The following is a 72,089-nucleotide window of genomic DNA, read 5'->3' on the forward strand; positions in this document are numbered from 1 at the left end:
AATATGTGTGCTGTGTCCTCTTGGTGTAGGGGCAGTAGAAATGCTCTGGGAGGGACAAAAAATGGGGGTTCAAGGGGGGGAGTGAGAAATGCCTCAATTTCCATCTGAGGAATGTCGGAGGGTCTGAGTATATGTGTGTTCATGGGACTCCCTTCAGATGTCATAATGAAACAGAACATCATCATCATCATCATTTTATTATTTATGCCCCGCCCATCTGGCTGGGTTTCACCAGCCACTCTGGGCAGCTTCCAACCGAATATTCAAAGCACAATACAGCATCAAACATTAAAAAACTTCCCTAAACAGGGCTGCCTTCAGATGTCTTTTAAAAGCAATATAGTTGCTTATTGCCTTATTGTTCCACAGGGCAGGCACCACTAAGAAGAAGAATCTGCTGGATCAGGCCAGTGTCCCCCCCTCTCACAAGCAGGATCCAAGCACCAAGACAGCTGTCTCCTCTTGTGCTTTCCAAAAGTTGGCATTCAGAAGTATCACTTCCTCCATCTGTAGAAGCCGAGCAGAGCCATCCTGCTAGCCTCTGCTCTGTGAATTTGCCCAGTTCTCTTTTAAAGCCATTGAGGTGGCCATCACTGCTTCCTGTGGCAGGGAGTTCTTCACTACGCACTGAGTGAAGAAGTCCTTTCTTTCCTTTAGCTGTCTTGAATCTTCCAACATTCAGCCTCACCAGATTCCTCCTCCAGGGCTTTGAAAAGGCAGGTGATTCCTCTGTGTCCTGTTCCTTTTACTCTGATCCTTATGTGAAGGCGGAAAGGACTCAGAGTTAGAAACAAATAAAGAAATAAACCCAGCTTCTTATGAGTCAGACTACTTTGGGGTTATTCCGCTCGGTGGGGCAGAGAGGCCCCACAGACCATAAGTTGGCCGCCAAGCCTGAAGGCAGATGCGCTGCACTGCAAATTTGCCAGGATTAAAGCTTTGCCTCCGATGGAGAAAGAGATTTAATTGCATTTACACAGCCCAGCCCACGGGAAAAGATGACAACACACACACAAAAGCCCACCACCACCGTCTTCCAATATAATTGCAAATATTTCCACCGAAGGAAAAATAGATCCTATCAGCTACGAAATAGACTTTCAGAATGATGCAACCGACTGTCACCCTCAATTCTCTGGCTTGGTACCTGCAGGAGGAATGGCATGTTCTGGGCTGTGTTTTTTCCCCACCAGGAAAGTTCATTGATTCCTCTTCAGCATATTTACACACACAAAAGACTTTCTGTTGCATATAAATTACATTTTCAAAGACTTCGGCTAAATGCAAATATCATTGATTTCCCCATATCCCACAAAATGATAGTGCCAAGGGAATTGAAGGGGGGGGGGAAATGTGGAGACTCAGAGAGAGTTTCTGCTGTTACTGTTTATCCAAGCGCACAAAAAACCATACGCACACACACACAGAAGCACTCTCTGGAATCATTTACATTCTGTTTAGACTCATCCTTGACTTGGAAGTGCTTTGAGGACTTGTGCCACCTGTTTGGGATCTATATAAGCTGCGGTGGAGCAAATATTTACCCACAGGTATTTGCACAGGTACCATGGAAATCCGCTCTTTGCACTGGGAACAAGGGCCGGATTCCAACGGGAACAGCCATTCATGGCACCCAAAGGCGCAACGCAGTTCACTGCATGTTGGGAGCCAGGGAAATGATTTATTCCCAAGCCAAACTATGAACGTTCCCAATTTACAAATGACATTTTTAATCCAACCTCTGGGCCAATGTTAAGAATATAAGAATCACCTGCTGGATCAGGCCCATGGCCCATCTAGTCCAGGATCCTGTTCTCACAGCAGCCAACTGGATGCCCCCTTATGGGAAATCAGCAAGCAGCATTGAGCCCCAGAGCCCTGTCCCCTCCTGCGGTTTCTAGCAACTGGAATTGAAAAGCATTGTTGCCTCTGACAGTAGAGGCCAAACAATAACCTTCTCCTCCACGAATTTCTCCAGTCCTCTTTTAAAGCCGTCAAAGGTGGTGGCCATCGCTGCTTCCTGTAGCAGTGAGTTCCATAGTTTAGCTATGCGCTCTGTGAAGAAGTCCTTCCTTTCATCTATCCTGAATCTTCTCACATTCAGCCTCACAGGATGTCTGTGCTGGGCCCAGGGGTAACCCGTGAAACGCGGTCCAGGTCCGGTCCAGAATCCGAAGGTTCCGCTGGGAGTCAGTCTGACAGGGCCAAGGCAGGACACCAGGCAGGAAACCAGGCAAGGACAGGTACAGGATCTCAGGCAGGATCTGGCACACAGCAATGTTGCTCCGGCAACCTGGGGCGGGGTCCGAAGGCCTTTTATCTTTGTTGGGTTAGCGGCCAGGGTAGTAGACCAGAGAGGGGAAATATTGTGATCACCACCTGGAGCCTGCTGATGTCGAGAAGAATCTCTCCTCACAGGAATCTTGGATTGAAGACGATCCCTCATATAGATGACGTTCTTGCATTTGATGACTTTTCCCTTCCCCCTTTCCCCCTTTTAAAAATCTAATATGGGGAGAGCACCATATGATGCATCTCACAGCCATTTCAACTGAATGTCGTTCCCGGCAAATGTCACCACCGAATATGAGTGTCCTGGCAACGCGGCCTCTTCCATTCTCTCTTTCCTGCGAACAGATCCGGTAGCAGGGCCAACTTAGACACAACCAACCAATACCAGGATTGCTCCAGCCGTACCTGGCATGGAGAGCTGGCATGGATGGGCAACTGCCAAGCCTTAGAGACGGGCAGAGCCCCTGCTGCTATCCAGAAGCGGACTCTCTTCCCAGACCCTCTTAACACCAAAACGTCCTTCTTATCGGTTCTGGAAAGGCAAAAGGGAAGAGGGTTTAAGGCCACAGCAGCTGAGATTGCGGTGGGGAGAGGTCTGTGATAGGGGAGGGCAGCACTCTGGCAACTTTCTTGGGTTTTAAAAAAATAAAATCAGTAGGTTTATAGAAGGGTGAAGAGCTCAGAAGCAGGATCTATCCAGTCACTCCAATGCCCGTTCAGTCTCATTCACACATTGCTAGCATTGATTGAATAGAGGAAATAAAACACACAAAGATCCCATTGGTAAGGGGGAAGAAAAAGTTCTTCACTTACACTTTCTTCTTGCCTTATAAGGAGGGTTTTGGATTCTTCACCTTGTGGGAATGTTCATAGAATCATAGAATCGTAGAGTTGGAAGAGACCACAAGGGCCATCGAGTCCAACCCCCTGCCAAGCAGGAAACCCCATCAGAGCACTCCTGACATATGGTTGTCAAGCCTCTGCTTAAAGACCTCCAAAGAAGGAGACTCCACCACACTCCTTGGCAGCAAATTCCACTGTCAAACAGCTCTTACTGTCAGGAAGTTCTTCCTAATGTTTAGGCGGAATCTTCTTTCTTGTAGTTTGGATCCATTGCTCCGTGTCCGCTTCTCTGGAGCAGCAGAAAACAACCTTTCTCCCTCCTCTATGTGACATCCTTTTATATATTTGAACATGGCTATCATATCACCCCTTAACCTCCTCTTCTCCAGGCTAAACATGCCCAGCTCCCTTAGCCGTTCCTCATAAGGCATCGTTTCCAGGCCTTTGACCATTTTGGTTGCCCTCCTCTGGACACGTTCCAGTTGGTCAGTGTCCTTCTTGAACTGTGGTGCCCAGAACTGGACACAGTACTCCAGGTGAGGAGTTGTTCAGGGAACTCCATGTTCAGGGAGGCAGGAGAGGATATATTGTTTAATTATATCCTTTCCAACTTGTGTTAACAAGTTCCACAATTTAGCAGAGTAACATTCCCCTTTTTAAACTTGTACAGCGGACAGCATTTGCCAGGCTTGTATAAACCTCTAAAATAAGTTACCTGGTATTTTCCCCTTTAGTCCCTCCTAAAAAGATAGACACAACACAGTCTTCTATAAAAGTATAAAAAGAGTTTACTCACTCACATTCTGTTCACAGATGGATCTCAGAAGGGCAGACTTAAGTTACAAAAGTAATATACCTGGAATCTATCCCATAAAGAGACAGTCCCTTTGTCATCTCTTGGCTGGAAGCCAAAAGAGCATCTTAGGCTAAACAGATGTTGCTTCTTCGATGAAAGTAGTCAGAGAGAGAGGGATGGCGGCCAGTCCTATGCTTTTGTTACCTGCACAGGTGAGGCCGCGCCCACCTCTGGTCACATGTAGAGGAAGTCTGTCCAAGCCTAGGGGGAAACAGGAAGCTCCAACTGGCTGGTCCAGATATCCCCTTTTTATGTCCACTCTAGGGATGTTGTACTTGACTGCTCTGTGTTTCACATCCCACAAACCTACATGGTGGGAGCTGGGGATTTCTGTGGGAAACCATGAAGGACAGAGCTTAAATGACCTTTTTCAAAGAAAGCATAGCTTTATTTCATATAAAACTATTGTGAGACATGGTCCCTTAGTGCCACCCATATATGCACATGCCTGGTTCACTTAAGGCTATATAATAATTATAATAATTTTATTCTTTATACCTCGCCCATCTGGCTGGGTTTCTCCAGCCACTCTGGGTGGCTTGCAGCATATATATTAACTTTGTTTGTCCCAGCCCATGCCCTCTGCTGACTGGAGGCATGCAAGGTTGCTGAAAGCTAAAAAAATGTCTGGGTTCACGATCCCACGTGGGTCTGGAGACTTGACACAATCTTCTGAAACTCCCCAAATGAATGTTTTATGGAGATCACACAGACAGCATGCTATTGAGAGTTTGGGGCTTATGGCTTGTGTCGGAGGCAGGTAGCATACTATGGCAGGCGTGTCTGTGCAGAGCATGTCGGACAAGCTAGGAGGTGTGCAGAGGAGGGCAACCAAGATGATCAAGGATCTGGAAACCAAGCCTGATGAGGAACGGTTGAAGGAGCTGGGTATGTTTAGCCAGAAAAAGAGGAGATTGAGAGAAGATAGGACAGCCATCTTCAAATATCTCAAGGGCTGTCCCATGGAAGAGGGAGCAAGCTTCCCCCCATCCTTCTGTGGAGGTTAGGACTTGAACCCATGGCTTCAAGTTACAAGAAAGGAGATTGACAGTGGAATGGTCTCCCTCAGGAGGTTGTGGACTCTCCTTCCTTGGAGGTTTCTAAGCAGAGGTTGGACGGCCATCTGTCATGGATGCTTTAGCTTAGATTCCTGCATTGCAGGGGGTTCGACTAAATGACCCTTGGGGTCTTTTCCAAATCTACAATTCTAGGATTCTGTGATTCTATGGTAGTTAGCTGACCTTGGGATGGGGAAAGAGTTTATATCCTGTACCTGGGAAGTCATAAAGTGTTGGGGGGGGGGAATGTGATCAATGGCACTAATGTCTGAATTGTTCAGGGGGCTGTTATGAGAAGACTGCTTTAAGTGCACACAGACTTAAGTGCTTTCGAAGGAAAGGATTGAATTTCTCACCAAGGTGCTGAATTGCAAATTCAGCAAGGAGAAAGGAAAAGGTGAAGCGAAACCAGATGTTTCTTGAGGAGCAGAAAGCTTGGATGAGACAGTCTTGGCACTGGCTGGTCATGGAACAAGGTGAGGAGACAGGAAGCTCAGCTTTGCATGCTGAGGACTCAAGAAAACTGCCAATATTGTGTTGCTTTGTCTTTTTTAATAAACTGCTTTGAGGATGTTGTTGTTGTTTTACATTCAAGGAGTGTATAAATGTCATGAAATAACTAAAGAACTCAAACTAAAAAACATCAGAGCAGCACTTCAGACCAGATGGTTATGGATCCTGAAAGGATTCAGCCCATTCCCCAAAATCACATATTTATTGCAGCCCTATCTTAATTATAGTTTACTATAGACAAGAATTTTCTCAATCCATTCCAAAATTTTACACACAGAGACACCATTGGTTTGGAGACCTGCATTGCGAAATTCAGAGATTTGATGGTTTGGATGGATAACTGAATTGCAAACAGCAACCAGATTTCTTGGCCAGCCATTTAATAAGTGGGCAGGATCATAGATTCATAGAACAGTAGAGTTGGAAGGGACCCTGAGGGTCATCTAGTCCAACCCGCTGAAATGCAGGACTCTCAGCTCAAGCCCCCCTGAAAGACGGCCATCCAACTTCTGCTTAAAAACCTCCAAAGAAGGAGAGCCCACCACCTCTGATGGGAATCCATTCCAATAATAATAATAATAATAATAATAATAATAATAATAATAATAATAATACCAATACTACTACTACTACTACTACTACTAATAATAATAATAATAATAATTTTATTATTTATTCTCCACCCATCTGGCTAGGTTTCCCTTTGGAATCAGAGCAGAAAACTAAATTAACATTTGTAAAAAAGCCAGAAGCATTTTTTTTAGGGATTGTAGGAAAAGCCCTGCCAAGGAAAGTGAAGAATATATTTATGTCTGCAACAACGGCAGCAAGAGTCTTAATCGCACAAGGATGCAAGAATGAAGAAACCCCAACAAAAGAACAGTGGCAAAAAAAAATGATGGATTATGCAGAACTGGCCAAATTGACATATAAATTGCGAGATAAGGACAACAGTGACTTTAAAAAAGAATGGGAACCGTTTACAAATTATTTTAAAAAACCCCAAAATGAACTGGACTCCTTGGCAGGTTCTGAATAAACATGCACAAACTTATTGTTGCTAATATACGGTAATAGATAGATATGTTGAGGATCTTTACATTTTTATAACATGCAGAGAATAATATGTGTTAAAAAATCAGAGAGAGAAGCTGAGGGAAATGGGAGGGAGGAGGGAGGGAGGGAGGGGAGGGGGAAATGGGGGGAAATATAATGATGATGATTTGTTGGAATAATTTGTTATGTGAAAACATTCAATAAAAAAATTACAAAAAAGAAAAGAGAACAATGGAACCAGAGCAAAAAACAACATTGTGGCTCAACTCCCTGTTGATTTTTGATTTAGTGGATATATGGAGATATAAATATCCTGTCCCTGTTGGATTTCTGACTTTCCAGAAATTGGAAAAGGGTTACAGCCTCAGTGAGAACCTTGAGTCAGTGCCTGGTGATGCTCAGCCAGGCTCACAGAACCACAGAACTGTAGAGTTGTGAGGGAGCCTCAGGGTCATCCAGCCCACCCCCACCCTGGCAACGCAGGAATCTCCACTAAAGCATCCTTGGCAAATGGGCACCTTCGCTAAAAACCTCCCAGGAAGGCGCCCAGCTGCAATTCTTTCCCTGCCTCTCCTTCTGGCCCCGAAGACGCTGGAGCTGTGGGCGTCTTGCGTGTCTCCCCTCATTGCAAACCATCTGCTTCTTCAGCATTCGGGGTGGGGGGTGGGGGTGCTGCTGCTGCTTTTTTTAATCCGTCAGGCCAAAAACGAAGCCATTCTGTGTCAAACAACATCCTCTGACAAATTTGGCTGACAAGACTCAAGTTTGTCTTTTGGGTTCGGATCTCGTGGTTTATTTATCGGTCATTATTCCTGACAGCTTTGCTTGCTGGAAGGAGGAGGCGGAGGAGGAGGCGGCGGCAGCAGCAGCAGGGGAAATTGTCTTGGCTGAGGATCCAAATAGCTAGAATCGTAGATTCGGAGAGCTGGAAGGGACCCAAAGGGTCATCTATTCCAACCCCTTGCAATGAATGAATCACGGCTTTTGGGAAATCCTGCTCAAGCACCTTTGAGGGTAACTAGGGACACGGGTGGCGCTGTGGTCTAAAGCACAGAGCCTAGGGCTTGCTGAACAGAAGGTTGGCAGTTCGAATCCTTGCAATGGGGTGAGCTCCCGTTGCTCGGTCCCAGCTCCTGGCAACTTATCAATTCAAAAGCATGCCAGTGCTTCTCTGGCGGGAAGGTAGACGGCGTTTCCGTGCGCTGCTCTGGTTTCTCCAGAAGCGGCTTAGTCCTGCTGGCCATGTGACCCAGAAAAACTGTCTGCGGACAAACACCGGCTCCCTCGGCCTATAGAGTGAGATGAGCGCCGCAACCTCAGAGTCGTCTGCGACTGGACTTAATGTTCAGGGATCCCTTTATCTTTACCTTTTTAGAGGAGGAGAAACAACCCCTTTGTGAATGAGGCAAAAGAGGGAAATGTCTTTGCAAAAAGGCAAAAAATAAAAATAAAATTGGGTGACAGAAAGGAATTCAAGAAAACAGAATCCAAAGGACATCTGAGTCTGCTGTATCAGGCTAGGGCCCATCTAGCACGGTGACCAACCAGGTGCCCATTATGGGAAACCTGGAAGCAGGATCCGAGCACCAGAGCCCTCTCCCCTCCTGCGGTTTCCAGCAACTGGGATTCAGAAGCATTGGCTTCCTCTGACCTTGGAGACAGTGCAGAGCCATCCTGGCTTCCAGCCTGAGTTTAAGGGACCCAAGGGTCATCCAGTCCAACCCCCTGCAATGCTGGAATCTCAAGTGAAGCATCCATGACAGATGGCCATCCAACCTCTGCTTAAAAACCTCCAGGGAAGGAGAGTCCACCATCTCCTGGTGGTGACTGTTCCACTGCTGAAGAGCTCTTACTGTCAGAAGGTTTATAAAGAGACCACAGTCTCCACAGTGCCTCATTTCCAAAGGGAAACACAGACCCTGGGTGAGCGTCCGGGACTCCGGGAATCGCATACCACTCGGAGATTGGGGTGGCATGCAAAACTAAAGAAAAGAAGATGACAGAAGACCTCTCCTTTACAGTTTGCCAAGAAAGAATGAAGCTTTTATTCAACGAGACGAATTATGAAGTTCAATTAGCTTCAGTAAAATTAGCAGCTCTCCAAAGGAAAACATAACAATCATTTGGGGGGGGGGGGAGAGGGGAGGAGAGAGAGAATTACTGGAGGCTCCCTTTCAGCGTGTCAGCATTATGCCCTGATAGGGAAAAAAAAGTGCCATGTTTTCCTTTGCATTGGCTAATTTTACGAGAGGACATAATTGCTACAGTTTCTCACATCTAAGGCTTCTCCTCCCCCCCCCCCCGTTCCAAGCTGGCCTCGTTGCCCAATATTTAATTAGAGTGACCCATTTTGCACACATGCCAGCTTGTCGTTTTCTAATGGAGATGATCCTCAGCGCAATGGAGCTGCTTGATGCGTTTTCTAGACGGCGCCCTGGGACCCATCAGTGTGATGTTATCGTCTCTGAATGGGCGTCCTCTATCACTTAGATGATAATCGAGCCAGGAATGGGCTGGAAGGGCCGGCCGGCTCTGCTTTGTATTCGGGAGGAGCAAAAAAATAACGTACAGCCGTTTTATCTTCACATTCCAAGACAGAATTCTACATGGATGGAAATGCCAGTGGTTTCCTGCACCTTCTCATATTGCTAGAACTCGCGGACGTCCAGTGAAGCTGAAGATTCAGGACATAGGAAAGAAAGGACTTCTTCACCCAGAACACAGTTGAACTGTGGAACTCCTTCCTGGAAGAGGGAGGGACAGCCACCAACTTGGATGGCTTGAGAAGAGCATGAGACAACTTCATGGAGGAGGAGAAGGCTATCGTTGACTTAGCAGCCAGAATGGCTCTGCTCCACTTCCACAGTTAGGAGGCAGGCATGCTTCTGAATACCAGTTGCTGAAAACCACAGGAGGGGACAGTGTTGTTCTTAGTATCAGGTCCTCCTTGTGGGTATTGTTGTTGTGGTGGTAGTTTTGTAGCTGTTGTTGTTGTTGTTGTTGTTGTTGTTGTTGTTGTTGTTGTTGTTGTTGTTATATTTATTTATATCTCACATTTCACCCCATAGAGGGAGTCAAGCCAGTGTGGTGTAGTGGTTAAGAGTAGTGGACTCGTAATCTGGTGAACGGGGTTCGCTTCTCCGCTCCTCCACATGCAGCTGCTGGGTGACCTTGGGCCAGTCACACTTCTCTGAAGTCTCTCAGCCCCACTCACCTCACAGAGTGTTTGTTGTGGGGGAGGAAGGGAAAGGAGAATGTTAGCCGCTTTGAGACTCCTTCGGGTACTGATAAAGCGGGATATCAAATCCAAACTCTTCTTCTTCAAGGTGGCTTGCAGATAAATTGTTGTTGTTTAGTCGTTTAGTCGTGTCCGACTCTTCGTGACCCCCTGGACCAGAGCACGCCAGGCACTCCTGTCTTCCACTGCCTCCCGCAGTTTGGTCAGACTCATGTTTGTAGCTTTGAGAACACTGTCCAACCATCTCGTCCTCTGTCGTCCCCTTCTCCTTGTGCCCTCCATCTTTCCCAACATCAGGGTCTTTTCCAGGGAGTCTTCTCTTCTCATGAGGTGGCCAAAGTATTGGAGCCTCAGCTTCAGGATCTGTCCTTCCAGTGAGCTGCTGATAAATTAGAAACTGCTAAAAAAGGAAAAGGAAAAACTCATTAAGAAACAATTAAACTCTCTTAAATTGACCATGGAGTGACAGGCTCAGTCCTCCAAACGCCTGCCCAAGTTGTCAAAGGCCAGGGCAAAGGGCTCCGCCAGTAGCTTCACCGTAGTGAGTAGGCAATTGTGATCTCTCATTTGGATCAAGGCTTTGCTTTATAGGAAAGCGCAGAGAATAATATTCTATGAAGAAATGCTAAGAAAACTGAATTGCATTGAAAAAAAATCTAGTTTTGGATCACTGAAGAAACACAGTGGCATATCCGTTGCAGGGGATGTGGGTGATGCAGTTCACATAATTTTCTAAAAGTCTTCTAATGGGATAAGCACAACTATGAGAAATCAGATTGAAGCCGCTCAGTATATTACAAAGTGACATAATATATCGGGCTGTTTTATGGTTTGCTGCGTGTTAAATCATTGTGACGAGATGGGACAATTTGCATAATTTCTTCCACATTTGGTTTTGTTGCAACAAAGTGGGTGAATTGGCTCTGAACGGAACGGGTGATTTAATTTCTCTCCTGTCAATAAAGCGATGAGGTTTTAATGCATTGATGAGGTCAACTCAGCGCAAGTCAGGAGAAAGTCTCGGAAGCAGGAACGGCCTTGAAATGGACCCCCACCTCAACTTCCATGATACGGCGCTGCTCATGCTGTCTGGGGCAGACTCCTGGAGGAGACCTTCTTGAAGCATGAAGTCCTAGCGATTGTGACATTTTAGCCTGCTCTTTGGAATCACAAAAGTGTTGGGAGACACCATGAATGTCCTTGAAGACATTGACTGGCCATCTCTGCCTCCTGGGGGAGGGAGTTTAAACATGTTTTAACTATGTGCCTAATGAAGAAGGACTTCCTTTCCTCCGTGCCAAATTGGGGGTGGCTTCCATCAAGTTCTTGCTCATCTTCTCCTGAGTGGCCTCATTTCCAGACCAGAAGACAAAGCCAGCTTGCTAGCGGCATTCATTCCAGGCACCTTTAATTTTGCAAATTAAGCAGCAATCTCATTCGCACTATTTTTTTTATTTTTTGCAAGCGTCCCATGCGAGTAATTTTCTCCCACAGTTGTAGAATCAGCAATCAACTGGATGGGGAAATATCCAGAAGGGGAAAAGAGGGATAATTGCAGCGTGTTGGTCCCTTGGTGCTGGAAGGAGGGAGAAGTCCAGCTCCACAAGTTCTGCCTCTCCCCAAGGCTCCCCGCATTTATGGAGATCAATTCATTTCAGAATAAGGAGGTTGCTAATAACGGAAACACCAGCCCCACCACAGGATCCTGCCAAGGTGGACGGCTGCCCAGGAGACTTCAGCCATCGTAAAACACTGACTCTCCCGTTTTCTCTCCTTTAATTAATTATGTTTGGTTTGGCTTCTTGTGGAAAACCAGGTCAGTGGCTCCTCTTCTGAACTGGAACTAATCACTATTGCTCAATTGTTACTTATCTGAGAGGGAGCCGAGTCTCCCTGCTGGATTTGCAAAGATGCACATTGGTCCTTTTTTTAGACCCTCTAAAGCAGGGGTGGCCACCGCCCAAGAATTAAAGACTGGTAGATCACTATCTACCCCCATTTTGGGGGGGTTCAGGACAAAGTTGTTGAGCTGTTTTAGGGAGAAGGAAAGGGGGAAAGGGAACAGCCACTCACCAACAGATTGCTGAAGAAGAGTTTGGATTTGATATCCTGCTTTATCAGTACCCGAAGGAGTCTCAAAGTGGCTAACAATCTCCTTTTCCCTTCCTCCCCCACAACAAACACTCTGTGAGGTGAGTGGGGCTGAGAGACTTCAGAGAAGTGTGACTGGCCCAAGGTCACCCAGCAGCTGCAGGTGGAGGAGCGGGGAAGCGAACCCGGTTCCCCAGATTACGAGACTACCGCTCTTAACCACTACACCACACTGGCTAAGGGGCTGGGCGAGGGGGTGGGCCAGATTCTATTTTTAAAATGCTAAGGAAAGGGACCCAGCGATTGACCACGATCTACCAAGACCTTCTGGGGATCTACCAGTAGATCATGATCAACCTGTTGGACCTCCCTGCTCTAAAGGTGTAAAGAGAGCCACAAACAAGAGATCCAGCCCACCTAGCGCTGCATGGAGCTAGTCCTGAGTGGAGAGGGGGCTGCCTCACACACACACACACACACACACACACATACTGGCTCTTTGCTCAGGTTAACACACTTGTCATCTTCAAGCTGGAATTAATATGAAGTTGGTAGGAGAGCTCAGGCAATTTCTTCTAGCTGAATTGGCAGGGAGAACCACTGAGTTCCATACAGGTCCGTATAATGCAGATCAAGGCTCGCCAGACTTTCTGTGCCTCTGAGCATAAGACAATAAGAAGACCCTGCTGAATTAGGCCTGACCTTCTCCCTGCAACAGCTGGCTACTTGTGTATGCTCCTCCTTTGTGATATCTCTGTTCTTCAATTTCTTATACATCCCCTTCTTAACTCTCAGCTCATCTGTAAGCTCCTTGTGCAGCCACACCAGTTTCCTTAGATGCCTCCCACTTTTCTTTCTTGCTAGAATTGTCTGCATTTGGGCCTTCAATATTTCACCTTTTAGAAACTCCCTTCCATCTTTGACTCACTTCTCTCTGAGTATTTCTGGCCATGGGATCTCACTTAGTAGCTCCCTCAGCTTTTGGAAGTTGGCCTTCTTAAAGTCCAGAGTACGTGTCTGTACTTCCTCCCAAGTTTCCGAGAACTTCCGCTTCATCCATCAGCTCCTCCTGTTGGTGAGGAACAGGTCCAAGATAGATGATGATCTTCTTGTTGCTTCTTCCACCTTCTGGGAAATGAAATTGTCAGCGAGGCAAGGGAGCGATTTGTTGGACCGTACATTCTTGGCAGAGTTTGACTTCCAACAGATATCAGGGAACTTGAAGCCTCCCATGACTACTATATCTCTCATTTTTAATGTCTGGTAATCTGCTCTAGAAAGGCATCATCCAAGGTTTCACTTTGGCTTGGCGGTCTATAGCAGACTCCCACAGTAAGGTGACAGTGATTTTCCTTCCCTTCGAGTTCCCCCTCCCTAGGAGCACCCACCTGCATCACTCTTCTAGCCCACTCTACTCTGTCAAGAGATTTTCCTCATCTTGCCCAGTAGGTTGAAACGGGGTTAAGGGGGCCTCAAGTTGCTATATCTTCCAGGAAGGCACCAGTTTGCACTTGCTGCAGATGTAGCTTTGTGCAGTCTCAGTGAGGAAGGCAAACCTGGCCCAGGTGTTGCAGAACACGGCAGCAGCTCCCTCACCACCCATGTCTCCTGCTCCTACGTACACTGTGAGACAGCACTCTGGGCCTCCCCCCTGCAAGAAAAAGCAGCCTCACAAACACCCTGATTTGCAAGTCCTGCTCAGAAGCTCCCAGAGGCTGCAGTCACCTGAATAGAGCTACTGCTGGCTGCTAACTCCATTCGTACATCCAGCTTGCATTTTGCGTCCTGCTGAATCATTTTATGGTTTCAAGTTTTGCACTTTGCACTTTGCTGAAGCACTTGCCTGCATTGCATGCACATTCTGAAGGCCACTTACGTCAACTTGCAAGGGCTGCTTTTATTTTTAGTACAGCCTCTGTTACTAAACATGTTCCTAGACAGCATCTTAAAAAACAGAGACATCACCTTCCCAACAAAGGTCCGTATAGTTCAAGCTATGGTTTTCCTAGTAGTGATGTATGGAAGTGAGAGCTGGACCATAAAGAAGGCTGATCACCGAAGAATTGATGCTTTTGAATTATGGTGCTGGAGGAGACTCTTGAGAGTCCCATGGACTGCAAGAAGATCAAACCTCTCCATTCTGAAGGAAATCAGCCCTGAGTGCTCACGGGAAGGACAGATCCTGAAGCTGAGGCTCCAATACTTTGGCCACCTCATGAGAAGAGAAGACTCCCTGGAAAAGACCCTGATGTTGGGAAAGATGGAGGGAGCAAGGAGAAGGGGACAACAGAGGATGAAATGGCTGGACAGTGTTCTTGAAGCTACCAGCATGAGGGAGGCAGTGGAAGACAGGAGGGCCTGGCGTGCTCTGGTCCAGGGGGTCACAAAGAGTCGGACACGACTAAACGACTCAACAACAACAACTGTTACTAAAAAGGTGGAGAACCAATTTGAACCATTGAAGAAATGATTTGGGTGTCCTCCTTGTCAGGTGTTCTAAGGATTGTGATTTTGGGGTTCTGAGTGGTTTGTTTGTTCAGTTTATTTTTCTGTTTTATTTGTTGTTTTAGATGCTGTCTCCCACCCTGGGCCGCCCCCACCCCAACGGAGCCAGGAGTCGCACCTAGAAGAGGAGTCTTCTTTCGACTCGTGAACTGTCTGCCTCTCAGACACAACGCTCCTATAACTAGTAGACATAGGGCCCAGCTCCCAGGGGCCGAGTTCCCTTCAGCCCTCCCCCCATAAAATATTTGACTTTGGTCTTTGCCATTTCCCCGGTACTCTGCTAAAAATAAGCAGGGAGGGTGGGGGAGAGTAACATCAACATAAAGGGAAGAAGAAATGGTTTTGTATGGCTTTAAGGCATTAACCGCCAGGGCAAGGGAAGGAGCCTGCCATTACGGGGATGTTCTAGGGAGCACCGAATCTGCTTTCATGGGCTGGAAACTGCTCCAGGCAGGATTTGTGTAGCCCATGATCTGCAATGTGTTGCATTCCGATTGCCACATTCCTAGAGGTGCAGCGATTGCTGCTCACCTGACCAGCGTGAAACTTCGCGGAGGCTCCAGGTAGGTCTGAATTTTTCAAAGAGCCTCATTTTCTGGTGGTTCACCCCCAAGTAAATTGGAATCAAAGTATTGTCAGGGTGGGGATTCTGGAGGAACTGATGGCCTCAGATTTGCTTTCAGACAAATCAAGTCTCTTTTCCCGTTTGAATCATTTACAACGTGTCAAGCTGCAGACTGAGTTGCTAAACTGAGAGGATGCAGAGCAGTGGTTCTGTAACCATCTGCCTTCTTATGTGAGAACCTAAGATGTCTTCTGGATCAGATCAAAGGGGCCCATCTAGTCCACCTGTTCTCACAATGGCCAATCAGAGGCCTCTTCTGCGAAACTAGAAAGCAGGATCTGAGCACAAGAGCATCTTCCACTCCTGTGGTTTCTTATAACTGGCATTCAGAAGCATGGCTGCCTCCAGCTGCGGAGGAACAACAGAGTCTTCATGCCTTCTCCTCCATGAATTTGTCTACGCCGCCTTTTAATCTATCTAGGCTGGGGAGCCATCACTGCCTGCTGTGGGAGGAAGTTCCACAGTTTATTCAGAATTAATTTCAGTAGGGACAACTGTCAGGTTCTACACGTAGGCAGGAAGAACCGGATGGACAAAAATAAGATAGGAGATGCTTACCTCTAGGGGTCTTGGTGGACCACAAGCTGAACATGAGTCAAAAGTGTGATCCATCAGCAAAAAAGTGAATGCTGTTCTAGACTGCATCAACAGAAGTCTAGTGTCCAGATCAAGGGAAGTCATAAAGGTAAAGGGACCCCTGACCATTAGGTCCAGTCGTGGCCGACTCTGGGGTTGCGGCGCTCATCTCGCTTTACTGGCCGAGGGAGCCAGCGTAGAGCTTCCGGGTCATGTGGCCAGCATGACTAAGCCGCTTCTGGCGAACCAGAGCAGCGCACAGAAACGCCGTTTACCTTCCTGCTGGAGCGGTACCTATTTATCTACTTGCACTTTGACGTGCTTTCATACTGCTAGGTTGGCAGGAGCAGGGACTGAGCAATGGGAGCTCACCCCATCGCAGGGATTTGAACCTATGACCTTCTGATCAGCAAGTCCTAGGCTCTGTGGTTTACCCACAGTGCCACCAGTGTCCCCAGGGAAATCATAATCCCACTCTATTCTTCCTTGGTCAGAACACACCTGGAGGACTGTGTCCAATTCTGGGCACCACAATTTAAGAAGGATATTGACAAGCTGGAGGGTGTACAGAGGAGGAGGTCCAAGACGATCAAGGGTCTGGAGCCAAGCCTTAGGAGAAAGAGTTGAGGGAGCTGGGCATGTTTAGCCTGGAGAAAAGGAGGTGGAGAAGGGTCCCTGCCAATTCTACAATTCTCTGATTCTATGTGCTGAATGAGGAAGTCCTTTCTTTCAGACATCCTGAATCTTCCGACATTCATCTAGGTTGGATGTCCCAGATTTCCAGTGTTATGAGAAAAGGAGGAAACACTTTTCTCTCTCCGCTTTCTCCATGCTGTGCATAATTTTCTAAGCTTCTCTCGCGATGCCCTTTTGTCTAAACTAGAAAGTCCCAAATTGGGGCATCTCGAGTGACAAGTAGTTGCTGGCTGGGCAGGGAGCTACAGACTCTTGGAACAAAGCAAATTCTGGCCAGCAGAACAAAAGACATAAAGCGTCTCCCCTGGTTTCCAGCAAAGTGTCTTTTCCACGGAGAGTTTGGAAAACAGGCTGTTCCTGCCATGAAGAGGCACTTAATGAGCCTGAATTGCTTCACTCTGGATACTGGAAGCTCCCGGGAGAAGGAGCAAGGGCTGCAGGCTCTTCTCCCCTGGCCATTCTGACGAGGCCATTGACATTTCAGCTGATTTCAGACAAAAACCTTGTTTATCTGGCTTGTTAAGGAGACTCTAAGGAGAGTTTAAATTCTTCTATGCAAGCAACCTCAGAGAGCTCTGCTGAGCCAATTCTGCAGGGGAGCACCGGTTCCTGGACTTTGGGCAGCTCTGCAACACTTTGGGCAGCTTGCAGCATATATTAAAACATAGCAAATGTTATCTCCCACTTGGACTACTGCAATGTGCTCTACGTGGGGCTACCTTTGAAGGTGACCCGGAAACTACAACTAATCCAGAATGTGGCAGCTGGACTGGTGACTGGGAGTGGCTGCCGGGACCATATAACACCGGTCCTACATTGGCTCCCAGTACGTTTCTGAGCACAATTCAAAGTGTTGGTGCTGACCTGGAAAGCCCTAAATGGCCTTGGCCCAGTAAACCTGAAGGAGCATCTCCACCCACATTGTTCAACCCAGACACTGAGGTTCAGCTCCGAGGGCCTGCGGTGCGCCTGAGCCATGCTTCTCTCCTGGGAGTGACACGGTGGCTTGGGCACCTGCAGGCTCCGCGCTGCCCCAAACGGTCTACCCACCGCCTCCCCCCAGCTGTAGGGCGGCTGAGTGAGAGGAGGCAAGCAGATTCCTTGGAGGCCTGATGGAGCGTCCTGCCCCGGCTGGCCCAGACCTGCAGGTGGCTGGCCCAGCCCCTGGGCACAAGGCACGCGCACCACCACAGGTGCCCGATCGGCTTGCTCCGCCGCTGCTGCCTGGTTCCCAGTAACTTTGCTTCTCGCAGTGAGGCCCTTGGCACTGGACCTCAGTGTCTGGACTGAGCAATGGAAGAGGAGGTCTCCTTAAAGCACATTTAATACACATTTTAAAAAATCACAGTTGGAGGGACCCCCAAGGGTCATCCAGTCCAACCCCTTGCAATGCAAGAATCTCAACTACAGCATCCAGGACAGTGTTAGGATATTTATCTATCTGAGCTGCTCCAGCGACTGTGAGAAAGGAACTCAGTGTTATCTCTTGGTTTCACTTCTGTGTGTGTTGCAGTTCTGTACTGGTGTTCAGAGAGCACAGATGTACTGATGGAGTCTCTGTATATAAGACTGTAAATAAAGTAGTTTTAGAACTACGGTTGAGTCTTTCTTCTGCTTGTGTATGTTTCCGAGCACAATTCAAAGTGTTGGTGCTGACCTTGAAAGCCCTAAATGGCCTCAGTCCAGTATACCTAAAGGAGTGTCTCCACCCCCATCGTTCAGCCCGGACACTGAGGTCCAGCGCCGAGGGCCTTCTGGCGGTTCCCTCACTGCAAGAAGCCAAGTTACAGGGAACCAGGCAGAGGGCCTTCTCGGTAGTGGCACCCGCCCTGTGGAATGCCCTCCCACCAGATGTCAAAGAGAACAACAACTACCAGACTTTTAGAAGACATCTGAAGGCAGCCCTGTTTAGGGAGGCTTTTAATGTTTGATGTATTACAGTATTTTAATATTTTTTTGGAAGCCGCCCAGAGTGGCTGGGAAAGCCCAGCCAGATGAGTGGGATATAAATTAATAATAATAATAATAATAATAATAATAATAATAATAATAATAATAATTACTATGATATGCCAGAAGACTGGCATGCTCTTTTCAGGAGAGAAGAGTCGCTTATTACCGGCCGCTCTGGACTGAAGAAGATTTACAACCAGAGAGAGCCACTGGGGAACGCTCCGGAGACTTGGGGAAGTTTGCAGCCTTCCTGGGGTGTTTTTCCAACAGACAGATGGCCACCCAACCTCTGCTGAAAAACCTCCAAGGAAGGAGAGTCCACCACCTCCCCAGGGAGACCGTTCCACATTTATAGCACAAGAGGTCCCCCCACAAGATTTCTGGGAACTGCAGTCCCCTCTTGCAGAGGCACAATTCCCAGCACCCGTAACAATATACAGTTCCCAGGATTAATTGTGAGGGGGTGGTCATGTGATTTGAATGGGCTTTAAATGTATTTCAAACTCACGTCTATTTATAGCAAAATCGATGGATCACCTGGTTGTAAGAGAACCTGGAAGCAGCTTACAAAAAAATTATGAAAAAATTGATAAAAACAATTGTGAACGAGTATTTTAGACTATCCAGAAGATGGTTACAAGCAACAGTAGCTAAAAAGAAATGCAACATATGTGAGGTTTATGCATGTCTGTCTAGTCCTACCTAAACAAATATGTTCTAAGCAGGCACCAGAAAGAGGACAGTAAAGGTGTCAGCACTGCCCCCCCCCCTTTATTCTAGCAAGATTTAATGAAGAATCGAGGGGGAATGTAAAGGCAAGGAGTTTCAAAGTGTAGGTGGGGCCACACCAAATGGTTTATTTCTTACACGTATGGAATAAGTCGTATGCAGGACTTGCAATGGTGCCAGTTCCACAGGTCGAACCTCCAGTGGAGGTCTTTAAGCAGAGGGCAGGTGGCCATCTGTCAGGGATGCTTCAGTTGCGAATCCTGCATCGCAGGGGGTTGGGCTAGATGACCATCAGGGTCCCTTCCAGTTCTACAATTCTGTGATTCTTAGGCAATCTCAGAAGTGTAGAGCAGGGGTCGGCAACCTAAGGCCCATGGGCCGGAAGTGGCCCATGGAGGCCGTTTAACTGGCCCCTGAGCCGCCCCCCGAATTGAGTCACCTGTTTGGGGAGTCCCTGAACGCTGTGCTAAACTGGTGCAGGGCAGCACAGAGACTCTCTTCCATGGCTCCGGAATCGCTTCTGCACATTCCCAAACATAGAAAATCACATCTGCGCATGTCTGTGGCACCGGAAATCACTTTTGCGTATGCCCAGATGCCGAAAATTGCATCTGCACATATCTGTGGCACCAGAAATCGCTTCTGCGCATGCCCAGATGCCGAAAATCATGCCTGCACTGAAGTGATTTTCGGCATCTGGGCATGCACAGAAGTGATTTCTGGTGTTGTGCTGCCCCAGTCCGGCTCACGGAGGATCTCAGTGGGAGTGATCCAGCCCATGCCATTAAGCCTTGCTGACCCCTGGTATAGAGCAGGCACATCCAACTTTCAAGAGACTGCGTTCTACTCCTACTACAGTGGTACCTCGGGTTAAGCACTTAATTCGTTCCAGAGGTCCATTCTTAACCTGAAACTGTTCTTAACCTGAAGCACCACTTTAGCTAATGGGGCCTCCCACTGCTGCTGAGCAATTTCTGTTCTCATCCTGAAGCAAAGTTCTTAACCCGAGGTACTATTTCTGGGTTAGCAGAGTCTGTAACCTGGAGCGTCTGTAACCTGAAGTGTATGTAACCCAAGGTACCACTGTGTAAAAAAATCTGGCCGTGATCTACCCATTGGATTGACCAAAGTTGATGAGCTTTTTTGGGGAGGATCAGCCAAAGTTGTTCAGCTTTGGGGTTGTTTTTTTTTGGGGGGGGCAATCAGGATCCTGCGATCTACCATGATCGACCAGGGACACCCCACAATCAACCGGTTGGGCATCCCTGGCATAGAGCGTGGACCTGCCCTTTATCTGATATGAAAAAGAAGCAAGGCTTTTGGGAAGAGCGTTCTGGCTCTGGCTTTTTTAAAGCATGACTAATGACATATTGAGTTTGCCACAGCTTTATTGATTAGTGTTTTGAATGTGGAAGTGAAGTCTCCCGCCGCTCAGTTTATCTGCGGAGTCTGGGAGCCAGCACCCCGCCTTCTCCCTTCCCTGCGCTGGCCATGAAGCTTCCTAATTTGATTACTGGGTGTACAAAGGCAGTGACAGCCCTTGGTCTGCTTGAGGCAGGTGAGGAAGTTCCTTTTTATAATATTTTTATTAATTTTCCATTTTATAACATTTAAACACATCTTTGTTATCTACTTTACTTCTTTTGTTCATATGAGCCTGTTGACTCCCTCCCGCCTCATGGTTTTCAAAGTTCATTTGTATATAATAGCATTTATGCATATTCCATTTTATGTTTCGCTCATTCAGAATATCCCAATTTTTAAATAAATATAAAAGGGTAATGACAATTATCATTGCAAGTCTTCTTACAACCCTGCTAGTGTTGTTAATTGCTTACAGTGGTCCTTCAAGTATTGTACAGTGGTACCTCTGGTTGCGGACGGGATCCATTCCGGAGGCCCGTTCACAACATGAAAATAATGCAACATGCAGCGGTGCATCTGTGTGTGTATCTGAAGAAGTGTGCATGCACACGAAAGCTCATACCAAGAACTAACTTAGTTGGTCTTTAAGGTGCTACTGGAAGGAAACAATTTTTTTGTTTTGACTATGGCAGACCAACACGGCTACCTTTCTGTCACTGTTATAGCAGACATAAACAAATTCTTCTTCCTCTTCAGGTCATTTTGAATCCCGATTCTGTCGTTTGCAGCATTAGCCGCCTCTCCCAGTTTGTTGTCACCTGCTTCCCAGTCCTGACCTTTCCCTCCCCTTCCTGCCTTGTCTGCTCCCTGCATGCTAAGAAGCTGCTCTTTTCTTCGCGAAGCACGAAATACGGCTGGCACTCTGGAAACAACTGATTTCATCCTCCTGGCAGCACTTGCAAAACCACCAGTGCCTTTGTCCTCCCGACAAGAGCAAGAGAGGTCACTGTCTTTGAAGGGTCTGCGGGGGGGGGGGCAGTTAGAAAGCTGCAATGAGCACAAGGGGAGCCCCAGTTGAGGATGAATCTTGCTCCCCCAGCAGCAAAGTGTCAAAGTGACACTCGAGGAAATCACCTGAACAAAGAGCGCGGCCCATTTATTTGGTTTATTGGAGCATCAGCCGAAATGGAAACAGCGACGGCCTTGTGGGTCTCAGGAGCAGAGCAGAGAAATTCATGTCAGTACAGCTACATAAACCCAAATCTATCAAATTTGCACTTTTTGAAACAATATTCAAACTGCAAGCCAGCCTTCCTTCGAAGTTTGCACTTTTCTGAATTCTGCAATGCGCTTCACCGATCAAACAACACTGACAAAAATGCATGTTTTGGGGGGAAGGGTGCATGAAAGTTAAGGTTCATATGAAAAACGGCATAAAGGGGTGGTGGTTTAATATTAAGGGAACTGCTTGCAAAAGAATGTGTGCGTTTGTCAAAACTGCATATGAAAATGTATTTATTCAGATGAATTCGCACTAGAATGCAGTTTGACACTGCTGAGCACAGTATCCTGCTAAGGCAACTCAGGGAGTTGAGGGTTGGGGACACAGAACATCTGTGGTTCTTTCCTTTTCTCCAGGGCCATTTCCAAAAAGGAGTCATGGGAAGCTACTGCTCATCTCCGTGAGAGTTGTCCTCCAGTGACCCACAGGCTCCCATCTCACCTGCCATAATCTTTAGCCCCTGGGAGCGGCCGCCTGGACCATATTACACCTGTCCTGAAAGTCCTACATTGGCTCCCAGTACATTTCCAAGCACAATTCAAAGTGTTGGTGCTGACCTTGAAAGCCCTAAATGGCCTTGGCCCAGTAGACCTGAAAAAGCATCTCTACTCCCATAGTTCCGCCCGGACACTGAGGTCCATCTCCGAGTCCCTTCTGGCCATTCCCTCCCTGTGAGAAGTGAGGGCCTTCTTGGTACGCCCTGTGGAACGCCCTCCCACCAGATGTCAAGGAAATAAACAACTATTCAACTTTTAGAAGACATCTGAAGGCAGCCCTGTTGAGGGAAGTTTTTTAATGTTTGATGTTTTATTGTGCCTTTAATATTCTGTTGGGAGCTGCCCCGAGTTGCTGGGGAAACTCATCCAGATGGGCGGGGTATAAATAATCACTGATGATGATGATATGGAGCTCCTGGAAGCTGTCAGCAGATTTGGAGTGACATGTCATCAGTGCACAAACACAGGATGTCAGGCTAGGTGGGCCATTGGCCTGATCCATCAGGCTCTTCTTGTGTCCTTACGCGTGACCCGCCACCCCCTCCAGTTCCCTCAGCACATGATTCTCCAACTTTTGGTGTCTCAGCCACCCTGGTGGTCTTCCCTGCAGCCTTCACTGAGTGCCAGATTCCCACCCGCCTTTGAAGACAATGGCTGCCTGGTCCTCGCTGCTCTTTGAAGAAGAACAGCTCCAACTGGGAACCAGAAGCACCTGTTAATGGGTTTGGCCCCCTAAACCGAGAGGTCAGAGTCACGGGGCGAGAATATGGGGGACTCTCATCCTCCTCCTCCTCCTCCTCCTCTCCAACACGCAGATGCCAGTTATCATCATTGCCGCTGTCAGGTAACAGCGCCGGCAGATAATGGATGACTTGTCCGACAGAGTCTCCCCTTCGCCTCACCAGGTTCCCATTTTTCCCCATTATGTGAACTATCGTTTTTCTAGTTTGTCTCCGAGTTGCATTCGGGCCTCTGATTTATTCTCTGTTCATTTCATAAAAATGATTATGTGTCTCCTACCTGTGATTTATAACTATAAATCATCTTTGCCCCGAAAACAGTTGCACGGTATCTCCCTCTCGCAACATTTATAAATCTGAAATGTTATTGTGCCACTTGGCAGGCGAATAGCAAATTGCGAGCACCGGGTGCCTCAGGACGCGGCTCCCAGGGAGGGAAGAAGACAGGCAGGCGCCTCTCCCTGGCCGGTGGGTGCCTGGGAATCGTAGGACTGTAGAGTTGGAAGAGACCCCAGGGGTCATCTAGTCCAACCCCCTGCAATCCAGGAATCACAGCTGAAGAATTCAGCCTCTGCTTAAAAATCTCCAAGGAGGGACCATCCATCACCTTCTGAGAGTGTTTGTTCCACGGCTGAACAGCTCTCACTGTCAGAAAGTTCCTCCTAATGTTCTGTCAGAATCCTCTCTTTAGTCATTTGAATCCATTGGTTTGGGTCCTCTCCTCCAGAGCAAGAGAAAACAAGCTTGCTCCGTCTTCCGTGTGACAGCCCTTCAAATATTTGAAGATGGTTATCTCCTCTCAGTCGCCTCTTCTTCAAGTTACCCATGTCCAGCTTCTTCAAGTGCTCCTCACGAGGCTTGGTTTCCAGAGCCTGGATCATCCTGGTTGCCCTTCTCTGAACACAACTCTATTCCAAACTTAAAAATGGAAAGCGTAAGGCTGGTGGTCTACAAAAGAGGTTTAAATACTGTCTCAAGGCAAATCTTAAAAAAATGTAGTATAAACACCGACAACTGGGAAACACTGGCCTGCGAGCGCTCCAGTTGGAGAACAGCCTTGACCAAAGGTGTCATGGGCTTTGAAGACACTCGAACTCAGGACGCAAGGGAGAAACGTGCTGAGAGGAAGGCACGCCTGGCAAATCCACACCGTGATCAACTCCCACCCGGAAACCAATGTCCCCACTGTGGAAATATGTGTGGATCCAGAATTGGCCTCCACAGTCACCTACAGACTCATTGTTAAAACTGTGTTTATGGAAGACAATCTTACTCGGCTACGAGGGATCGAAGAAGAAGACGTGGAAGGTGGAGCAAGCTTGTTTTCAGAGGAGGAGGAGGAGGAGGAGGAGAAGAAGAAGGAGAAGGAGAAGAAGAAGAAGAAGAAGAAGAAGAAGAAGAAGAAGAAGAAGAAGAAGAAGAAGGAGACTGTCACTTCCCCAGATTTGGACATGAGACTTCTTGTTAGAAGGATCCAGCTACAGAGACTCCCATTATCAGTACACATTATCAAGGCAAGACTTGTTTGAAGAAGGAGCGGCAGGCAATGCCACAAACATCCTCGAGGGGTTTTATTTCCCATGCCACAAGTGCATGGCAGGTTGGGGGCAAAGCGGCATGTGCGCCTGTGCATGTGGCGGGGGGGGGGCTGCTGGGAGCTTTGCTGAGCAGAGACCCACGAGTGACAGCCAGCTTGTCTTCCGATGTGGATTTTTTGGCAGCCATAAATTTTGACAACGCTGATTGAATCCCAGACTGCGACAAGGTCAGAAATAATAAACTGAGGACAAGAGTGTGTTTCTCGTTGTCACTCCAGTGGAGACCGATTTGCTGGTGCCCTTGTTTCCAAGCAGTTGGTGTGAGGGCTGCGATTTGAACACACACACACACACACACACACACACACACACACACACTCCCTCTGGTGTGAAAACATAGCACAGACTCATCCACCCCCCACATTCCCTGCTGCCACGGAATATTTGCAGAGAGCTCGTTTTCATCCACTTATTTTTTGCTCGGCCGTATTTGCATTCTGCCTTCCAACCCTCCTGCCCTAGCGGCCCCACAAGGAGAAAAACAGCTCCCATTTTACAAATCAGAAACTTAGAGGGGGGGAGGGGAGATTGAGAATACAATTTTTTTTCAAGGCTCATAAGCAGAGGTGAGTCTTGGGGCTCTCCTTAACCGAATGAATTTATTTCATGGAATTGTAGAGGTGGAAGGGACCCAAAGTGTCATCTAGTCCAACCCCCTGCGAGGCAGGGTCCACTGTCCCACAGACCTTGTGGGGGGCCAGACTATATTTTGAAGGGGGGGAATGAACCAATTCCTATGCCCCACAAACAACCCAGAGATGCATTTTAAATAAAAGTACACATTCTACTCATGTGAAGAAGAAGAAGAAGAAGAAGAAGAAGAAGAAGAAGAGGAGGAGGAGGAGGAGGAAGAGTTTGGACTTGATATCCCGCCTTTCACTCCCTTTAAGGAGTCTCAAAGCGGCTCACATTCTCCTTCCCCTTCCTCCCCCACAACAAACACTCTGTGAGGTGAGTGGGGCTGAGAGACTTCTGTGAGGTGAGTGTGACTGGCCCAAGGTCACCCAGCAGCTGCAGGTGAAGGAGCAGGGAATCGAACCCGGTTCAGCAGATTACAAGTCTACCACTCCTAACCACTACACCACACTGGTTACCCAGCCAGGCCCCACAAATAACCCAGAGGTGCAATTTAAATAAAAGGACACATTCTGCTTATGTAAAAACACGCTGATTCCTGGACCGTCCGCGGTCTGGAGTGAGAAGGCAATTGGGCCAGATCCGGTTAGGCCTTAGTTTGCCTAACCATAATCTAGGGAATGGATTGACTCTCCTATGAAGAGAAAGGTTTCTGCGTTTGGGACTTTTTAGTTTAGAGGAAATGCGAGTCAGAAGCAAGGGGACAGAAGATGATGATATTATGCATGGCATGGAGGAAGTGGAGGGAGAAAATCCTTTTTCCGCTCTCACAGCACTGGAACTCATGGATATCCAAGGAAGCTAATCTTGGAAGATCCAGGACTGGGAAAAGGAAGCCCTCCTTCACAAAGTGTGGTTGAGCGATGGAAGTCCTCCCCATGGGAGGCCGTGATGGCCACCAACATGGATGGCTTTAAGAGAGGAGGAGACAACTCTATGGAGGAGGAGAGGTCTGTTGGGGCCGCTAGTCACAGTGACTGGGCTCTGCTTTGCCAGTTGCTGGAGACCACAGGAGGGGAGGGAGGTTCCTCAGGTCCTGCTGGTGGGTTTCTGACAAGCATCTAGTTGGCCACTGTGAGAACAGGAGGCTGGAGGAGATGGACCACTGGCCATCTTCTGATGTTCTTCGGCCCCCGCTCAGAGATGCTGGTTCCCGAACCGTCCGTGAGCTGGATTTAGAAGGCGATTGGGCCAGATCCGGCCCCCAGGCCTTAGGTTGCCTACCCTTGAACTAGATGCATTGAAAAGTTGATCAGACAAGTTGGTGGCCCAACTAGCCCAGCCTCCTCTTCTCACAGGGGCCAACCAGATGCCCCAAATGGGAAACCCACAAGCAGGATCCGAGCACAAGAGCATCACTCTCCCCTCCTGAGGTTTCCAGAAACTGGGATTCAGAAGAAGCATCTCTGCCTCCGACTGGAGGAAGAGCAGAGACATCAGGCCAGGAGCCACCAAGAGCTCTCTCCTTCTTCTCAATTTTGTCCAATTTTGCCTGCCCTGCTACAAAACAAATAATTTGATTCCATTTTCTTTGCTGCAGTGGGTAGATTTATATATGACCATCTGGATGTTTTCACTGTTGCTAGCCATCAATGTCCATGGTTTTATATATAAATAGTATATAGTATATATAGATATAGATATATCTTGTAAACCATTTTGGGCTTTATAAATGAGCAGTGGTATATAATAATAATAATAATAATAATAATAATAATAATAATAATAATAATAATTTATTTTTATATGCATTTTTATTGGTTTTTTACATATCATTTTCAACAATCATTTATCATAACTTCTTATCTTATACAATATTTTAGACTTCTGTCAACAACCTCTGATGATTTTCCTCTGATTATTTTCTTTATCACTTATTCTGCATTTCTTAATTTCTCTATTACTCTTAATTATCATTAACTAATAAGTCTCTGATGATGATGATGATGATGATGATAATAATAATAATAATAATAATAATAATAATAATAATAATAATTTATTATTTATTATTTATACCCTGCCCATCTGACTGGGTTTCCCCAGCCACTCTGGGCAGCCCCCAACAGAATATTAAGAACACGATAAAGCATCAAACATTAAAAACTTCCCTCAACAGGGCTGCCTTCAGATGTCTTTTAAGAAAGATAGTTGCTTATTTCCTTGACATCTGGTTCTCTGTAGCTTTGCTTTTCTCCGGGAGGGAACCGCCAGAAGGCCCTCAGAGCTGGACCTCAGTGTCTGGGCTGAATGATGGGGGTGGAGATATAAATATACGTTTTAAAAATAAATAAAAATAATCTTTAAATATTCATACATTTATGTGAAGTAGTACATATGCAAAACAATGTCTTCGTTTTCAATGATCGCCCCCATGTTCTCCAACTGGGGGGGGGGGCTCTCTGGAGAATTAAATGTCCTCATTATCCAGGAAACTCCTTGAGACCCACAATTGTTTCTGGGACTTATTTATCTATTCCCTTTCTGCATCTCTCTCTCTTTTAATTAACTTTTTAAAACAATTTATTTTTAATACAAGTGCAGTTTGCAGCAATCGTGACAGACTGCATTCCTGACAATTAACAACAATCCCCTTTTATACTACATAATAATTTTGTAAAATCACAAAAAACAAATCGATGGTAATTTTAGCCTCTGATAATTACCATCCCCAAAAAGAGGGTTATTCTGAGTCAAACCATATTTTCTCATGTAATTGTTAAAGAATTATAGTTACGTAATTGTCCCTTGTTCTTTAAGTGTTCTCCAATCTTGCTCATTTTGTCTTCCTTTTCCCCATTTTTAACCCATGAAAACTAGGTAGTTTTGCCAAAATTAGCCGTTTCCTCTGCAGTTTTATATGCCATCCTCTAATATGGTAGATTTTCTCTCTCCCCCAATATTTTACATATACCGCAAGGTGATTTCATGAGACCATTATATACACAGGCCTACCAAAATGATTAAGGTTTAAAATGATAATTTTAGGTTATATTTTAGTGATCAAGATTTAACATATTTTTTAACTGCCGCTATATCTGAATTGTCTCTGTTATACCCAATTGTGATTCAATGTATTCCTGTTGTGTTTTATGATTTTCCTGATATTGTAAGTGACCCAGAACTGGTCTGTGACCGTAATAATAAAATTCTATTCTATTCTATATACAGGCACATTTGCATGTATAAAACCGATTTAAAAGTTGCACTTTTTTTCTCCCTTTCTGGAGAAAATGTTGAAAATATTTTTTGTTAAAAAAACAGAAGCTTTTTTATTAGGACTTTTAGGTACCGATATTCCAAAGGAGCAGAGAAGACTTTTTATGTATGCGACAACAACCGCATGGATGCTACTAGCTCAGAAATAGGAAGAAGACCATGTCCCTACCAGAGAGGAATGGCAAAGTAAGATGATGGATTACGCCAAAATAGCAAAGCTGACCAGAAAACTCAGGAACCAAGAGGACAAAAACTTTAAAAAAGAATGGGGAAGATTTATAATTTACTTAGGAGACCACTGTAGGCGGATAAAAAGATTAGTAGGATTTTAATATCACCTGTAATGTAACAGGCACTATGGATAATATGGGTGAATACAAAATATAGATTAGGAGATAATATGTGGTTGAAAATGTTCACATTAGGACTCATGGAAGGAATACTGGGGGGAGTCGTGAGATTCAATCTATACGGATATGTATTTGGGATTGCTTTGTTTTTGGAAAATCTCATAAAAATGAGTTTTTTAAAAACACACTTTTTTGCCGTTTCAAAGAACCGTTAAATACAGTGGTACCTCGGGTTACATATGCTTCAGGTTACAGACTCCGCTAACCCAGAAAGTGCTTCAGGTTCAGAACTTTGCTTCAGGATGAGAACAGAAATTGTGCTCTGGCGGTGCAGCAGCAGCAGGAGGCCCCATTAGCTAAAGTGGTGCTTCAGGTTAAGAACAGCTTCAGGTTAAGAACGGACCTCCGGAAGGAATCAAGTACTTAACCCGAGGTACCACTGTATATAGAAACAGTTAAAAAACACCATTGCACATATAAAAGCCCTTTCCTGTCTAGGGCAGGGGAGGCAACCTAAGGCCCGGAGGCCAGATCTGGCCCAATTGCCTTCTCAATCCGACCTGCGGACGGTCCAGGAATCAGCGTGTTTTTACATGAGTAGAATGTGTCCTTTTATTTCAAATGCATCTCTGGGTTATTTGTGGGGCATAGGAATCCGTTCATATTTTTTTTCAAAATATAGTCTGGCCCCCCACATGGTCTGAGGGATGGTGGACCGGCTCCCTGCTGAAAAAGTTTGCTGACCCCTGCTCTAGGGAGCCACTGCTGCCAGTCAGTGTGGACAACACTGAGGTCAATGGGCCCATGGTCTCCTTTGGCATGTGATGCTCCCCTGAGGCAGGGGTCAGCAAACTTTTTCCGCAGGGGGCCAGTCCACTGTCCCTCAGACCTTGTGGAGGGCCAGACTATATTTTTTGGGGGGGAATGGACAAATTCCTATGCCCCACAAATAAACCAAAGATGCATTTTAAATAAAAGGACACATTCTACTCATGCAAAAACATGCTGATTCCCAGACCATCCACGGGCCGGATTGAGAAGGCGATTGGGCCGGATCTGGCCCCCAGGCCTTAGTTTGCCTACCCATGGCCTGAGGTTTCCAGAGAACCACTTCCTCTTGTTTAGGAGCCAGTGGTTGTGTTCTGGGTAGGGTGTTGGGTTCGAATCCCCACTCACTGGGTGGCCTCACAGGCCAGTCCCTGCCTCTCCATCTGACCTACCTCCCAGGCTTGTTGTGAAAATAAAAGTGGAGAGGAGGAGGAGGACGGAGGGCGGCCCCTCGGGCTCCATGGAGGAAGGCTGGAATATGAATGTAACTATCAATTTGATGCAATTATTGATTTTAAACACTTATCCACTGCCTTTTCTTGAAAGCTTCTTGGGAGGGGTGTGTAAAACAGAAGCCGCGTGGCTCCCATTCTGGGTCTCCCGTTCTGTGCCCAGAAACCGATCTGCATTTTCACAGCCAAGGAAGCCTGGAGAGAAAATTGCACGCTAAGTAGAATCCTTTTGCAAATCGCACGGATGTCTAAACATCTGGGAATTGGTTAATTACCAATGTGGTCCATTAATTAGCTGCGTAGCGTGCATTTTATTCGGGGTGGGACTCAGTAGAATCGGCGCCGCAAAATCTGTTCAGCGGCCGAGGGTTGCAAGTGTTCCTGGTTCTGCTGCTTCCTTGAAAGGGATCTCCGCCCTCCTTCCCAAAGCCTGTTCTTCACGAGAAAATCATCAATTTTTCACATGCACATCTTCAGCAGTTGCAACCCTGTAAGTGCTGCCGTTTCCCAGCTGCTACTTGCCAAGGATGCAAATCTGCTAACCCTATAGAAATTAAATCCCAAACAGTGCATGACTGCAGGGGCGGAGGAAGGGGGGTGGCGGTGGGGGCGGACTGCCCTGGGTGTCCTTGCTGAGGGGGGTGACATTTGGCACACCGCCTGCCCCGAGCATTGCCCCTCCCCCCTTTGTTTTGACAGGTTGGGGGGTGCTTGGGAGTCGCGGTGGGCGGTGCGCCAAATGTCCGCCATCAGCAGCTTGCTCTGCCCCAGTGGGGGGCTCACTCCGCCCCTGGCTGCAGGGCGCGCATGCCACTCCATGCACCCAAGTGGCTATCCTGGGCCTGGGAGGGCACTTCTGCAACAGGCCCCCCCCCAGGAGTGTGCCCGCCCTGGGCAGCGCAGGCACATGCCCTGCCGCTGCATGATTGTGGGGTGACTCACGCAACACGTTGGTGAGTAATATACACAGAGCAATAATTATACATACTTTATCAACCTTCTGAGAAAAATACAAAACCTTGTGCAAAGCCACAGAGACTTGTGAACTACCCAACCTAAAATGAACTTATAATGTCTGGTTTCAATAGATTTTTCAAACGCTTAACTCAGGTCTTTTAGATAAGTTCATGAAGATACCGACAAAAGGTAAGTTCGGTGTTGTTCACAATAGCGAGAGATGCTAGTGTAGTTGTGTTGTTGTTGTTGTTTAGTCGTTTAGTGGTGTCCGACTCTTCGTGACCCCCTGGACCAGAGCACGCCAGGCCCTCCTGTCTTCCACTGCCTCCCGCAGTCTGGTCAAACTCATGCTGGTAGCTTCGAGAACACTGTCCCACCATCTTGTCCTCTGTCGTCCCCTTCTCCTTGTGCCCTCCATCTTTCCCAACATCAGGGTCTTTTCCAGGGAGTCTTCTCTTCTCACGAGGTGACCAAAGTCTTGGAGCCTCAGCTTCAGGATCTGTCCTTCCAGCGAGCACTCAGGGCTGATTTCCTTCAGAATGGAGAGGTTGGATCTTCTTGCAGTCCATGGGACTCTCAAGAGTCTCCTCCAGCACCATAATTCAAAAGCACCAATTCTTCGGTGATCAGCCTTCTTTATGGTCCAGCTCTCACTTCCATACATCACTACTGGGAAAACCATAGCTACTGTAGTTGTAGATAGATGTTAGTGAAGTTGTAGACAATGAAGTTGCAGACCACAGGGTGCCAGGGTTTTGCACCTGTTTTGCCCCGGCAGTCCAAGTGATCAAGAGGCCACTGTTTGCCCCCGATGGGGCCCTTTTACTGGGGCTTGCAGGTAGCCCACTCCCAAGGTAGTTTTCCGGGCTTCTTCAGTTGTCTAATCTCAAAGCCTTGATACATATACAGTGGTACCTTGGGTTAAGTACTTAATTCATTCCGGAGGTCCGTTCTGAACCTGAAACTGTTCTTAAACTGAGACACCACTTTAGCTAATGGGGCCTCCTGCTGCCACGCCACCAGAGCACGATTTCTGTTCTCATCCTGAAGCAAAGTTCTAAACCTGAGGTAATATTTCTGGGTTAGCGGAGTCTGTAATCTGAGGTGTATGTAACCCGAGGTACCACTGTATTGATATTCAATCTTATAGAGAATACTCTTTCTTGGCTTAAGCTTAAGAGACTGAAAGAGTATTCTCTATAAGTTTGAATAGGTGCAAAAAGGTTGATAAAGTATGTATAATTATTGTTCTGTGAATATTAATCGCCAACGTGTTGCATGAGTCACACTACTTCTACCAGTGCACAGGTTGCATTTTTCTAGCTGCATGATTGTGGGCAGGTATTGCACGACCCCTTCCGCTTTTTTGATTATTCGCCTGTGTATGAGTGACAATCTCAGGGTCTCGTACGTAGCAGAGGAGCCCCCTTGCTGCCATCTATTGAAAGCCATTCCTTGACACAAGCTTTCTTCTCTGGAGGGTAGGACTCGAACCCACAGCTTCCAGTTACAAGAAAGGAGATTCTGACTAAACTTTAGGAAGAACTTTCTGACAGCAAGAGCTGCTCGACAGTGGAACAGTCTCCCTCAGGAGGTGGTGGACTCTCCTTCCTGGGAGGTTTTTAAGCAGAGGGTGGGTGGCCATCTGCCATGGATGCTTTAGCTGAGATTCCAGCATTGCAGTGGGTTGGACTGGATGACCCTTGGGGTCCCTTCCAAGTCTACAATTCTACAGTTCTCTGATTTAGAGTGTATAGATGCCCAGTGAAGCTTTTCTCTTCCTTTCTCTCTCAAATATGAAAATCTCATCTCCGGATATGTCAAATGAAATTCTGTCCAAAATACAGGAGAGTCTAGAGCAGTAAACCAGAATTCCTGACATGTCAGAGAGACAGAAACAAGTTGAAGCCCTGATGCTGACATTGTGCATTCGGATCACAGTCTGCAATCGAGGGAACGTCATCCGCGACTGGAAGCATCAACATTCGGAGTGTCTCTCCGCCACTCGGGTGATGTTGGAGGTCAGGCTCAGCATGTTTCCTGAAGTGCAACACTTTGACCTCTCTGCCTCCCCCTCCCCTCTGTGGAGGACAAGGACGCCCCCCAAAGAAAGGGAGCCGGGAGATGAGTCACTGAATTTCCTCACCCCACACTTCAAATGCAGCAGGGGCAAAGATTAATTATTCCGTAACATGGAGGTGCCTCTTCAGAATGCAGGAAGCACTTTCGAAACCAGCTCTGGTTGTCACAACATCCAGCGCTGTTTTAACAGGGGAGAAAAGATGCAAGATTCCATCACTGCCGAGAAGAAACTTCAGCATTTCAAAATCCCCTGGCGTTGGAAAACAGGGGCTCTGGGATCTTCTAAAACTCCACAGTGACCAGGTGGGTGAGATATCTTCAAATATCTCAAGGGCTGTTCCATGGAAGAAGAAGTTTGCTTTCTCCTGCTCCAGGGGTTGGACCTGAACCAATGGCTTCGCGTTACCAGGAAGGAGATTTTGACCAAACGTCAGGAAAAACTTCCTTTTTAATAATAATAATAATAATTTTAATTAGGTTTTGCATTTTAAGCATCCAAATATCATATCACATAACAGGAAAAAATATATACCCAATTTCCTACTTCCGCAATTCACACACACACCCCAACTTCCCTCAATTTCCTCTTCTGGATATTTTTACATATTAACTTCTCCTGCTGACATTAAAAGTCTCTGTTGTCCTTACCTCGGAGTCTTTCAGTTAACTTTGCCATTTCAGCATATTCCACCAGCTTTTCTTGCAATTCTTCTTTAGTTGGTATTTCATCACTTTTCCATCTTTGGGCTAGCAATATTCTAGCCACGGTTGTAGCATACATAAAAAGTTTTTTTCTTTTGGCAAATCTTGACCTGAAACGCCTAATAAAAAGCTTCTGGTTTTTCACAAAGGTTATCTTAAACATTCTTTTCATTTAATTATATATCATTTCCCAGTATTTTAAAAAATTATTTCACAATTCCACCACATATGAAAAAATGTGCCTTCTTTTTCCTTACACTTCCAACATTTGTTAGAGCCTGTTCTATACATTTTTTCCCCTCCATTTTTACAGGTGTAATATAGGAAATAGGGACGCGGGTGGCGCTGTGGGTTAAACCACAGAGCCTAGGACTTGCTGATCAGAAGGTCGGCGGTTTGACTCCCCGCAACGGGTGAGCTCCTGTTGTTCGGTCTCTGCTCCTGCCAACCTAGCAGTTTGAAAGCACACATGCAAGTAGATAAATAGGTACCAAAGCGGTGGGAAGGTAAACGGCGTTTCCATGCGCTGCTCTGGTTCACCAGAAGCGGCTTGGTCCTGCTGGACACATGACCCGGAAGCTGTACGCCAGCTCCCTCGGCCAATAAAGCGAGATGAGCGCCGCAACCCCAGTCGGCCACAACTGGACCTAATGGTCAGGGGTCCCTTTAACTTTACCTAATATAGGAAAAACTTGCTAACAGCAAGAGCTGTTCAACTGTGGAACAGTCTCTGTCCAGAGATGGTGGGCTCTCCTTCCTTGGAGGTTTCTAAGCAGAGGTTGGAGGGCCACCTGCCATGGAAGCTTGAGCTGAGATTCCTGCAGAACTGTGGAGACAGAGCTGAGCCCTCCTGGCTAGTAGAAGTTGATAGCCATGAATTAGTCCCATCCTCTCAGTGCTTTTCTTCTAGAAAAAATGGTGCCGGTACTCACCGTGAAGTTGTTACAGCAAGTACCCAATTTTTAACCAAGGCTTTTCTTCTAGAAGGAAATGTGCCACCATTGCGTATCCTTGAGTACCCCCAGAAATCACTGTGTCCTCTTCTAAAGTCATCTTACGCCCTAGGACCCTCGTATCTACGGGACCGCCTCTCCTGGTATGTCCCACGGAGGACCTTACGGTCTTCAAACAAAAACATCCTGAAGGTCCCAGGCCACAGGGAGGTTAGGCTGGCCTCAACCAGAGCCAGGGCCTTTTTGGCTGTGGCCCCAATCTGGTGGAACGCTCTGTCACAAGGGACCAGTGCCCTGTGGGACTGGACATCTTTCCGCAGGGCCTGCAAGACAGAGCTGTTCCGCCAGGCCTTTGGCCAAGGCACAGCCTGACCGCTCTCTCCTTCTGTAATCCTCACAGAACTCTAGCCCAATGGTTGCCATGAATTTGATTCTGAATTGGTTTTAGAATGTATTTCAATTAATTGACTGTGATTTTATGAAAATTGTGCTATTTTTACAGTTGTTAGCCACTCTGAGCCTGGCTTCAGCTGGGGAGGGAGGGATATAAATAAAATTTTATTACTATTATTATTATTATTATTATTATTATTATTATTATTATCATCATCATCATCATCATCATATCTATGCCTCCTTTCTACATTGCCATATGCAAGATTGGTGCTTTTTTCTGGGGGTACACAGGGGTACACAGGGGTACGCTTACCCCTAAACATTTTGTGGATCTTTGTATTTTTGTCCATTTACTGTATTTATTTTTCCCATTTTGGACTGTACCCCTGAACATTTTTTTAGGGGGGGGAGCACCACGCAAGATGTTTTACAAGCTGAAGAAACAACAAAATATGCAACCAGGATCACACATCACAATCCAATCCAATGCAAGCAAGTTATTGCAAAATTGACTTTCAGAATCATAGCTCATTTCCTGCCAACTGTTTGTTGCAAAGCGAAGTCTGGTCTATAAAAAAAACATCCCTGGGAGCATTAAGTGCAATTTGCCACCAGCTCATTTCCCTCCCCAGATAAGGCAAATCTGCGTCGTACAAGGAACCACGCAATGCCTCCCCTCCTCTTCTCCCACCCACACAAGGCCTGACTCTGTACCAGCTCGTTCCCTCACACTGAGTGCAATTAAGCCACCGCACAATGCACACAAAAAAGCAAGCCCTGCTCTCACTCTGGGAAGCAAGAAGGAAGAGGTGGCAAGGTAGAAAAACTATGGCACAACATGGAGAGAGCGGATCGAGCAAAGTTTTTCTCCCTCTCTCCTAATGCGAGAACTCATGGAAGATTCAGGAGAGATGAGAGAAGGTCCTTGTTCCTGCAGCACAGAGTTAAACTGTGGAACTCCCTCCCACCGCTTTGAAAGAGAATTGGACAAATTCCGGGAGGAGGAGAGAGCTGTTGATGGCTCCTAGCCAGGATGGCTCTGTTCTGGCTCCACAGTTGGAGGCAGCAGGTAGACCATTGGCCTGATCCATAATCTTCTTCTGTTCTGTGGGAAGCCCAGAAAGAGAGAGTTGCTCATCAGGGCATCTGAGAACAGGACATTGGACTAGATGGACCCTTGGCCTGATCCAGATAACAATAACAATAACAATAATACTTTATTTATACAATAACAATAATATTTTATTTATACCCCGCCCATCTGGCTGGGTTCCCCCAGCCACTCTGAGCGACTTCCAACAGAATATTAAAATGCAGTAATGCATCAAACATTAAAAGCTTCCCTAAACAGGGCTGCCTTCAGATGTTGTCTAAAAGTCTGGTAGTTTTTGTTCTCTTTGACATCTGCTGGGAGGGTGTTCCACAGGGCGGGTGCCACTACCAAGAAGGCCCTCTTCCTGGTTCCCTGTAACTTGGCTTCTCACAATGAGGGAACCGCCAGAAGGCCCTCGGAGCTAGACCTCAGTGTCCGGGTAGAACGATGGGGGTGGAGACGCTCCTTCAGGTCTACTGGGCCTTTGAGGCCGTTTAGGGCTTTCAAGGTCAGCACCAACGCTTTGAATTGTGCTCGGAAACGTACTGGGAGCCAATGTAGGTCTTTCAAGACCGCTGTTATGTGGTCTCGGCGGCCGCCCCCAGTCACCAGTCTAGCTGCCACATTCTGGATTAGTTGTGATTTCTGAGTCACCTTCAAAGGTAGCCCCACGTAGAGCGCATGGCAGTAGTCCAAGCGGGAGATAACCAGAGCATGCATCACTCTGGCGAGACAGTCCGCGGGCAGGTAGGGTCTCATCCTGCATACCAAATGGAGCTGGTAAACAGCTGCCCTGGACACAGAATTGACCTGCGCCTCCATGGACAGCTATGAGTCCAAAATGACTCCCAGGCTGCGCCCCTGGTCCTTCAGAAGCCTCTTCTGGTGTTTTTATGCCGGGAATTTCTCAAAGTGCCCGTTCTGAGATGCCATCCCCTCCAAAAGCCAGAGATTATTGTGGGTTGGGGTAGAGGAAGGGAGAGGAAACCCCAGCGGGAGTCAACTTCTTCCCCTCTTGCAGCCATGTAACTTTCCTTCTGCGTTGGAGTCGATCCCGTTGGCTTCCGACGTGGGGATGCAGTAATTTTCTGTTGCACGTAAAGGTTAAGGATTATTTACGAGTTTCCCTGGGGCTTTTGAGTTGACAATCTGATTGGTTCTAATCATCGTTCTATTCATTTCCTGATGCAATTAGAGTTGTTATTTGCTTTATTATGTTTACTTGAGGATGGCACAACAAAACATTAATAGTGATTTGCTGGAGAGGCTGAGGAGGAGAGTGGGGGCTGGGAAGCAGGCAGAGGTGGGGAGAAGGAGCCATGCCAGAACCAGGGCAGAGGATAGCTGCTTCTTCCCTGGCCTGGTCAAGCTTGTCGCCTTTGGGTGGGATTGACAGCTGTCCAGTCCCTCCTCCCAGAGTAGCACTTCCCTACACTGCATGGGGTTGGACTAGATGACCCTTCCAACTCTACAGCTCTGTGACTTGATGACTCCTGTTTTATTGGGTACAATTGCTTTTTGAGGAGGAAAATATTGGCTTATAAATGACTTACTTAAACAACATTTATTTCCATGGGCCTACTCGAAGCATGGTCCCAGCTCCTGCCCACCTAGCAGTTCGAAAGCACTCTTAAGTGCAAGTAGATAAATAGGTACCGCTTTATAGCGGGAAGGTAAACGGCGTTTACGTGCGCTGCGCTGGTGCTGGCTCGCCAGAGCAGCTTCGTCACGCTGGCCACGTGACCCAGAAGTGTCTTCAGACGGCGCTGGCCCCCGGCCTCTTAAGTGAGATGGGCACGCAACCCTAGAGTCGGACACGACTGGCCCATACGGGCAGGGGTACCTTTACTCGAAGCATGAGTAAGTCTGATGGGGAAGAGCAGGATAAGTCCCTTAATGTGGGCTCTATACCCCCCAATCAAAATATACATCCCTTCGAATGTGCCCTCAGCACTCCAAGTTGCAGTTGCAAACTTACACATACGTTTCTTGTCATATCCTGGATTCCCACATCACACTCTCCAGTCTTTTCCTTAGCTAGACTTTGCAGACAATTGCCTTCCCTGGATCCCTCAGTGCATGTCAGGAACCACCTGGTCTCCTTGTTTCCAGGTGAATGGCTTTTTTCAGGGTTCAGGTCACCCCAGTGGAAGCACAGCTCTCTTGCTTCCTTGTTGCCGCCATCCTCTCTGTCTTCCAGAGAGCAGTGAATTCCTATTTGGCAAGATTTGAATAAATGTTGGTGACCATCTTCATCCATTTCCCATCAGCTCCTCTGTAGACTCGGCTCAGTGGGAGATGCAGCTACAGAATTTCTGATACGTCCCTCTGGTTCTTGTCAGGAGTCAGCAGAAGACTAGGATCCTGTTGGGTCTTCAGATGCCTTCCTGGCCCACCTTCCCAACTCTTCTGGAACAGGCACTTCCCATGACTTCTTTAATGGAATGGAATTTCCGAGGAGATGGTAGAATTGCAGAGTTGGAAGGAATTCCAAGGCTCACTGAGTGCAACTCCCTACAGTGCGGGAATCTCAGCTCAAGAAGGCTTGAGAGGTTGCCACCCAACCTTTCCTTAAAAACCTCCAAGGAAGGGGAGTCCCCCACTTTCCAAGGTCATTCATTCCACTGTCAAACATCTCTTACTCTCAGAAAGTGCTTCCTAGTGTTTAGCTGCAATCTCTTTTCTTGTAATTTGAAACCACTGGTTCGGGTCCCACCCTCTGGAGCAGGAGAAGACAAGTTTGCTCCCTCTTCCTTGGGACAACCATTCAGATATTTGAAGAGGGCTCCCATGTCTCCTCTCAGCCTCCTCTTTCCCAGCTCCCTCAACCCTTCTTTTCCAGCTTGTCAATTGTGTTGTTGAGTCATTTAGTCGTGTCCGCCTCTTCGTGACCCCATGAAGCAGAGCACGCCAGGCCCTCCTGTCTTCCACCGCCTCCCGCAGTTTGGTCAAACTCATGCTGGTAGCTTCGAGAACACTGTCCCACCATCTTGTCCTCCGTCGTCCCCTTCTCCTTGTGCCCTCCATCTTTCCCAACATCAGGGTCTTTTCCAGGGAGTCTTCTCTTCTCATGAGGTGGGCAAAGTCTTGGAGCCTCAGCTTCAGGATCTGTCCTTCCCATGAGTTCTCAGGGCTGATTTCCTTAGCTTGTCAATATCCTTCTTAAACTGGACACAGGACTCCAGAAAGGGTCTGACCAAGGCAGGATAGGAGTGATGGACCTTTCACTTCCCTTGATTATGGCTATTGTGCTACAGTATTTAGATTATCTTTTTCCATCATGAGTCACTTTGTGCTCATTTGTGTTTATGTGTGAAGTTGCTGGTGTGATTATGACTTGAATTATGGCTGTGCTTGAATGAAAGTGGCCCCGATTCAGCCAGGACCTCTGACTCTTGAGGAGGCCCATTTGGACAGGTTTGTGCTTGCCAGCGCTGCTTCTCCCTGGGCTGTCTGTCTCCTCCCTCCTCTCCACACCCCGCACTGGCTTCCCTGTGGCATCTTGCATCCGCCGTTCTAAAAATATTGCATCTATTTTGAACCAGCTCGTCCTCCCTGGATCCTCAGGAAATGATAAAATGGGAAAAATCTATTCATGCCAAAATATCTCTCTCTGTTGGATTGCAGACGTAATGTCCCTGCAGTGACATAAGTCATGGGGGATTCGATCCTCGCTAGACATGGAATGTAAAATGGGGGTAAACAGCAAATTGAAGCTCTCTGTCTTCTGGGATACGATCACTGCGTTCTGTGTGTTGATCAAGAGCAGTCCAATTTCCCATTTCTTTTCTCAACAAGACAGACAGTGCAGATTCTATGGACCTTTTAAAAAAACATAATAAGTTATTGTGCATGTGAAATTTCATCCAGGATCAATCATCTTCTAGTTTATTTCTCTCAGGGGTGGGGAACCTCCAGTTTGCGGGCTGGTCTTGGCCCACCAGAGCATCCAGTTTGGCCCATGAGGCCTCAAACCATGCCCACCTGTCAATCATCTGACAATCAGTTGTGATTCCTGCATTGCAAGGGTATTGGACTGGATGACCCTTGGTGTCCCTTCCAGACGTCCAATTCTATGGATCTGTGGTTCTGTGACATCAGGCGATGGGCAGGTATTTCTAGTGGGGCATCTGATTGGCCTCTTTGAGAAGATGATGCTGGATGAGGTGGCTCTTTGGCCTGATCCAACAGCCTCTTCTTATTTACAAAATGTGCCAGTCCCCATGGGCCCCACATTTAGCAAAGTGATTTAAAAGCGGGCGCCCCAATGAATGTTGAGGAAATTGTTTTAATCCAACACGATCTCTGGATTTTCCACCTCCAGATTCCCCGATTCTGATTGCAAAAGTGGTTCTACCACCTTAACAAACCCCACCCTCTCCTGACTCTTATTTCCAGACATTGTCTGGACTGCTGCGCAATCACAGCTGGGCACATTTTTCCTCCTGATTTTCCCTTACAGGTTTCCAGTGCTTAGAAAGCACATTGATTAAAACACTGTGCTGGAGAATCTGCCTTCATGACTTTGCACAATTGCAATTTAATCAGCACTCAAGGGGGGTGGGGGGAAGGCTGTTGGAGCAGAAAGCTCAGTACAGGAATATCCCATTCCAGCACAGAAGGCCTCACAAAAGCAAAAGCTACACTCCTTCATCTAAGAGAACTGGACTGATTACTATTGTTGTTCTATTTATTTATATATATCCTGCCATTTTCCCTGGGCAGCCGAGGGCTCATCCACACGCTCTAGAGAGCACAGATCCAGGCGCTTTTCCACCTGACCCACACTTTCTAGGCCTGGGTCTGAGGGGTTTCCCCTGGTCCCACTCCTTCCTCAAGGAAAACCCCTCTTTAGTGCTAAATCAGAGCAAACGTCAATCCGGAGAAAACCCAAATCGCCATTTGTTCCAGTTGAGCACTAGAGTAACAAAAAGGTCAGGCGGAAGGCTACCTTTACCTCTTGGACACCTACCCCCCAACTAGCATGAACTTGCCAAACATCTGAACAGGCTTGTCTAAAATGTCTCTATCAGGTGTCCAAAAGAGGACAGGAAAGGAACCTTCCTGGTGTCACTTGGCAGGGAGTTCCAAAGTGTAGATGCTGCCACAATAAACGACCGAGTTCTTCTTATAAATGTGGATCAGGTCTTATGTTGCTGCTGTGGTGGCTGTTTTTATAATTTTTTATTAGTTTTACATAAAAGTTATACACTATAAACATAATATTTCCACACATTAAAAAAGGGGTTCTTTTGAATCTTGCAAACTCCTTCCTTCCCTTTGTGGGTTCCAATTCTAATTTTTATTCCTGCATCTTTTACTGTAATCTATCTGTTATATAATCATAGTATCCATAGGATCAGGTCTGATGTGGCAGCTGTAAGAGAGTGAGTTCTGCCAGTGGAAGAGACCGAGGGGGCATATATGGAGTAAGGTGATCTCTCGAGTAAATTGGTGCCAAGTTGTTGAGACTTTTGTATGCTATCCGTTCTTTACATTGTGCTGGAGTTCATCCCTCCTTCAGGCTGCCCCCTGCTTCGGATTGATCATTGGTAAAAGGTCAAGGACCCCTGGATAGTTAGGTCCAGTGAAAGGCAACTATGGGGTTGCGGGGCACATCTCCGCTTTCAGGCCGAGGAAGCCAGCGTTTGTCCACAGACAGCTTTTCGGGTCATGGTGTGATGGCCTGGGATTCAGACTCGGATGCTGAACCTGAGGGATCCCAGCCTGCACAGGATTCCCTGCATCCAGAACCAGCTGAGCCGGGGCTGGGACATGAGTTCCTGCCTGAACCCTGTCCTGCTTTCCTGCCTGAGCTCCTGACCCGCCCTGGCTCCCTGCTTGCAAGCCTGTTCCTGACTTCACCCGACTCCCTGCCCTCACCCAGCTCCAGCTACTATGGATTGCCTCCACGTTGCACCTTTGACCATGGACCGGACTTGGACCTCGCCTCTTGGGTAACCCACGGGACCAGCACACATAGGGCCAGAAGGACTAAACCGCTTCTGGTGCAACGGGACACTGTGACGGAAACCAGAGCGCATGGAAATGCCATTTAACTTCCCACCGCAGCAGTCCCTATTTATCTACTTTTGAACTGCTAAGTTGGCAGGAGCTGGGACAGAGCAATGGGAGCTCACCCCATCGCAGGGATTCGAACCACCAACGTTCTGGTCGGCAAGCCCAAGAGGCTAAATGATGTAGACCACAGTGCCACCCGCGTCCCAGTTTGATTCTGTTTGGAGATCCTTTGTCTCCCTACATCGAAGAGTTCCCCAAAGCCCTTTAGATCGCACGATGAGGCATTCATACAAGACTCTTCATTTCTTTTTAACTGCAAAACTGAAACAGACCAAGACTTCACAGGAGGGAGATATTTCACTGGCAAAGGATGCCAGATCACTTGACGTAAGCCTCCCACTCCTCACCATAGGGAACACTGCCAATAGCGGGGGGGGGGGCTTCAAAACACACACACCCTTCTTCAGCAGAGATTAGACCATGGAAGGGGGATTTCTCTCCTCCTCCTTTTAGCAATAAGTTCTTGTGTTGTTGTTGTTGTTTTTTTAAAAAAATATCAGCTCAAGTTAGCATCTGAGCTCCAGAGAGAGCTAATCCCCGCATGGAAGAAATCGAAATCGAGAGCAAGATTCTCTTTGGACAATCCGCTTTTATTAGAGATGAACCGATATTTTTGGGAGGGTTTTTGTATCAGCCATTCATGGAGGGAAGAGTGAAAATGAAATGCTCTTCTCAAGAAAAGTGTGTGTAGATCAAAGAAAGACACGTTGTCTGGCATGTGTGTGTGAGGCTGGGGGAGGGTGTCCTTTAATCTTCTTCTTCTTCTTCTTCTTCTTCTTCTTCTTCTTCTTCTTCTTCTTCTTCTTCTTCTTCTTCTTCTTCTTCGCAACCCTCATGGTGGCTCAGAACTACCCCAAGGCTGTTTGAATCCCTGCTGCCACATAGAAGAGTGACTAGTGGGGTGCCACAGGGTTCTGTCTTGGGCCCGGTCTTATTCAACATCTTTATCAACGACTTGGATGATGGACTCAAGGGCATCCTGATCAAATTTGCAGATGACACCAAACTGGGAGGGGTGGCTAACACCCCAGAGGACAGGATCACACTTCAAAACGACCTTGACAGATTAGAGAACTGGGCCAAAACAAACAAGATGAATTTTAACAGGGAGAAATGTAAAGTATTGCACTTGGGCAAAAAAAATGAGAGGCACAAATACAAGATGGGTGACACCTGGCTTGAGAGCACTACATGTGAAAAGGATCTAGGAGTCTTGGTTGACCACAAACTTGACATGAGCCAACAGTGTGACGCGGCAGCTAAAAAAGCCAATGCAATTCTGGGCTGCATCAATAGGAGTATAGCATCTAGATCAAGGGAAGTAATAGTGCCACTGTATTCTGCTCTGGTCAGACCTCACCTGGAGTACTGTGTCCAGTTCTGGGCACCACAGTTCAAGAAGGACACTGAGAAACTGGAACGTGTCCAGAGGAGGGCAACCAAAATGGTCAAAGGCCTGGAAACGATGCCTTATGAGGAACGGCTAAGGGAGCTGGGCATGTTTAGCCTGGAGGAGGTTAAGGGGTGATATGATAGCCATGTTCAAATATATAAAAGGATGTCACATAGAGGAGGGAGAAAGGTTGTTTTCTGCTGCTCCAGAGAAGCGGACACGGAGCAATGGATCCAAACTACAAGAAAGAAGATTCCACCTAAACATTAGGAAGAACTTCCTGACAGTAAGAGCTGTTCGACAGTGGAATTTGCTGCCAAGGAGTGTGGTGGAGTCTCCTGCTTTGGAGGTCTTTAAGCAGAGGCTTGACAACCATATGTCAGGAGTGCTCTGATGGTGTTTCCTGCTTGGCAGGGGGTTGGACTCGATGGCCCTTGTGGTCTCTTCCAACTTTATGATTCTATGATTCTATGATATGAGAGATGGAGCTGGGTTTTTAGAAGAGGTGGTCAGGCCAAGGATGAAACCTGTGCTGGTCCCTTGGGTTTCCGTGAGGCGTGGTCCAAGTCCAGTCCGAAGTTGAGGGTGCAGTATTGAGGCCGTCCGTCAAAGCTGAAGCTGGGTCCAAGGCAGGGAGTCGAGTGAGGTCAGGAAATCCGGCAGGACAGGGTGCAGGCAGGAACTGGCTACCACCAACGTTGCTCCTGCAACTTGGGACTGGGGCTGGCCGACTTTTATCTGCCCTGAGGCATAGGGCAGCCCCAATCCTCAGGTGACTTCTCTCTCCTGACCTGGAGGCGAGCACTCCTCCTGCGGGAACTGAGTTCCCTCCGCCTCTCTGCCCTGAGCCTCTGCAGCTCAGGAGAGGCTGGAGGGTTACGGGACCCAGAGGCAGTCTCACCTTCCCCTGACAGGGCTGAGAGTGGAGCATCTGCAGGCAATGGGTCCTCCATCACCTCAGGAGCCAGAGCAGACTCAGCTGGAGCCTGCACCTGAGGATCCAGCACAGGTGAGGACCCTTCAGGCTCATGTCCCAGCCCCGGCTCAGCTGGTTCTGGAGGCGGGGAATCCTGTGCAGGCTGGGATTCCTCAGGTTCAGCCTCTGAGTCCGAGTCCCAGGCCAGCACAAAACCGTCTGCAGTAATGCCAAGGACACCGCCCAGGGTGGGGTATGGACCCTCCCAGTTTCCTTCACCCCTTTTCATTTGGCATATTGGTAATATATTTATTCTATGGAAAGAGAATTCAGAGCAGCTGAGTCAACTTTTGAATCCGTTATCTCTGGGGATACGGAGACACATCTTCTGTCAGGATAATCGGACGATGAATATCTTAGACGTTCCAGTTTTCCAGGAAGGTGAACATCTGTCTGCCAGTTAATAAAGAAAACCCCACAGGCAGCAAAAACCTATTTATGGCTGGAAAACTCCCAGTAATGCCATATGGACATTTTTGTTTTTTATTTTACATTTGAGATGTAATTGGGCAGATCTTCAAGTTTGTAAACAGGGGGCTTCCCAATCATTGAATTATATTCCGCAAGAGAAGGTGGTGTCCCGCTAAGTCATTCCCAGAGCAGACCAACTCAAATCAATGGACGTAAATCACTTTAGCCCATCGATTTCAGTTGGGCTGCTCCTGGGATATCATCACCCAGGGTGTCCAAAAGTTTCAGTGATCATTTGTTGTCAACTGATAAAGTCTAAAATGCTTTATCGTCTTTCCACTCGGAGATACTGAGTTTCTTTTTCTTTCTGCTGTCTCACCTGATAATTCAGCATATTGAAGTGTAGGAATTGGTGCCTCTGGCAATATAGACTTTCCAAATGTTATTTGAGCATGGAGTAAAGTGTGCTTTCTGTGAATAATTAGATACAGAGGGGGAGTGCTTCTCAAATTCAGGATTTTATGAGCCTTGCTTAGGGCTGTTCTCTTAGTCAGGTCTCTCTTTTTCTCTCCCCCCCCCCCCGAATTCATATTTAGCAATGCTGTTTTATATAATGTGTTTTTCAGGGAATTTTCCATATGATGCAGTTGCCCCCTAATGCGGAAGGTGGTGATATAACTGGCATCTGACACCTTCATTATCTAGCTCCCATTGTGTGCAGAAGATGTTCCTCTTTACCCTGGTCTTTGACTACACAAACTCTTCCTGGGACTGTAATTTGATTTCAATGGATTTCAATGTTGTATTTTAAAATTCTTTCAACCACTTTGGGACCCATTGATGAAGCGTGTACAGGAAATCAAACATCAGGAGAGCCTTCTGGATCTGGCCAATGGTCCATCTGGTCCATTATCTTGGTCTCACAGTGGCCAACCAGATCTGGCATGCAGTGAAACTTTTGTAGGGGAAGAGTTAGACCCAGAGGCACCAGCTTGTGAGGGCAATGGATGTGTGTGTGTGTGTGTGAGAGAGAGAGAGAGAGAGACATCATATGCATGACTTCTCAATGTCCCAGTGCCAAGCATGACAGCATTGTGCCTCCCTCCCTAAGCCTAGGCCTCCCTAGGCTTCCCAGGCTTTGGGAAGGAAGCACCGGGCTCTAACACTGTTGTTGTTTAGTCATTTAGTAGTGTCCGACTCTTTGTGACCCCCACTGTCTTCCACTGCCTCCCGCAGTTTGGTCAAACTCATGCTGGTAGCTTCGAGAACACTGTCCAGCCATCTCATCCTCTGTCATCCCCTTCTCCTTGTGCCCTCCAACTTTCCCAGCATCAGGGTCTTTTCCAGGGTGTCTTCTCTTCTCATGAGGTGGCCAAAGTCTTGGAGCCTCAGCTTCACGATCTGTCCTTCCAGTGAGCACTCAGGGGTGATTTCCTTCAGAATGGAGAGGTTGGACCTTCTTGCAGTCCATGGGACTCTCCAGAGTCTCCTCAGCACCATAATTCAAAACCCCTTCATGGATCACTGCCTTGCCGTGGCGAAGGGGCTTGAATAACTCAGAGAAGCTATGAGCTATGCCGTGCAGCACACCAAAGATGGACAGGTCATAGTGGAGAGTTTTGACCAAACATGATCCACCTGGAGGAGGAACCGGCAAGCCACTCCAGTATCCCTGCTAAGAAAACTCCATGGACAAAGACAACAGGCTCTAACACTATCATACTCTAATTTACCAGGAACATTTAGGGGACTACTCTGATCTCTCGAGTCCACTGACCAGATGCCTACAATAAACCCATGAGAAACTCAGAAGAACCTGATGGATCAAGCCAGTAGCCTGCCTTGATCCTGTTCTTCCCACAGTTGCCAACCAGACGTCCGCAGGACACCATCAAGCCAGACCAGAGCACAAGAGCAGCTCTCCCCTCCTCTGGCTTCCAGCAAGTGGCATCCGGAAGCATATTATTATACAGTCATATCTCGAGTTGAATGTGCTTCGGGATGAGCATGTTCGAGTTGCGCTCTGCGGCAACCCGGAAGTAACGGAGCGCGTTACTTCCGGGTTTCGCCGCTTGCGTATGCGCAGACGCTCAAAATGACGTCACGCGCATGTACAGAAGCGGCGAAAAGTGAAGCGCGTGCATGCAGGCGAGCCATCGCTAATTTCATTTGCTTCTAGATGCGAACGGGGCTCCGGAACGGATCCCGTTCGCATCTAGAGGTACCACTGTATATATTAATAAGCAACTATGCTTTTGAATTCTGGTGCTGGAGGAGACTCTTCAGAATCCCATGGACTGTAAGAAGATCAAACCTCTCCATTCTGAAGGAAATCAGCCCTGAGTGCTCACTGGAAGGACAGATCCTGAAGCTGAGGATCCAAGACATGAGAAGAGAAGACTCCCTGGAAAAGACCCTGATATTGGGAAAGATGGAGGGCACAAGGAGAAGGGGACGACAGAGGACGAGATGGTGGGACAGTGTTCTCAAAGCTACAGCATGAGTTTGACCAGGCTGCGGGAGGCAGTGGAAGACAGGAGTGCCTGACATGCTCTGGTCCAGGGGGTCACGAAGAGGCGGACACGACTAAACGACTAAACAACAACAACAATCCTACATTTTAAAGTTTTTGATGTTTAATGCCGTATTGTGTTTTTGATGTTTGATTGGGAGGCGCCCAGAGTGGCTGGGGAAACCCAACCAGATGTGTGGGGTACAAATAATAATAATAAATTTAATAATAATAATAATAATAATAATAATAATAATAATAATAATACTCCCTGTCTGTGGAGGCAGAGCAGAGCCATTGCAGCTCGTTCCAGGAGATGCCTGGATTCTGTGCCCAAAGTGTCCGTCTTCCTTCTCTGAGTGAGGGGCTTGCTGGTTCATGAAGAGGAGGAGGAGGAGGAGGAGGAAGAGGAGCCGGTGTCCTTTCTTTGGGGACGTGGCCCCCCTCCCCACCTGCCGTGCAACCAGGCTGCCATTTCCTAGAACTCCGGATCTCAGGAATCAGGCGCCAAGCCCAGTGTGGTCACGTTTGGCATGCTTTAACTAACCTCTGCATCCCTTTAATTACCTTCCCTCCATCTTAGTCCCCTCCCACCCCCTCTTTTTCGGTCTCTCTCTTTAATTGCCGCTGCATAATCATCTCCAGAGAAAAAACATCTGCGGTTTTTATTGATCTCTCGTTTCCTCGGGGAGGATTTTGCATTGTACTGCTGCGTAATTTAATTTCTTCCTTTTCCTTCTGATACCCACCACAGACTTGAGTGGTTTTTCAGTCTCTCTCTTTCTCTCTCTTGGCAGGGGGAGCAACGAGTGCAAAAGGACTTTCTCCTTCCCAGAAGTTCTTTCTCTCCATCCTGCTGCAAGACGCCCCCCCCCCGGGCCCAGAAAGGATCCCGCCAGGCAGAGGGAAACCCCCTCTTTCCCATCCTCGCCTGCCTGCTCTGCTTCCATGCGCAGGATCGGTGCGGCCGCCTGTTGAGAACGGTGCCTGATTCTGATCCCCTCCCCTCAAAACGGATACCGCATCTGGAAAATAAAATATACTCAGAGTCAAGAGTGGATTTCATGCTCTTTATTCAGCTTGTAGTGGTGAGGAGGAATGGAAGTTCCCCCAGAATGTCTGCTTTATATACATTATTTACACAATGGGCCCCACGTGATTGGCTAATTCTGGGATTCTCCGGTAGGCCAATCAGGTTGCAGATTCACTTCTACCTGGAGTTGGATTGGGTGACTCCTGTGGACCAATCAGACTGCTGCATTATGAATCCTATTGTTCTAGGACCAATCAGACTGCTGCATTCTGGAACCTATTGTTCTAGGACCAATCAGACTGCTGCATTTTGGACCCTATTGTTCTAGGATCAATCAGACTGCTGCATTTTGGATCCTATTGTTCTAGGACCAATCAGACTGCTGCATTCTGAATCCTATTGTTCTAGGACCAATCAGACTGCTGCATTTTGGATCCTATTCAACTCAGTACATAACAGAAAAGGTTCAGAAAAGGGCCGTCAAAAGGATTGAGCGGAGGGACTCCCATGAGAAAAAGAGACTTTAGAGAAAAGGAGAATGAGAGTTTGTAAAATGAGTGAAGTTTGTAAAATGATGTGGCAAAATATTTTTCTCCCTCATACTAAAACTAAGGGACATCCAAAAAAGCTGAAAGTTGGGACTACGCAGCACACAGTTAAACTCTGGAACTCCCTGCCACAGGGCTGGACACCAACCTAGGCAGCTTTAAAAGAGGATTGGATAAATTCATGGAGGAAGAGAGAGTTGAGGGCCATGGAGGGCTCCTCCTTGCCAGAATGGCTATGTCTCTCCCTTCACAGTCAGAGACAGCAATGGTTCTGAATCCCAGTTGCTGGAAACCACAAGAGGGGAGAGTTACTCTTGTGCTCGGATCCTGGCTAAGGGTTTCTCATGGGCATCTGGTTGGGCATTGTGGGAAAAGGATGTGGGACTGGATGGGTCCCCTTTGGGCTGACCCAGCAGCCAGCTCTTCCTATATTCTCTTTTATATTTTAAATTTTTATTGGAAATTTTATTTACAACATTACCTAAACCCCCCATCCCCCCAATACAGAAACCCACCCTCATTAAACGCGAACATAACATACAATAAGCATAACATACAACAATACAAACAACCAAATAAAAGACTTCCTTTATCCTGTATCTGGCCTCCTTGTTGTTGTTTAGTCGTTTAGTCGTATCCGCCTCTTTGTGACCCCCTGGATCAGAGCACGCCAGGCACTCCTGTCTTCCACTGCCTCCCTCATGCTGGTAGCTTCGAGAACACTGCCCAACCATCTCATCCTCCGTCGTCCCCTTTAGTGCCCTCCATCTTTCCCAACATCAGGGTCTTTTCCAGGAAGTCTTCTCTTCTCATGAGGTGGCCAAAGTCTTGGAGCCTCAGCTTCAGGATCTGTCCTTCCAGTGAGCACTCAGAGCTGATTTCCTTCAGAATGGAGAGGTTGGATCTTCTTGCAGTCCATGGGACTCTCAAGAGTCTCCTCCAGCACCAGAATTCAAAAGTATCCATTCTTTGGCGATCAGCCTTCTTGATGGTCCAGCTCTCACTTCCATACATCACCATACATCACTATCTGGACCCCTTATTTACTTCTTATAAGCTGTTTCCTTTATGAATAATTATTAAGATTTTTCTAATAAAACTTAAATATCCACAAAGTCTCCTGCAGACATTAATTGAAACAAGTCCAGGTATGTATTTTAGGGCACTATTTTGTGAAGTATCCTGTGCATTTTCTCCTTGTCTAGTGTGATCTCTGATTGCCTCTGTTAATCTAGCCAGTTCAATATACTCTAACAGTTTATCTTGCCATTCCTTTTTTGTTGGCACAGTTTCTTTTTTCCAGTTTTTAGCAATTAGGATCCTTGCCGCTCCTGTGGCATAGAGGAATATTTTCTGATCTTCTCTTGCTATACCTGTGTTTGTTATTCCTAGTAGAAAAGCTCCTGTATTTTTTATAAAGTTGTACTTTATATCCTATATTCTCATGCTCCACTTGCTGGAGACTATTATCACCATTATATTAATTTATATTCTGCCTTTCCCCCAGATCACGACTGAAGGCTGCTTCAACCAATGCAGATACAATGCCAAAAGCTAAAAACATATAAAAGACAATCATAAAAAGTAATTAAACTGTAAAAGGATCGCAAATCTAGATAATAAAAACAGCACGGCAGTATCAAAAGGAAAAAAAGAAAAGAAGCACTCACTTTTCAAAGGCCTGTTGGGATTTTTTAAAAAAGGCTTTGCTTTCCAGGGCAAGCACAGCAAGGAGGGAGGCAGTCCAGCTCCTCTAGGCAGGGAGTTCCAAAGTTGCCTGGGAGGAGCCACCACTGAGAAGTCCCTCTCCCACATCCCCACCAAATGATCCTGGAGGTGCTAGGGCCAAGAGAAGGGCTTCCCCAGAAGATCTCCCAGCCAGGGCAGAGGTGGATTTAAGGCAGCACAACTGGCTCCCCCCAACTGGTGCCGCTGGGCATCACAGCTATGACTTGGTGCATGTGCAGAGTGGAAGGTGAGAGGCAGAAGGGGGCCCATTTGGCCTCACACCAGGTGCTGCTGAAATTGGAAAAAGTCTTCCCCCGCTAGGGGGATGAGCATTTATTGTTCCCAACTCTCATCCTGCGGAAAGCCATCTACCGTATTTTTTGCTCCATAAGATGCACTTTTTTCTTCCTAAAAAGTAAGGGGAAATGTCTGTGCGTCTTATGGAGCGAATGTGTGGTCCCTGGAGCCGAATTGGCCAGAAGCAAAAAGCAGATCGTGCTTTTCTTTTTTTAAAGAGGGAAGTGGTTGTTGAAACAAAGCCGCTGATCATTTGCTGATTGGGGAGAGAGATAAGGGACGCTAGCGGAGGCTGCCTGGGAGGGGGGCGGAAAAAGCCCATGGATCCTCAGGATTTTTACTTTGGGTCACCCCAAATTCAGCATCAGATCACACAGCATGTCCATGGCTACAGCCTGCACCAAAAAAAATCACGCACCCACTGTTTCCTGGGGCTGCAATGGTGCAGAAATGTGGTTACAAAGCATGGATCCACATGGATCCTCAGGATTTTTGCATTGGGTCACCCCAAATTCACCATCAGATCACATGTCTGTGGCCACAGCATGAACCACAAAAATCATACATCCACTGTTTCGTTCAGAATATATTTTTTTCTTGTTTTCCTCCTCTAAAAACTAAGTGCGTCTTATGGAGCGAAAAATACAGTAATTAGATTTTAATTTGATCCTGGCATGTTTTCAGGAGGTAATTTAATTATTGTTTGGTTTTATACTAATGTTATGTATTTGATGTTAGCCACCCTGAGCCTGGTTTCGGCTGGGGAGGGTGGGATACAAATAAAAGTTTTTTTAAAAAATTATTATTATTATTATTATTATTATTATTATTATTATTATGGCAGGTGTGTATGAGGGAATAGTCATTGCAGAGGGTTGGACTAGCCTTGGGGTCCCTTCCATCTCCACAATTCTGTGATTCTGTGAATAAGCAACAACCGTGTCCAGTTCTTAAATGGGAGAGGCAAGAACATAGCTGTCAAGCGTCCCTTATTTGGAGGGACAGTCCCTTATTCCAGCGCCATGTCCCGCTGCTGTCCCTTATTGATGGATGTCCCTTAAATGATGTCCCTTAAATTTCAAAGGAAGCAGCTCCTCTCCCTCCCTCCCTGCCGGCCAGGGAGGAGCGAGGCGCCAACTGTGTTGCTTGGCTGTGTTGCTCACCCAATAAGAAGTCTAAGAATGACTGGGAGCTTGCATGCCTTGTGCTGATCAAATCGGCTGCGTTGCCTGGGGACTCGCCTTTGCTCAGCGCTTCCCAGCAGAGAGGTGACGGTGGTTTTCCTTGAGGCTTTGTTTGGCTGCTGGCTGGGCTTTCTGCCTTTGGTTCAGAGGGGCTCAGAAGTTGAACATACCTGTGCTGAGTGCTCGGATCGGAATCGGATGGATATATCATCAACGGCCCACTCACCCTTGCCGGGGAAAAGGTCTGTCTGGAGCGGGGGCACATGGTGAGGAAAAAGGAAAGGAGATCTCATGGGAGGGGGGGCTTTTGAATTTGTTTTGGAGGCTCCTTCGATTGACTTATGGGGGGAAAGAAAGGAGCTGGTTGACTAAAATGGTGGGTGACTGGTGATCTCGTGGCGAGGGGGGGAGGCTGTGTGTGTGTGGCTAGTTAATGCAAGCTGAGGGGGGTTTTGAATGTTGGACGTGCTGCTGTAAACTTTGCAGTGCAAAGCCAGGCCAGGGAGCCATCTTAAGTTGAGGCTGCATAGGCCTTGTGGTGCATGTGGTTCAGATTCTATTCAGTTGAACCTCTGGTTACAAAGTTGGTTGGACAGTGTTCTCGAAGCTACCAGCATGAGTTTGACCAGACTGCAGGAGGACAGGAAGACTGGAGTGCCTGGAACAGGTGAGGCTGCACGTCCCTTATTTTGGCTGCTGATCCCTTATTTTCAAGGCTGTTGGTCCCTTATTTTCAAATCTGTAAGTTTGCAGCTATGGGCAAGAAGGGAGAGAAGAAGCAGTCCCCTCCGCAGCAGAAGCTGCCCACAAAACCTCCCTGGGACTCCTTTTTGTCTCCTCTCCTGATGAAAAGACCAGTTGCTGTCGTGACAAGTTCCATTTTAATATGAGCAAAAATGAAATCCAGGCTGCCAGGTGTCAGGCGACCACAGGCCGTTCTGTTCATGCGCAAAAGACAGTGTGCTCTGGAAAGGGGGAGCAGGAGAAAGAGGTGCGATTTTGCAGGGCCTTTTCCCTCCGTGTGAAATACTTTTCTGGTTGTCGTCTAAGTGACAGCAACTGTCACTCAGGCAACCCGAGTTAAGAAGAATATTGATAAGCTGGCAGGTGTGCAGAGGAGAGCGGCCGAGATAATCAAGAGCCTGGAAGCCAGACTCCTGTTTTTGAAGAAGGGTCGAGGGAGTTGGGGATGCTCAGCTTGGAGAGGCGATACAAGAGCCACCTTCACATACCTGAAGGGTTGTCACACAGAAGAGGCAGCAAGCTTGTTTTCTGCTGTTCTAGAAGGTGGGGCCTGAACCGATGGATTCAAGTTACAAGAAAGGAGATTCTGACTCCATTTTAGGAAGAACTGTCCAGCAGTAAGAGCTGTTTGACAGTGGAAAGGACTCCCTTGGAAGGTGGTGGACTCTCCTTTTAAGCAGAGGTTGGATGGCCAGCTGTCAGGGATGCTGTCAGGTCTCGTACCTACAGGACCGCCTCTCCCAGTATGCCCCGGGGAGGAACTTAAGGTCCATAAATAGTTGGAAAACTACCCCCTCAGGAGAGGCTAGCCCCCTCTCAGGTTCCCGGGCTTGTTTACCAGTGACCTACCCTGGCTGGCATCCCCGCAAGTCCAGGGAGATCTTGATAGGCGACATCTCCCAGCGTGGAAGATGCACACCCCCTTTGCTCCTTGCATACCAGCAGGAGAAAGAAGAAAGTCAGAAAGTCTACATCATCTACGGTTTATTTCTGTCTTTACATCTGTACAAAAACATGTCCGTTTAGTTCAGTCTCCTCCAAGCAACTCAGTAAGACTTCCTTCACATGCGCAACAGGAAGGTCTCATATTACGCACAGAACAAAGCCCTGTGAACCGCCCTGTGAATTCTTTCCCAGGACTAGCCACATCATGTGATGTAAACATCGAGCTTCTAGTTTGCAGCTGCGTTGTACTCATATCCCAACACACCCTAGAGGTCCCGGGCCCTAAGGAAGTCAGATTAGCCTCAACCAGAGCCAGGGCCTTCTCAACACTGGCCCTGGCCTGGTGGAACGCTCTGCCTCATGAGACCAGGGCCCTGCAGGATCTGATTTCTTTCTGCAGGGCCTGTAAGACAGAGTTGTTCCACCTGGCCTTTGGCTTGGAATGAGTTTGATTCCCTCCCCCTCTTCCTTTTTCCTTTCTCCTTCTATGAAGAGATTGCACCCTAATGTTTTAATGTTGTATCTTAATCTTTTAAACTGCATTTTAATCAACTTGTTTTTATTATTGGTTGTTAACCACCCTGAGCCTGGTCTTAGCTGGGGAGGGTGGGGTATAAATAATAAAAAATATTATTATTATTTAGCTCAGATTCCTGCACTGCAGTGGGTTGGACTAGATGACCCTGGGGTCCCTTCCAAATCTATGAGTCTATGATTCCATTATTCTGTTATTCTCTGCCTGCTGGGAGCAGTGCTGGATTTACGTATAAGCTAAACAAGCTCTAGTTTAGGGCCCCACTCTCTTGGGGGCCCCAAAAAAATTAAAGGAAAAAAACCCCTGGATGTACATTTCCAAAATATAACGTAAAAAATAAAATGAAATAAAACCTACATCCAGCAACAGTGTTTTGTGTTGTGTAAGCTCCTGTGATGTAAGTCCTGGGCCCCACCTGCTAGCCTGCTCCCTCAAATATCCCTGGTTTGCTCCTTTCTATATATAGGGTGCCTACATTCTGCATGTGCAAATGGCTTGAGCTACCTATGAGGTCCATAAATTACCAGATAGCATATATTCAACACAAAAAACAGCAACCATTGGTTGGTGGCAAACAACTGCTGGACATAGAAAGGGCCCCATTACCTTGAGGGCCTCATCAAACCTAAATCTGGCCCTGGCTGGCAGGTATCTTCCCCAGGCTAGAGGAGCAGAGGAGCAAGCTTCCAATATATACGGCTACGCTTTTAGTTTATAGTACAGTGGTACCTCGGGTTACAGATGCTTTAGGTTACAGACTCCACTAACCCAGAAATAGTACTTCGGGTTAAGAACTTTGCTTCAAGATGAGAACAGAAATTGTGCTGCGGTGGCAGTGGGAGGCCCCATTAGCTAAAGTGGTACCTCAGGATAAGAACAGTTTCAGGTTAAGAACGGACCTCCAGAACGAATTAAGTTCTTAACCCGAGGTAGCACTGTACCTGTAGTTGTCCTCCTTCATGGGGGCAGGGCAGGGGAGGAGGGTCCTTCGAAAACCATCCCTGCTGTGGGGTTGTCATTGAGGTTCCCACCTTTCCATGGTCACAGGCTCTGGAATAACAGCAAATGCGACTGTCAGGGAACTGCCATCTGAGACGCAGGAGGTGAAAGGGCTCACGGAGGGTGAGAGAGACCATTCAGCTGAGGAGGGGACCAGCAGGGGGAGAAGTGGAGTTCCAAGGGAAAGTGAGTCGGAGGGAGGGCTCAGAGACACTTCAAGCGAGAACAGTGGGGAGGTTTCAGGACCTCCTGTAGGGACACCCACTCCTCGGCGGAAACTGTCACGCCGAGAGTCCAGAAGACGCGTTTCCGTTAAGGAGCTTTTATGCTGGAAGAAGTTCCGTAAACGCCCACTGTCCGATTCAACGAGCGACTGATGGAGCCATGCTTAAGGAGCTCCGTCACAGACAGAGGTTTGTGGACTTAGCCAAACTCTGAGGGACTAGGATTTTACGCACAAGCAGCTCACCATCCCATCACAGCAATCGGACAGTCCCTGAAAGCAGCTTGTGCAGAGAGGCATCATGAGCAACCCAGCCGGAGCCGGGGGAGCAGGAGGAGCTGGAGAGGGTCCAAGCCTGGAAGAAAGGTACAGGGTGTTGGAAGTGCAGCTAGCGCTGCAAACGGCGAGGCTAGAGGAAAGGAGGGCGCAGGATGCAGAAAAGGCAAAAGGCGCTACACTAGCAAGAAAGATGCCAGGATTGGTGCAGAAGTTTGGGGGGGACCCCAGGAACTATCAAGCCTTTAGGACAGAGATGCAGTATGCTCTCGAGCTGCAGTTTGACGACTTTCCCGACGAGGCATCGCGAGTGGCGTTTGTGATTGGCCATCTCGAAGGGGGGGCGAGAGACTGGGTTAGACCCCTGATGGCAGGGAATAGTGAAATGCTGAAGGACACGAGGAAGTTTTTTCGCGCCATGGATTTGATGTTTTCCAGCGAGATTGAACAGGGACTGGTGCGCAGACAATTGATGGCTTGCAAACAGGGGAGCCGATCGGTTCGTGAGTACTGGACTGAGTTTACAATGTTGATACATAAATTGGGATGGGACCTATCGGCGGAACCCATTCAAATGCTCTTTGAAGAGGGGCTTTCTTCGGCGGTGAAAGACGAACTTTCCCGGGCGCCCAGGGCGGAGTCTATGGACCAGCTGACCAAATCAGCGCTGACCATTGGAGCGCGCCAGGAGGCAAGAGCCTTGGAGAAGCGGGAGGGGAAAGGAGAGCGTTGGAGGGATTTCCGCATTCCAGAGATTCCAGAGCCAAGTTTCCCGCCAGGAGAGCCGATGGAAGTTGGAACAGCGCGCGCGCGCGCAGTTTCAAATCCCAGTGAAGGGAGGAAGAAGGAGGGAAAGAGCGCCAAGAAATGTTATCTCTGCCAGCAGCCAGGTCACTTTGCCAGAGTCTGCCCGCAAAGAAAGGAATGGCAAGGGATGGCAGGAGCTGTTGGGGGGGAGGAGGAGGGAGTCCAGGAGCCAGTAAAAGCCAACGCCTGGCTGCCACCGTCAGGGCACTGCAGCCAGGCCAAGGAGCAGTAAAAGTGCCCACTCCGGAACCTCCAAGACCAGCCCTAGTAATAGAGGTGTTGCTAGAGCTGGCAAACGGATACCCACTAAAGACAAAGGCGCTGTTGGACTCAGGCAGCTCCTGTAATTTTATGAGTAAGGAGTTTGCAGCTGAACACCAGATACAGACACTCCCTTTAAGCAACCCCCTGCAGGTGACCACGATCGATGGGAGGGAGCTGTTGGGAGGAGAAGTTAGCCTACAGACCGTCCCAATGGTTATGAGGGTGGCCAGGCACACCGAAAGGATAGCGTTCAATGTGGCCACCCTGGGAGGGGCTCCCGTCATTTTGGGAATGAGCTGGCTAGCGTTGCATGACCCACTAGTGGGCTGGCATCAGAGAGTGGTCTCCTTTGGGTCAGCACATTGCCTGGAACACTGCAGAGAGGGAAAGGTGCCAGAAGGGGCAAAAGCCTTTCTAGCAGGGACGGAAGTGGCGGACAAAGGGAAGGTGCCCAAACAATACGCTGACCTGAGCAAGGTCTTCAGCGAAAGGGAAGCAGATAAACTACCACCGCATAGAGACTTTGACTGCCAAATTAACCTGGTCCCTGGGGCCCAGCTCCCCGTGGGCAAGCTCTACGCCATGTCAGACAGGGAAATGCAGGAGTTAAGGGAGTTTATTGATAAAAACCTGAAGAGGGGCTTCATCAGAGAGTCCAGAGCGGTGGGGGGGAGCCCAGTGTTTTTTGTGGACAAAAAAAAACACGGATAAACCCAGGCTTGTAGTGGACTACCGGCGGCTAAATGCCGTGTCAGAACCAGTGACTTTCCCCATGCCCAGGATTGATGACATTTTGACCAGGGTGAGGAAGGGAAAGATATTCACGAAACTGGACCTGAGAGGGGCATACAACCTGATACGAATAAAGAAAGGGGATGAATGGAAAACCACCATGTTCACCCCTTTGGGGGCTTTTGAATATCTCGTTATGCCATTCGGATTGCAATCAGGCTCCGCCTGTTTTCAATCGCTCATGAACCATGTCCTGGGACCTTTGCTCTACAAGAATTGCGTGGCCTTCCTCGATGACGTGCTGATATATTCAGAGAATGAGGAGCAGCATGTAAAGGATGTCAGGGAAGTGCTGAGCCAGCTGCAAGCAAACCAGCTGTGGGTGAAATTGGAGAAGTGTCAGTTTCACACCAAGGAGGTGGAATTCCTGGGGTACCGCTTATCAGACAAGGGATTAGCCATGGATCCAGGCAAGGTCCAGGCGGTGCTGGAATGGAAGACACCGAAAACGAAAAAGGATGTGCAAAGGTTCTTAGGGTTTGGGAACTTTTACCGTAAATTCATCAAGAACTTTGCCCACTTAACGGCTCCCATCACGGACTGTCTAAGCAGCAAGAAGAAATTCGTTTGGACGGCGGAGGCGGAGCAAGCATTTGAGGAATTGAAAAGGGCATTCGCTTCGGAAGAACAGCTCCTGCATGTGGATTTACAAAAACCCATGAGAGTGGAAACTGATGCCTCAGACCGGGCGGTGCTGCTTCAGCCAGGGAGCAATAAGTCGGAATGGAGACCGTGTGCCTTCTTTTCGCGTAAGCTGAACAAATCCGAGAGGAACTACACCGTATATGACCGAGAACTACTCGCCATTCACGAAGTGTTCCGGAGATGGAGACACTTACTAATCGGCGCACAGCATAAGGTGCAAGTGTGGGGAACTTATTTAAAAATAATTATGAGAAATGCTGGTCAGAAGTGAAAAAAGATCTCGAAATATGGTCAAATCTGAAGCTTTCCTTGATGGGTCAAATAGCAGCTATTAAGATGAATGTATTGCCTAAAATGTTGTTTCTGTTCCAAACACTACAAATTGTGGACAAGATGGACTGTTTTAAGAAGTGGCAGAAAGATATCTCTAAATTTATCTGGCAGGGCAAGAAGCCCAGGATAAAATATAAGATTTTAACTGATGCAAAAGAAAGGGGTGGCTTTGCCCTGCCAGACTTCAGACTGTACTATGAGTCAGCAGCATTCTGCTGGCTGAAAGATTGGCTGCTTCTTGAAAACACGGACATTTTGGATTTAGAAGGTTTTAACAATGTTTTTGGATGGCATGCATATTTGTGGTATGACAAGGTTAAAGCTCACAAAGCATTTAAAAATCATATTGTCAGGAGATCTTTGTTTAATGTCTGGATCAGATACAAGGATTTACTTGAAAATAAAACCCCAAGGTGGTTGTCACCAATGGAAGCGAAAGCTCAGAAAAAACTCAATATGGAGGCCAGTTGGCCAAAATATTGGGAAATTTTGGAGCAAGAAGGAGATAGACTGAAACTGCAGAGTTTTGAGAAATTAAAAAATAGAGTCCGAGACTGGTTACATTATTTTCAGATAAGGGAGGCATACAATTTGGACAGGAAAATTGGCTTCCAGGTGGAAAAATCTAAATTAGAAACAGAAGTGCTAGAACCTAAAACTAAAATCATGTCAAAAATGTATAACTTGCTGCTGAAATGGAATACACAGGATGAAACGGTTAAGTTAGCTATGATTAAATGGGCACAAGATCTTGGACATAACATCATGTTTGCTGACTGGGAACAGTTATGGACCACAGGTATGAAATTTACGGCATGTAATGCCTTAAGAGAGAATATTATGAAAATGATATACAGGTGGTACATAACCCCAGTCAAGCTCGCAAAAATATATCACTTGCCCGATAATAAATGCTGGAAATGTAAGGATGTTGAAGGTACATTCTTTCACCTTTGGTGGACGTGCCCAAAGATTAAGGCCTTCTGGGAAATGATTTATAATGAAATGAAAAAGGTACTTAAGTATACCTTCCTGAAAAAACCAGAGGCTTTTCTCTTGGGCATAGTCGGCCATTTGGTGCCAAAGAAGGATAGAACTTTTTTTATGTATGCTACAACAGCAGCAAGAATACTTATAGCAAAGCACTGGAAGACTCAAGATCTACCCACTCTGGAAGAATGGCAGATGAAGTTGATTGACTGTATGGGACTGGCAGAAATGACCGGCAGGATCCGCGACCAGGGAGAAAAGGCAGCAGAAGAAGATTGGAAGAAATTCAAGGATTATCTACAGAAATATTATAAAATTAATGAACTTTGAAAAGATGTTGGTTTGAACTTTGGTGGTCTCTAGCTGTTATGATAAAGATAATGGGGATTATAATTGTTTATGTTATTAAATTTAAAAAAGTTGAATGGAAAATAAGGTTTTATTTTAAAAGGAATGTTAAGAGATTAGGATTTGCTGAATTAATAAATTGAACTAGAGAACAAGAAGGGGAGGTATGAGGAAGTCAAAGAAACATGTGAATGAAAAACTGTTATTGAAACCGAATTGTTTTTAATATTTTTCTTTTTCTTTTTCTTTTTGTGTTTATATAAAATTGGAAAATTCAATAAATATTCATTTTAAAAAAAAAAAACATAAGGTGCAAGTGTGTACGGACCACAAGAATTTGGAGTATTGGAGAACGGCACGAGTGCTCAACCAACGGCAAGTGAGATGGGCCCAGGAGTTCTCCAAATTCCATTTTGAAATCTGCTATGTGCCAGGTCCAGAAAACATCAGAGCGGACGCTCTCTCTCGCAAACCTGAATATTTGGAGGGGGAGGGAGCGCCTGAAGAGAGACATATTATCCCAGAGGACCACTGGGTGTGTGGGGCGGCCTGGGTGGGGCAAAGAGAACTGGTAGAGGGAACGGTAAATGATGAATACGCCCAGGATAAGCTCAGAGGTTTAAGGAGAGAGGGAGAAGACCCCGGAGGTTTTGAAGAAAGAAACGGGGCATTGTATTACAAAGGGGCACTATATATACCCGAAGGGGAATTGAGGGGGAGAGTACTCAAACAGCTGCACGACAATCCCACAGAGGGGCATTTTGGGCAACACAAGACCATGTGGTTGGTGACCAGGGAGTTCTGGTGGCCCAAGGTGAGGGAGGATGTACGGGAGTATGTGAGAGGGTGTGACCAATGCCAGAGAGCCAAAGGAGAAAGGCGGGCACCAGCGGGGTTATTAGAACCGTTACCCACACCAGAACGACCGTGGGAGGCGGTATCGATAGATTTTATGACTGATCTGCCTAAATCCCAAGGGGAAACCGCCATACTAGTCGTAGTAGACCTGTTAACTAAGATGGGTCACTTTGTAGCTTGCTCACATGCAGTCACGGCGGAAGAGACAGCGAAATTGTTTGTAGAACATATTTTTAGGCTGCATGGCGCCCCCTTGAGGGTGGTCTGCGACAGAGGGAAACAGTTCACGTCCAGATTCTGGAGGAAACTTATGAGCTTGTTGCACGTAGAGGTCAACTTTTCAACTGCCAGGCACCCTGAGACCAATGGGCAGGCGGAGAGGGCAAACGGTATCCTCCAACAATACCTGAGGTGTTATGTCAATGACAGAGAGAACGATTGGGTCGAAAAGTTGGCGCTAGCGGAATTTGCTTACAATAATGCAGAGAATGTGTCCACCGGGATGAGCCCCTTTTTGGCTAATTATGGGTGCCACCCCAGGGCGTTTCCAGGGGGAGGAGGGGAGAGATGGAGTGTCCCGGCCGCTGAACATTTTGTAGAAGAAATGGAAGCGATCCATCGTCAACTCCAACTCAACTTAGAAAGGGCCAAAGAAGAATATAAGAGGCAGGCAGACAAGAGCAGAAGGGAAGGTGAAACCATTAGGGTGGGGAGTCAGGTCTGGCTATCAACCCAAGGGTTGCCGTTCAAGGGGGGTTGCAAGAAATTGAGACCCAAAAGATTGGGACCATTTGAGGTCATCCAACAGGTCAACCCGGTGGCTTTCAGACTCCGGTTACCGAACCACATGAAACTGCACCCAGTATTCCACAGGTCATTACTGTCACCATATAGGGGGGAAGGTGGAGGGGTATCCACACGGGGGCCAGCCATAGAAGAAAGGGAAAGCAGCAACCATGTGGCGGAAATCATCGACTCCAGGTGGAAGGGTAATCAGGTGGAGTATTTGGTCGCGTGGGAAGGGGAACCGGAGTCGGAAAACACCTGGGTGACGGCAGAGGAGGTCCGTGACGAGATCTTGATCGAAACGTTCCACCAAAGGTTCCCCAGGAAACCTCAGCCAGTAGCGAGGTTCCGGAGGGAGTACTTTGGCACCACCGACGATGAGGAGGAACTGGAAGGATTCAGGGAATCGGAGTTGGAAGGAGGAACAGACTCCGATGAGGAGGAGTACTTGGAAACCCGAAACAGCAAGAGGTGGAGGGAAGTGTTCGAAACTTCGGAAGATGAGGGAGGTTCCTTCAGGGGTTTTGCTCCCTCGCCTCCCGCAGAGGAGGGGAGGGAAGGGGGTGAAGGGGGCCCTGGAGGGGAGGTGGATGTCAGGGAATGCCATCTGAGACGCAGGAGGTGAAAGGGCTCACGGAGGGTGAGAGAGACCATTCAGCTGAGGAGGGGACCAGCAGGGGGAGAAGTGGAGTTCCAAGGGAAAGTGAGTCGGAGGGAGGGCTCAGAGACACTTCAAGCGAGAACAGTGGGGAGGTTTCAGGACCTCCTAGAGGGACACCCACTCCTCGCCGGAAACTGTCACGCCGAGAGTCCAGAAGACGCGTTTCCGTTAAGGAGCTTTTATGCTGGAAGAAGTTCCGTAAACGCCCACTGTCCGATTCAACGAGCGACTGATGGAGCCATGCTTAAGGAGCTCCGTCACAGACAGAGGTTTGTGGACTTAGCCAAACTCTGAGGGACTAGGATTTTATGCACAAGCAGCTCACCATCCCATCACAGCGACATAGACCGATTTTTGAAAATAAATGGATTACAGAAAATCTCCCAAGAAAGCAAATTAATGTTGAACTATAAAATATCTGAACAGGAAATAGAAGGTGCCATTCAAAATATGCAATTGGGCAAATCTCCAGGACCGGATGGGCTGACTTCTAGATATTATAGATCTTTGAAAGAGTGGTTATTACAACCTTTGAAGGAAGTCTGCAATGAAATTTTGGAAGGGAAAAGGGCACCAGAGTCATGGAAAGAGGCGTATATTACACTTATACCAAAAATAGAGACTGAAAAGACTCAGCTTAAGAACTACCGCCCTATATCGTTACTTAATGTGGATTACAAAATTTTTGCTGACATTCTGGCCAAGAGATTGAAAAAAGTATTGATGGAAGAGATTCATAAAGATCAAGCAGGCTTTCTCCCGGGAAGACACTTGTCTGATAATTTGAGGAATATAATTGATATATTGGAAAAACTAGAAGTGAATATAAACACTAAAGCAGTTCTGATATTTGTGGACGCGGAGAAAGCTTTTGACAACATCTCTTGGAGTTTTATGAAGAAGAACCTACAGGGGATGGGGGTAGGCCAAGGTTTTGAAAATGGTATAGGTGCAATATATTCTGAACAAAAGGCTAAATTAATTGTAAATAATGTGGTGACGGAAGAATTTAAGATAGAAAAAGGGACACGACAGGGGTGCCCAATCTCTCCATTGCTTTTTATATCGGTCCTGGAGGTTCTGCTGAACATGATTAGAAGTGACCGGTTGGTTAAAGGTATACAGGTCAGAGCCAAACAGTACAAATTGAGAGCATTTGCAGATGATTTAGTATTGACGTTACAGGAGCCAGAATCTAGTACCAAAAGGGTTTTAGAACTAATTCAAGAATTTGGTCAAGTGGCAGGATTTAAACTGAACAAGTCAAAAACTAAGGTTTTAGAGAATGAGACAGGTCTAACTGTGGTTAAGAAAGTGAAATATTTGGGGATTAATATGACAGCAAAAAATGGGAACTTATTCAAAGATAATTATGAAAAATGTTGGACGGAAGTGAAAAAAGATTTAGAAATTTGGTCAAATTTGAAGCTTTCCTTGTTGGGTCGAATTGCAGCTATAAAGATGAATGTTTTGCCTAGAATGTTGTTTTTGTTTCAAACATTGCAGATTGTGGACAAAATGGATTGTTTCAAGAAGTGGCAGAGAGATATTTCTAGATTTGTCTGGCAGGGCAAGAAGCCCAGAATAAAATTTAAGATATTAACTGATGCAAAGGAAAGAGGCGGATTTGCCCTGCCAGACTTTAAACTTTACTATGAATCAGCAGCATTCTGCTGGCTGAAAGACTGGCTGCTTCTTGAGAACACAGACATTTTGGACTTAGAAGGTTTTAACAATGTTTTTGGTTGGCATGCATATTTGTGGTACGACAAGGTTAAAGCACATAAAGCATTTAAAAACCATATTGTCAGGAAAGCATTGTTCAATGTCTGGATAAGATACAAAGACTTATTGGAAAATAAAACCCCAAGGTGGTTGTCACCAATGGAAGCGAAGGCTCAGAAAAAGCTCAATATGGAGGCCAAATGGCCGAAATATTGGGAAATTTTGGAACAAGAGGGAGATAGACTAAAACTGCAGAGCTTTGAGAAACTAAAAAACAAAGTGCGAGATTGGCTTCATTATTATCAGATAATGGAGGCATATAATTTGGACAAGAAAATTGGCTTCCAGGTGGAAAAATCAAAATTAGAAACAGAACTGTTAGAACCCAAAACTAAGATTTTGTCAAAGATGTATAACTTGCTGTTGAAATGGAACACTCAGGATGAAACGGTGAAATCTGCTATGATTAAATGGGCAAAAGACGTTGGACATAACATTATGTTTGCTGACTGGGAACAGTTGTGGACCACAGGTATGAAATTCACGGCATGCAATGCCTTAAGAGAGAATATTATGAAAATGATATACAGGTGGTACATGACCCCAGTCAAGCTCGCAAAAATATATTATTTGCCCGATAATAAATGTTGGAAATGCAAAGAAACTGAAGGTACATTCTTTCACCTTTGGTGGACGTGCCCAAGAATTAAGGCTTTCTGGGAAATGATCTATAATGAAATGAAAAAGGTATTTAAATATACCTTCCTGAAGAAACCAGAGGCCTTTCTTCTGGGCATGGTCGGCCAATTGGTGCCAAAGAAGGACAGAACTTTTTTTATGTACGCTACAACAGCAGCAAGAATTCTTATTGCAAAGTATTGGAAGACACAAGATTTACCCACCCTGGAAGAATGGCAGATGAAGGTGATGGACTATATGGGATTGGCAGAAATGACTGGCAGAATCCGAGACCAGGGAGAAGAGTCGGTGGAAGAAGATTGGAAAAAATTTAAAGACTATTTACAGAAATATTGTAAAATCAATGAATGTTAGAATGATGTTGGATTGAAATTAAGCGGTTTCCAGCTGTAATGCTTTAAGAGAATATGGAAAAAAAGGATTATAAATAGGTAATAATACAGTGGTAAGGATTTGCTGAACTAACAATTTGTGGTGGAATACAAAAAAGGGAGGTACTATTAGTAATGGTTAAGACAAGGAGAATAAGGATGATTAGCTTAAATTTATAGTAAAATAAGGGAAGATTTGCTGAACAATTGATTAGAATTTGGAATACAGAAACGGGAGGCAGGAGGAAGTCGAAGAAGAAAGGTTTAAGAAATTAGGATATGAAATGGTACTTGTTTTTTGTTTTGTTTTTTGTCTTCTGTTTGTTTATGTATGTTTTGTTTGTATGAATATAAAAATTGTTTAATAAAAATATTATTAAAAAAAAAACAAAACAAAAAAGGGAGGTACGAGGAGGTCCGGGAAACAAGTTAAAGGAAAATAAGCAATTGAAAATTTATGTGTTTTTAAATTTTCTTTATTCTGTAATTTTGTCATTTATCTGTTTTTTCTCTTTTTTATTTTATTGTAATATCTTAAAAAATCTTAATAAATATCTTATAAAAAAAATGGAATAACAGCAAATGCAACTCAAGATCTCTCTTCCACTTGATAGATGGGGTGGAGTGGGGGAGAGAGAGATGAGGAAATTTTATACTCCGTAAAGGAGCCCTCAATGCAAAGCGGAGAATAAATTCTTAGGCAGTAGCTCCATTCAGAGGTTTGTAATGGTTCACAAATGGCACATCTGACCTCAAGAAGAACATAACCCAAGTTATCTCCTTAACATTTGACCTCCCCTGAAGGTCCGAAAGCGGTCTACATTTTGGGAAGGGATGGCTGATTTCATGAACTGACGGGGGCCACTGTTGTCTCCAGACTAAATAATCCATGTTTTCATAGAGTAGTGGAGTTGGAAGGGACCCAAAGTGTCATCTAGTCTGACCCTGCGGGAGCTGTATGTTGTTGTACCAACGCAACCCTTCAGAGGTGATCTGGCTCGATAAGAAAACTAGGCAGGCCTTCACTGCTGTGGAGCGAAAGGAAAGCCTAGCAGTCAAACGTTTCGTTTATGGATTAAATGCAGCATCAAAGAGAGAGATGAAACATTCATGCCCAAATCTCGGATTCCTCCCTCGGTGGCTCCTCGCACAGCCTGCAGCCTCCTCTCCATGTGCGCAGAGTGAACTCCCTGCCTTTTGTTTGCCTTGAAGTCTTCATCCAAACGGACGTCCCTATTAAACAAAAAGGGCTAAACTGCACTCAGAGACTCAGATGCGAAACGCAGCGCAGCCTCCCAATCAGTTCATTAAGTCTGAATAAACACATGGAAATTAATATTCAACTTTCATTCTCATATAGCCAAATTAGAAGCCAGCAAAGAGGGAAAGAATGTAATCTAATTAAACTAATGAGAGTTGTGCTAATAAATTGCCCACCATTAATTCTTTATTGCAGCAGGAGCGGCTCGGGAAGGAGACGTCGGCAGCCCCACCGACCCGCCCCTGACGCAGGGGGGCTTCAAAATCAGTTGGTTCTCCCATCAGCTTTGCATGTCCCCCAACCGCTTCAAGGAAAAGCCAGAGATCTGCAAGGCGCTGGAGACGAGGAGACCCACTCCCAGAGCTCAGATGCTCCTTATTTTTAGAGAGGCATTCACCCACCCCTTGTTTTTATTCCATTAAATTGTTGTTGTTTTTTTAAAAGCACCTGAAAGTGGTTTACCAAAAGACAAAACAATAAAATCCATTAAACAATGACAATACTTTAAACACGTACAAAAAGTTAAAATTCACACCGGCATTTCTACGCATCTGGGTAGGATGCTTTTGTTGTTGTTGTTGTTTAGTCGTTGTGTCCGCCTCTTCGTGACCCCCTGGACCAGAGCACGCCAGGCCCTCCTGTCTCCCACTGCCTCCCGCAGTTTGGTCAAACTCATGCTGGTAGCTTCGAGAACACTGTCCCACCATCTCGTCCTCTGTCGCCCCCTTCTCCTTGCGCCCTCCATCTTTCCCAACATCAGGGCCTTTTCCAGGGAGTCTTCTCTTCTCATGAGGTGGCCAAAGTACTGGAGCCTCAGCTTCAGGATCTGTCCTTCCAGTGAGCACTCAGGGCTGATTTCCTTCAGAATGGAGAGGTTGGATCTTCTTGCAGTCCATGGGACTCTCAAGAGTCTCCTCCAGCACCAGAATTCAAAAGCATCCATTCTTTGGCGATCAGTCTTCTTTATGGTCCAGCTCTCACTTCCAGACATCAGGATGCTTTTAGCAGCTGCCAAAAAAGAATCAAGTTGCCAGCTTGATCTCAATAGGCAGGGAGTTCCAAAGTGGAGATGCTGGGAAGGACCGGAGGAGAGACTTACACTTGGGCTCAAACCCTACAGGTGGGATTTCCGTTGTGGCATCTGGCCGGCCACTGGGAGAAGAGGAGGCTGGACTTTGGGGCTGACCCAGGAAGCTCTTCTTTAAGTCGATAGAAAAATCTGTTGGAGAGGGAGGTGTTCCTTCTCAGCTCCTGATCTCCAACGTGGATGCCATGGAACGAGAAGCTGCCAGTTAATTTTGCTTTACTTGTTTCTTATTTACTTGTTTCTTGTTTCATTGCATTCATATTGTCTTTTTTCATCCATGGAGTCAGGGGCGTCTTACCCATATTTTACTCACATATTTTACTGGATATAAAACTGGATATTTCATGTTTTTAATATTAGGTAGGGAACCACCCAGGGTGGCTGGGGAAACACAGCCAGATGGGTGGGGTATGAATAATAAATTGTTACTACTACTACTACTACTATGTTTTTACATAAGCTGTAATCCGCCCAGAGTGGCTGGGGCAACCCAGTCAGATGGGCATGGTACAACTAAGTTGTTTATTATTATTATTATTATTATTATTATTATTATTATTATTATCTACAGGTGTTTTTTTCTTGTGCTTATCTTCCTTCCAAAGTGGCTGGGCACTTTCATTTCCAGACAGAGAGAGAGAGAGAGAGAGAGAGAGAGAGCAGGAGGGATTCAACATCTATTTCTGCACCAAGGAGTAACTTTTGCTATAAGGCTACAAATACAAGACTTTTCACCCGGGAACACGGAGCTGACAAAAGAGGTTCGTTTCCCCGCTCTGTAAAGCTAAGTCTAAACCCAACCAGTAACCCAAACAGAGACAAACTGAGCCGCAGAAAAATATCCAAAGACGAACGGATCTGCCTCTTGCAAAGAGCGCAGCTGGGAAGCACAGAACCATTCTGAGCATTTGGGTGAGCCTAAGTGGGTCACAGGGATCCTTTACGCATCCGGCTCAGAGACTCAGCTGGGATCTGGCGCTCTAAAGCTAGATCATCCCGCCTCCTCTCGGCTTCTGCCGCTTGGCTTGCAAAATCCCCCGAACCGCCTTTGTTGTGCGGCGTCGCATTTGTGATGCTCTGAGTGTCTCCATGGAAAACTTTCAAGTCTGGCAGGCAGGCTCAGCACAAGCATCAAGGACCTGGTGGAATTTCCCCATTTTGACTTACAATCGATGGGGGAAGCGCAGCAGAAGGGGGGCGGGAGAAAATGGAATTTCTTTTCATAGAATCATTGCATTGCAGAGTCATTAGAACTGGATATGGAACAACTGATTGGTTCAAAATTGGGAAAGGAGTACGACAAGGCTGTATATTGTCTCCCTGCTTATTTAACTTATATGCAGAATTCATCATGCGAAAGGCTGGGCTGGATGAATCCCAAACCGGAATTAAGATTGCCGGAAGAAATATCAACAACCTCAGATATGCAGATGACACAACCTTGATGGCAGAAAGTGAGGAGGAATTAAAGAACCTTTTAATGAGGGTGAAAGAGGAGAGCGCAAAATATGGTCTGAAGCTCAACATCAAAAAAACGAAGATCATGGCCACTGGTCCCATCACCTCCTGGCAAATAGAAGGGGAAGAAATGGAGGCAGTGAGAGATGTTACTTTCTTGGGCTCCATGATCACTGCAGATAGTGACAGCAGCCACAAAATTAAAAGACGCCTGCTTCTTGGGAGAAAAGCAATGACAAACCTAGACAGCATCTTAAAAAGCAGAGACATCACCTTGCCAACAAAGGTCCGTATAGTTAAAGCCATGGTTTTCCCATTAGTGATGTATGGAAGTGAAGAGCTGGACCATAAAGAAGGCTGATCACCGAAGAATAGATGCTTTTGAATTCTGGTGCTGGAGGAGACTCTTGAGAGTCCCATGGACTGCAAGAAGATCCAACCTCTCCATTCTGAAGGAAATCAGCCCTGAGTGCTCACTGGAAGGACAGATCCTGAAGCTGAGGCTCCAAGACTTTGGCCACCTCATGAGAAGAGAAGACTCCCTGGAAAAGACCCTGATGTTGGGAAAGATGGAGGGCACAAGGAGAAGGGGATGGCAGAGGACTAGATGGTGGGACAGTGTTCTCGAAGCCACCAGCATGAATTTGACCAAACTGTGGGAGGCAGTGGAAGACAGGAGTGCCTGGCATGCTCTGGTCCAGGGGGTCATGAAGAGTCAGACCCGACTAAATGACTGAACAACACAAAGGTACCTCCAGGGTCATCTAGCCGCACCCCATGCAATGCAGGAATCACAGCCTTTGCACAAGCTTCACTGAAAAGAAAGGTGTTGTGTTTTAATGAAGGGCCTTGCACATTTAAAGAAAAGAGCAGCGAAAAAGAGACAGTTCGTGTTCAGGAATGGGACAGTTTAACCCCTTCTGACCCTGCTGCAGTCCTGGTGAAAGTTGCTCCTTGCATCAGAGGAGAGGTCAGCTTGGCTCTGGCCAGAGTCTAGGCATCAAAGCGTCTGTCTCCGCAGAACAGGTCAAGCAAGCAGACTCAGTGGGATGAATGGGAGTGAGAGAGCAGTGCCCAGGACCCAGATGCAGAAAGCGAGGGTCAAGTCTGTCTGCCACCCACCACCCTCTGTCCTCTCCAGTTGCCCATTGATCTGTGGTTAATCCCCCAAAAGGAGCCACTCTGAAAATCTCAATGTCCAAATGTGTTTTCTCTCAAAAGCAACTGTTCTAAATACTCTTTCATACATACAGTCATACCTCGGGTTACAGACGCTTCAGGTTGCATTTTTTCGGGTTACGAATGCTCCAAAATGCGGAAGTACCAGAATGGGTTACTTCCGGGTTTGGGCAGTCACGCATGTGCAGAAGCGCTAAATTGCACTTTGCGCATGCGCAGAAGCACTAAATCACAACCCACGCGTGTGCAGACGCGCCACTGCGGGTTGTGAACATGCATCCCACACGGATCACGTTTGCAACCCGAGCGTCCACTGTATTTGGAGCCAAAAGCTGCACTGGGACATTTGGTCAACAGCAACAACAAAAACAATGGCTGAATGTCTCAGTACAGCTTGCAGCTCAAAAGATAGAATTATAGAACTGTAGAAACTTGTTTTCCACTCTTCCCGATGGTAAGACCCAAACCGATGGATTCAAGGTACAAGAAAGGAAATGCCAGCTAAGTCTCAAGAAGAACTTTCTGAGGACAAGAGTTGTTGGGCAGTGGAAGGTGGCAGACTCTCCTTCCTTCCTCAGAAGGTGGCACACTCTCCTTCCATGGAGGTTTTTCATCCGAGGTTCGATTGGCACCTGCCAGGGATTCCTGGGATTCCTGCCTTGCAAGGGGTGGACTAGATGCCCCTCAGGATCTCTTCCAGCTCTACAATTCTATGTTTGCATGAAAGAGGGCCCCAACAGGGGTGATGTGACAGCTGCAGCTGGAAAGGAAGGAAGGAAGGAAGGAAGGAAGGAAGGAAGGAAGGAAGGAAGGAAGGAAGGAAGGAGCCCTCACTATTTCCAGGGCTAATTGGTGCTTTTCTTCCGCCTTCCCAACCCGCCTACTGTTTTCCAGGAAGAGGTGGCGGTGGCACTTGGAGCCATTTCTGCCGGAATGAGCGAAGTGCCGAGGGAAGGCCATTTATTCTGATTAGCCTGCCTCATTACACAACCACAAATGTTGCTTAAGCAAATGAAGCCAAGCTGCCTCCTCGCTCTTCCAAGGAGGCCCTTTGCGGCTCCGCCAACAGAACACGCCAACGGAACCCAGAGCGCCGGCCATTTCTTCCTCTTTGCAGCCCAGTAATGAAACATTCATTGGGGCCTCGACTGGAGGCCTCCGGAGCTGGAGGAGATGAAGAAGGCAAGGAAAAATGGGCTGCAGCGCCTGCAGAGGGAGCGAGAGCAGGAAGAATGCCTCAGAAGAGCCTGGTGGATCAGGCCACAAGATGCCTCTTCTGGGAAACCTCCAAGCAGGATTCGAACACAAGAGCAACTCTCCCCTCCTGGGGTTTCCAGCAACTGCTCTCCAGAAGGATGGCTGAGCACAGCCATCTTGGCCAGTAGCCATCAATAGCCTTCCTTTAAATAATGGTTGCAATAATTAGAGCCATCTAGGTAGGTGGCCATCTCTGCTTCCTGCAGGAGTGAGTTCCGCAGTTTAACCAAGGCCAGGCAGCCCATGAGGCGAGGTGAGGCAATTGTTTTAGGCAGCATATCTGGGTCCAAGGAGAGGGCTTTGGGTTTTACTTAAAGGCTCAAATATAGGTCCATATAAAAAGGAGACTTCCCTGAATGCCTAGACCCAGGTTTGAGCCCAGAGAGAACCCTGGCAGAGATTTAAAAATCACAATTATTATTATTATTATTATTATTATTATTATTATTATTATTATTATTGTTATTTATATACCGTCCTATACCTGGAGGTCTCAGGGCAG

The sequence above is a fragment of the Podarcis raffonei genome, chromosome 1 (genome assembly GCF_027172205.1).
Source record: "Podarcis raffonei isolate rPodRaf1 chromosome 1, rPodRaf1.pri, whole genome shotgun sequence".
NCBI classification, from domain to species: domain Eukaryota; kingdom Metazoa; phylum Chordata; class Lepidosauria; order Squamata; family Lacertidae; genus Podarcis; species Podarcis raffonei.